General features: G+C 36.3%; 7 protein-coding genes and 1 long non-coding RNA gene across 15 annotated transcripts; 6 read left to right on the top strand and 2 right to left on the bottom strand.

Annotated features, from left to right (window-relative positions):
- Positions 1–1125: 1125 nt before the first annotated feature.
- Positions 1126–2630, top strand: LOC147519987 (uncharacterized). Its single transcript, XM_086594218.1, has one exon. The coding sequence runs from the start codon at positions 1218–1220 to the stop codon at positions 2628–2630; it is 1413 nt and encodes a 470-aa protein (XP_086450344.1). The 5' UTR covers positions 1126–1217.
- A 426-nt stretch (positions 2631–3056) lies between these two features.
- Positions 3057–5278, top strand: RMR1 (receptor homology region transmembrane domain ring H2 motif protein 1). Its single transcript, XM_086594217.1, has 5 exons — positions 3057–3257; positions 3336–3566; positions 3889–3932; positions 4338–4659; positions 5029–5278. Exons 1-5 carry the CDS (start codon positions 3104–3106, stop codon positions 5136–5138), a joined length of 861 nt encoding a protein of 286 aa, XP_086450343.1. The 5' UTR covers positions 3057–3103; the 3' UTR covers positions 5139–5278.
- Positions 5279–6086: 808 nt separating this feature from the next.
- Positions 6087–8295, top strand: STR18 (sulfurtransferase 18). Of its 2 annotated transcripts, XM_086591498.1 has the most exons (6): positions 6087–6476; positions 6577–6654; positions 6827–6906; positions 7018–7088; positions 7838–7891; positions 7970–8295. In XM_086591498.1, exons 1-6 carry the CDS (start codon positions 6460–6462, stop codon positions 8057–8059), a joined length of 390 nt encoding a protein of 129 aa, XP_086447624.1. In that variant the 5' UTR covers positions 6087–6459; the 3' UTR covers positions 8060–8295. The 2 variants fall into 2 exon arrangements, with proteins under 2 accessions (XP_086447624.1, XP_086447623.1); XM_086591497.1 differs by lacking the exon at positions 6087–6476 and having other exon boundaries at positions 6483–6654.
- A 3494-nt stretch (positions 8296–11789) lies between these two features.
- Positions 11790–16223, top strand: LOC147519984 (uncharacterized). Its single transcript, XR_015212397.1, has 3 exons — positions 11790–12742; positions 12853–13068; positions 13161–16223. It is a non-coding gene; the product is annotated as an uncharacterized LOC147519984 (long non-coding RNA).
- A 23262-nt stretch (positions 16224–39485) lies between these two features.
- On the top strand, positions 39486–46316 carry LOC147519983 (MLO-like protein 4). 6 transcript variants are annotated; one of them, XR_015212392.1, is made up of 15 exons: positions 39486–40424; positions 40530–40587; positions 40693–40925; positions 41979–42095; positions 42180–42240; positions 42523–42623; positions 43287–43361; positions 43592–43677; positions 43833–43882; positions 44286–44326; positions 44430–44597; positions 44685–44720; positions 44873–45509; positions 45641–45701; positions 45779–46316. XR_015212392.1 is itself a non-coding variant. In XM_086591496.1 (15 exons), the coding sequence occupies exons 1-15, from the start codon at positions 40308–40310 to the stop codon at positions 46106–46108; spliced, it is 1602 nt and encodes a 533-aa protein (XP_086447622.1). In that variant the 5' UTR covers positions 39498–40307; the 3' UTR covers positions 46109–46316. The 6 variants fall into 6 exon arrangements, 1 of the variants encoding a protein (XP_086447622.1); XR_015212393.1 differs by lacking the exon at positions 45779–46316 and having other exon boundaries at positions 44873–45124; positions 45442–45509; XR_015212394.1 differs by having other exon boundaries at positions 39488–40424; positions 45256–45509.
- Positions 46317–47603: 1287 nt separating this feature from the next.
- On the bottom strand, positions 47604–48062 carry LOC147519982 (uncharacterized). The gene has a single exon (XM_086594216.1). It carries the CDS (start codon positions 48060–48062, stop codon positions 47604–47606), a length of 459 nt encoding a protein of 152 aa, XP_086450342.1.
- A 1719-nt stretch (positions 48063–49781) lies between these two features.
- On the bottom strand, positions 49782–51292 carry LOC147519981 (uncharacterized). The gene is made up of 3 exons (XM_086594215.1): positions 50873–51292; positions 50090–50763; positions 49782–49998 (listed from the first exon to the last, which is right to left on the bottom strand). Exons 1-3 carry the CDS (start codon positions 51290–51292, stop codon positions 49782–49784), a joined length of 1311 nt encoding a protein of 436 aa, XP_086450341.1.
- Positions 51293–57691: 6399 nt separating this feature from the next.
- Positions 57692–61945, top strand: RPN10 (regulatory particle non-ATPase 10). Of its 2 annotated transcripts, none has more exons than XM_086591495.1 (11): positions 57692–57804; positions 57902–58015; positions 58104–58209; positions 58421–58535; positions 58625–58834; positions 58915–59215; positions 60003–60138; positions 61119–61222; positions 61287–61355; positions 61482–61562; positions 61697–61945. In XM_086591495.1, exons 1-10 carry the CDS (start codon positions 57793–57795, stop codon positions 61518–61520), a joined length of 1206 nt encoding a protein of 401 aa, XP_086447621.1. In that variant the 5' UTR covers positions 57692–57792; the 3' UTR covers positions 61521–61562; positions 61697–61945. The 2 variants fall into 2 exon arrangements, with proteins under 2 accessions (XP_086447621.1, XP_086447620.1); XM_086591494.1 differs by having other exon boundaries at positions 61479–61562.
- Positions 61946–71228: the final 9283 nt, after the last annotated feature.

Raw genomic sequence — 71228 nt, 5'->3', positions numbered from 1 at the left:
GAGTAGCGCTAGAAAATATCCATCGGGTAGTGCTAAGAGAAAAAAGAAGCAAAAACAAGAAGAACTTGCTCAATCTCAGGCGGGAAGTATTCTTAAATTTCTTTCTACTAGTGGACAAATAGAGACTTCTAATGAAGATGTTGCGCATGAGGAGCTTGAAAATATAGTGAATATGGAACATGACGAGAGGGGGAATGATGAATTTGAAGAAAGATCAAATGTTGAAGCTGAAGAGGAGATGAATAATGTTGAATTAGAAGAGAGAGTAAATGCTGAAGATGAAGAGACAATGAATATTGAAAGTCAAGAAGAACCTAATGAAGCTATGAATGAGAATGGAGAATATGGACCGACAAACTATTTTGATCCAAAGAATTGGGATAAGATTGATCGAAATATAGGGATTTCTTGGTCGAAAAAAGGTCCAATAAGAGACAATGTTACTGATTTTCCTAGAGATAATGAAGGTAGACATTTTTCAACCTTCCACTACGCGCGACGACGATGGATAATGGTTTGAAGCAAGATCGAAAAGTGGCTTGTTTATTCTCATTCGGTGGATTGAGGGTATTTTGTTTTTGTTGTAAGTTATTCAAGCAACGAGGAAGGCTTTCTCAATTGGATAGTGAAGGATGTTCAAATTGGAAAAATCTTGGTGAAAAGCTTCAAAAACATGAACAAAGTGCTGAGCACAAAAGACACTTGAATAGTTGGTGTGAGTTAGAAAATAGGTTAGGAAAGAATGAAACAATCGATAAGAGTGTGCAGCAACAAATCAATCGAGAAAAAGAACATTGGAGACAACTATTATTGAGGATACTTGCTCTTGTGAAAGCTCTTGCTAAAAATACTTTGGCATTTCGTGGGGACAATGAGAAGATTAAGGAAGAAAACAACGGTATTTTTTTGAGCATGATTGAAATGATTGCAGAATTTGATCTAATATTGCAAGAGCACATCCGACGTATTGAAAGTCATGAAATTCACTATCATTATCTTGGCCACAACATTCAGAATGAACTAATTCAGATGTTAGCAAGTGACGTTATTAATGCATTTTCTTTTGGGTAGATAATCCGTGACATTCTATTACTATAAGAGTTATCATAATTTTTTTTGCAGGTGAGGTGAAAAATGCAATTCTTAAGAAAATTAAAGCGGCTAAGTACTTTTCAGTTATTCTTGATTGCACTCCAGATGTAAGCCATGAAGAACAAATGTCGCTGGTGATACGATGTGTGGATGTCTCAACAAATCCAGTTAAGATTGAAGAGTTCTTTTTAGAATTTATGAAGGTGGCCGATACATTGGGTTTGGGACTCTTTAATGAGCTGAAAGCTGTATTGAGCACTCTTCAACTTGATATTAATGATGTAAGGGGACAAGGCTATCACAATGGATCTAATATGAAAGGCAAACACAAAGGCGTACAAAAAAGATTGCTCGAAATAAATCCTAGAGCTTTTTATACGCCATGTGGTTGCCATAGTCTAAATCTTGCATTGTGTGATACGGCTAACTCTTGCTCTAAAGTTGTGTCCTTTTTCGGAGTGGTGCAACGTGTATATACATTGTTTTCTTCTTCTACAAAACGGTGGGAAGTTTTCAAAGAACATGTGAAAAAAGGTCCCAATCTTACTTTGAAGGCATTGTCACAAACACGTTGGGAAAGTCGTGTGGAAAGTGTTAAAGCGATTAGAAGTCAAGCTCCACAGATAAGAGATGCTTTAGTTGAATTAATGGATACTAGTGATGATCCGAAGACTAAGAGTGAAGTTGAGTCTCTAGCCACACATGATATTGAAAATTTTGAGTTCTTGATTGGTATGATTGTTTGGCACACGATATTGAATGGTGTTAATGTTGTTAGCAAACTCTTACAAACTGAAGATATGCATATTGATGTCGCTATTAGTGAACTGCAAAGGTTGATTTCCTTTTTTAAAAAGTATAGAGAAACCGGATTTGAAGAAGCAATGATAGAAGCTAAAGAAGTTGCAAGTGCTATGCAAATTGAGCCTATTTTTCGTGAAAAACGTATCATTCGTAGAAAGAGACAATTTGATGAAAATGCGGATAAAGAGGTGCCACAGTCAGCTGAAGAATCATTTAGAGTCAACTACTTCATTTTTATTGTTGACCAAGCTATTTCTTCTCTTAAGAGTAGGTTTGAACAGTTTCAAGTATATGAGAAACATTTTGGGTTCTTGTTTAATTTGGAGAAGTTGAAGTCTATAGACAGAGATAGTTTAAAGGCTTCTTGTGGCAACTTAGCAGAGTTTCTGAAACATGACAACATTTCTGATATTGACGGGACAGAGTTATTTTTGGAATTGCAACTCTTGAAAGAAGTTTTACCAGATGATGCAAAGAAGGCAATTGAAGTGCTAAACCATTTGAACTTAAGGGCTAGTTGCTTTCCAAATGCATGGATTGCTTATAGAATATTATTAACTATACCCGTTACAGTTGCTTCTGCAGAGAGAAGCTTTTCAAAGTTGAAGATGATTAAGTCTTACCTTCGATCAACCATGTCGCAAGATAGATTAAATGGATTAGCTATGCTATCTATTGAAAAAGCTTTGGCAGAGGAGCTTGACTATGCAAATGTAATAACTGATTTTTGCTAAGCTAAACGTGAAAAATTTTCGATGAAATTTTTTGATGATATTTTACTTGATGTAATTAGTTTGTGACTTGGTGGGGTTAGATTTCATTTTTCCTACTTTCAAAATAAATAACAATTTTTTTTTTGCCTAGATAATTTTCTTCTTTCTTTCTTTTGTTAAAGCTTAAGGCCCCGCTTTGAGAGCTCGCCTAGGCCTCTCAAATCTCAGGGCCGGCCCTGGTGACCAGCTTCTCATAATCTCATTAGTGCTATATATATATAGCGAAGGCTTTGCTGGACAAAAATAGAATACATTTGAATATTTGATTTTAGCAATTTGATGAAAATTTCAATTTGTCAACTATCTCGCACGGAATACAAAAACAATTCCGATAAAGACACGAAACATACCAGAAATTTGAAATTTCGATTATAAAGCATGCCGGGAAATAGCGAAATCTGGAAATTCAGTCGGCGAATGACAGAAATGTGGAGATGAAGAAACAGCAACAACTTGTTTCCATAAACTTCACTAGTACAATATTATTACTTTTCCTCTCTTTACTTCCCCGTCTCTCTTCTTCCATTGTTCATTTCAAAACCAATTCCTCATTCTCTTTTTCCTTCATCGACGCTCCCGCCAGATTCGGTAATAACCTTCTTTCCCCCCTCTCTTTTATTACCCCGCCACACATATTTACTTATTGTTTTATTTATTTTGCTGCAGCTGTTCGAGTGAATAGTTCTGGTGTCTGTGGTGCTCTCTATGTATCTGATCCTCTTGACGCGTGTTCTTCGCTTCGAACCACTTTGAGATACGAGGTTCCGGAGAAAGTACGGTTTGTTTTGATTGAGAGAGGTAATTGTGCTTTTGAAGATAAAGTTCGGAATGCTCAAGATAGTGGATTTCGTGCTGCCATTGTTTACGATAATCGAGACAAGAGGAATTTGGTTTCTAGTGAGTTGTATTTTTTTTGGTTTGACCATTGTGCTTATAATGCAATTATCACTTCATTTCTTTTATTTGTTGATTAGTTAATTGGTATATGAAGAGAGATTGTTTTCTTTCGTAGCTGTAATGTTTTACCTGATCTTCTGTTGTATACAAGTCTATCACCATAAAAATGTTCACACACAAGTGTCCAAATATTGAGTTTTATGTACATTGACATGTTGAGAGTACTGCTACGACTGCAATGGAAGAAGGGAACTTCCACTCGATCACTTCTATATACAAAGGACTGCTTTTAAGTTGAAGCTGATTTTAAGAATGTAAACAGGTTATAGCCCATTTTTATTGGGGATTCTATTATTGCGCAACATGGTAAGTTGGAATTTAACCGTTTGAATTGGTGGTGGAAGATGTTGGAACCTTAATTTCATAATAAAGGAGGTGGTTTGAGTTGACTATTAAGTATTTAGTGGTTTCATCGGGCAACTTTTATGAGGTAGGAGATGTAGAGTGCAAATATCCATTAGTTCTTGTCTAATACTTACTAGGAAGGACAAAAGAAAAAATCTTGATTATGTTGCTTTGTTGAAGGACAAAATGATCTATTATTCCTTGTCAATAATCTGTAAAACTTGTGCTTTTCATATGGTTCTGTGTTTGACTGAGAATTAACAAGCTGGTTCTTTCCATATATATGGATGTAGTGATTGGGAGCTCTCAAAGAATATGGGTACATGCAGTCTTTGTTTCGAAAGCAGCAGGAGAAGCCCTTAAAAGCTTGGTCAAGGTGAAGAAGGTGAATGCTGTATCACCCCCTCATTAGAGGAAGCAGCCTGGACTGTGTTGGTAATTTCTTTCATCTCTCTTCTAGTGATTGTATCTGTCCTGGCAACGTTCTTCTTCACGAGGGATCGTAGATTGCACCGGCAAGGAACATACCATCATTGTCCAAGCATAGACAGGCAGATAGTGAAAGTCTTTCCTTGCTTTACATTCAATGCTACTTGCCGAGGAGGGCGTGTCACTGGAGAGACATGTGCCATTTGTCTTGAAGACTACAAGGATGGAGAAACTCTAAGGATTCTTCCTTGCCATCATGGTATCCTCGCCCACACTGCTTAGTCTTTTAATATAGTGATCGTATCGCTAGATATAAATGTTTCTTGAGCTTTCTTAGTATGAACATGAACACCCAGATTCACCAAAAAAATAGAAGTTGATATTAGTGGTGGCACAGGTGCAACTGTGAAACTGTGCTATACCACCTTATAGTTTTCCTTCCAAGGAGATCTCTTAGGTGAATGGTTGGTTATCGCCTGTCTTTCATCTGAGATCCACATCATATTGTTTTGGGCTTATTTCTTCATGCATTCTGGAGGGGATTAGGAGTGAAGGACAGCTTCAGTATTGTCATCCTGACTTGTAACTGATATTTGTCTCGATCACTGACCCCAGATATTGCTTGCAGAGTTTCATACGAGCTGTGTGGATTCATGGCTGACCAAGTGGGGAACTTTCTGCCCAGTGTGCAAGCATGACATGAGCACAGCTACTGCAGAACATATGCCAAATCAGTAATATTTGGATTGTTGCTTACCTGAGGATGATGAACTTTTCGATCTCCTAATTCACCTTCGATTCCCTAGGTTTACCTCACCCCAATATTTGTTTTTTATTCTACCAAGTTTACGATCGATTGTGTTTGTCAGCAAATTGTATATATTTTTGTAGCCGTCTAATGTTTTTACCACATCTTGAACTTGCAGTACTGTAAAATGACTGATACACGACACTTGATTGGGTTCACCTAGACACCATCTGTTCATCCCAATAAAGGCATGCTCAAGCTCTCAAGAGAAAGATCACAAATATTATTGTTGTATACTTTTATCATTATGGTCTTAAAAGATACTTACACAGACTACGTAGATGGTTCAAAGGGATATGGCCTAGTTTCCCTCTGCCCTTTACAATTCCCTTGTAATAAAATGCAAGTCATTCCTCAAAATTATACGCTGATAATTGTTGTATCGGCAGTCCATCTGAGTAGATATTAAAAGTTAGCTAATAAGGTAGCCGTGACTGTGATGTATTTTGCCCGAAGTTTTACTTGTAGACGATATGGGCACAATTTCTTATAATTTAGTCAGAAACCACTAGTTTTAATCAAGTGAGCGGAGCGAACGTTCTGGGCCAAGAGGGGTGTCGACAAAAAGTCATTTGGTTGGTTTTTGTCTATTTGTCATCATTCCTCATCTCTCTTGTTCGTCTCTCTTTTCCCTTTCTCTTCCACGCCTTCTCAATCTCTTCCTTTCCACTCTCTCTCTATTCACGCCCTCACTGCATAGCAGTATACTAGTTTTAAAATAATTTAGTTCAAACCTGGATTGGTCTAATAAAAACATTGGGCAAGGCGGGGTTTAAACTTTAAACAGCTCCAACGTAATTTGACGCAGAAAGGTTGACCCAAACACAGCGTTCATTGTTTAATAAGTTTTTGTGGAGGATGATGTCGGGATTCACAGAGATCAGCATATCTAGAAATAAGTTTAATTTGAAGTTTCTAACCAAGCTGATTCCTCCTGGCTCCTGCCATGTTTAAGGTTTGATTTTTAGTTTTACAGTTAATTTTGCGCACAACTCAAATGTTACTCACTTTTGTGTCAAACCGCGTTGGACGCTATCTTTTGCTCACAAGAAAGTGCATCCAAGTGCAACACACATCATCGAAATTAATCGGTGGAGATGGAGTTTGATCCCACACTAAAACCAAACTAATACTAGAATACAAAACAGCTGCAACAGCCCATCCTTATATATTCAATGGTTTTCTCTGGGTAATCTAGCAACTGTAAACGCCACGAAGATAAGAAGAAACTTCATTTTCCCTCTTATATAAATGGAAGATCAGAAAAGGTAAGTTTCACCATAAACTTTGTTACCAAATCAATAAATTCAACATGGGTGTTTCTTGTATCATCTTGGTTTTAGGAATATGCTTTCTTCTCTTTTGTAGCTCTGGAGCAGTTGAGACTGTTGATGTTTATAAAGCTAAAGAACTTATCCAGTCAGGCCACCGTTATCTGGATGTTAGGTGTGTGTTACTACTCTACTCCTGCCCCGTTTTCTACATAATTGTACTTTCGTTCACCTCTTGTTTTGAAGTTCAATTGCTGTAACTTAATGTTCACATAGAACTAATACTGTTTTATTGGGTTTGATTGTAATTTTTAATTTAGAGTTCGGGTTTCACTTGTTGTGAACAGGACAGAAGAAGAGTTCAACAGAGGTCATGTGGATGTGGACAAACAGTTAAATATCGCTTACATGTTTAATACAACCCAAGGTATGCTTGCATATTATTGATACTCAGATCACTTATTTCTTTATTGATGGTGAATATTTTACTATAAAATTTTGGTGAATATTTTACTATAAAATTTTGTTCGATCGGCAGGAAGAGTGAAAAATCCTCAATTTCTAGAGCAAGTTATATCTGTCTGTAGCAAGGATGATCACTTGATCGTGGTAATTTCTATTTTTCTCCCCACCAAACCATCTATACAACTTGCTTGTTCCAATCCGAGCACTAGCTTTACCTTAATGCAAGTTTAGCGCTTTTTTTCGTCTTACAGTATATTATTACATAATAGTATTCTATCTCAATTTCCTCCAATTTCTTGATCAAATTAATATTGCCATCTCCCTTAAGTTAAATCACATCTCAACATTTCAATTGTTAACTAATACAGCATAGAAGGACATTTATAGTCCTACAATCATCTTAAGCCGCTAAGAATCATGCTAAACAAATCATGTCTTATTGGCTTGTTGCTATGGTAATTTTTGTATCATATCAAACTCGTGCATACACAAAAGACACGAAAATTTAGAGCGTGAGCGTCCAATAAGAATGAAATACAACAGAGTAAGTGAAGAAGTGCATTTAAGTTGTGACTGGACGCTGGACGCTGGACGCACCAAAGCTATCACAATAATAACAGTCGGAGAAGTATTGGTGCATCAATTGGCATTACCCAATAACATTATATTTGGAGATTTTGGAGAAATGAGTACCCAATAACATTATATTTGGAGATTTTGGAGAAATGAGAATGCATTTTAATTGGGAATAAACGCACAAAACATATATCAATCTGGCTTGCAAGAACAAGAATTAACTAATCATTTAATTTGTTGAAAAATAAACACAATAGTTGCACCCTTAATTTATTCGATTCCAGATTCTCATCTGTTTGCTTTTTTAAACTGTGAAGGGCTGTCAAAGTGGCGTACGTTCACTCCATGCATCAGCTGAGCTACTCAATAGCGTAAGTTATAATCAAATGGGACAATTTTTCTTTCAATTTTGTTCATATAATTATCTAGTAGCATATCTTAAATTGCAGGAGTTTAAACATGTGAAGAACATGGGAGGGGGTTACGCGGCATGGATTGAAAATTGCTTGCCTGTGAAGAAACCTAAAGCTGAATTGTGATGAGATTATCCCTCATTCTTTCTACTCCCACATCAAGCATTCTTTAGCACTGGGCGACATGGTTGATGGTTCTATATTCACTGTAATACTAGCTAATCTGCCTGTCCTAATCTGCATGTCATATGGCCAGACTTACTACTATAGAGATTAGACCACGTTAGCAAATATATATTTTGGGTATGTTTGTTATCTGAACGATGAACATATGGAAATAACCTGCAATGAATTAGACTAAAGTGATCGACCAATCGAACACTTTCAACAACAAATTTGAACCCGTAATGAAGAAACATATCCATAGAAAAATAAAAACATCGGCTTGCTACATATTTCTGGTTAAAAATGACAATATAAAATCAATTGTATAAAATTAAAAATAGAGGCAATTAAGCAATTCTTGCAAACAGAGCATTCTACATAACTTTGTAATATAAAGGAAATTCATGCCGAAAGGTACGGTGGAAAATTTGTATGTGGGATGCGTTTCTAGTCTATCCACAATAAGAAAAAAAACTGATCATTAACCACTCAAGAATAAATTAAGGATCATAATAATTAAACCAATTGAAAGAAGAAAGCAAGCCAACAAAATAGAAATAAAAATCCACTTACATGATTTGAGGAAAGACATTAAGGTGTTAGGATGAAAACCAACTAAAAAACCTCTGTTCAATTTTTGGCCTGCTGAAGAAGAAAATAATGATAGCTCTAAGATCAGCCTGGAGTAGTCTATTTGCACATAAGATTCAATACTCATGGGTAGCAAAATAAACTAATAGGCTGATATGCATGATTTAGTAATTTTGATTATCAAAGCATGACTATTATACTTCATACTTTGAGGGCTAAATTTGACGGGTTTAAGAAATTTGGAATGACCACAGGAGCTTAACTATGTGGTGAGGGTTCTTCCCTACTTGAGCCAAATTTCTTGACTGTGTCATACAATTGCAAAGTTAGAGAGTCAAATATCAAGGAGATCCATGGACTTGTGGAAACTCGTGCTTTCATACTTCGTTTTCGGACACAAAGTTTGCACTTTGCTGATTTTAGCAAGGATGATCTCCTAAACATAGGTGATTCCCTAATCACAGTATTCAGAAATTTTCTAGTACATACTTGTGCTCAACCTAGCATTATAAACTTTAGCTTATCTAAAACAAATATGCATTTCGGTTAATAATCAATAAAAGAGCCTCACCCTCGTGCTCAAATTTTTCCTTGAGGTTGTCAGCAGGCAAGAGAGTTTGTGCACCATCTAACATCTGTAAGGGACCACCATCAGACTTGAATCAATAAGGAATTCAACATGGTTTACTTAACAGAAAGATACTTTTGAAGTTCAATAGAAAAATTCAGGATTATAACAAACAATGACAAAAATAGGGGATATTACATAAGAATTGATTGTTACGTCACCTAACCAAAAGGAATGCACTTGCTACCTGGTACATGACCACTTCTTATTCCCTTCCGAGGCTCTGGTGCAGTCCCATCAAACTTGCAAAGAAAATCAATATCACTAACGAAGCCAACATACAAAAATATATTGCAAGGACAATATAAACCAATTATTGTAAGCACAGAGGGGAAAAAATAAACAACCATACCAAACTACTTTGAATGAGTATGTGATATCACGGCAATAATTTAAAAGATATGATACCTGGCCTTTCCTCGGGCATCTATATGTTGATATCTCTGCTCTTCAATGTTTCTTTTGACCTAGAACATATAGTATTAGCAACAACCATATGCATGTGGGTAGTACATGACACTATAACTGAAATAATCATACCAGACCATTCATAGACTGAACTTCATAAAGATAATGTTCTTGGTCCTAATGCAACCCTTACATTTATTAATTCAACAGAAAATGATATTATCAGGGATAGCGAACAAACAGCAAAGAAGAAACCTCACCAAAAAAAATGATCACGGAATGACTTTTTCATATACTCTAAAAATCAACTACAAAAAAAAATTAAATTGTTCTAATCAACTTCAACCACAAGTCTCAGGTCTCACATGCTAACAATGGTTACAAAAGTAGATCAAAAATCAAACTATCACCCAAATAACAAATATAAGTATATGTCATATGGGGTTATGAAACTTACCAAACTAAGCCTTTTGATTCTGAACTTCTGATGGAATAATTTATGAAACCTTTTTAATCCAATTGGGTGTATGGTGAAGCATTTGCATCTATATATATCACCCTTCTTAAGATTACTATGAGTTCTTTGATGGTCGAAATTGGTCTTTGAATCACTTCACTTGTTGCGATTCTATTCACAACTGATTGTTCGAGACGATACTGTGTTGGGTTTTTAGGAATCTGGAATTGGTACGAGAAGTTCTACTTAAAACATATTTGCTAGAAAACTTTTGGCATGAATTGAATTTTTTGATAATTAGATGATTTGTGATTAAAAGAGAAGATAGCTGCTAGGCACTAAAGAGAGAAGCTTCAACCTTTAAAAGACTTAGGGCGAGTTTGAGGAAGAGTTATTTTTGTGAGAGAGTTTGGGTTTTATTTATGTTTTATGTAGTTAATTACTCAATTACTCTCGGCGTATAGTTCAAATAAGAGCGTGTATTTGGTTTTCTTATTTCAAAAGCATGTAAAAAGACCAAAACAATTTTTTAAAATTTTCAAAATACCCCAATAATAAAGTTAAATAGGTAATCTACGTATTAATTATGTTTTAAAAATTGAGCTGACGTGGCTCATTGGGAGAACATATATCTCTATTAGTAAAATACACCATAATTAACCTGGCCTTTTAAATTAGACCAGCCTTTTTTCTACCACCTAATACCCCTGATTAAATACAAAAAAATATTATTCAATGTCTTTAAAAAGGACTATTTCGTCATTTAATTTTTTATTTCTATTTATACCCTTCAATTACAACACACACACAAAGGAGTTTTATGTCAATTCATGGCAAAAACCAAATCCACGCCTATATTGACATGTACGCGGTGTTGCATTGCCATTAATACCCACTTAAATACCATTAATACCCACTTAACTACCATTAATACTGAGTTCTTTCAACTTCCCCTCCTTTCTAATCCTATTTATCCCTTCTCTCCCATCTCTTCTGTTTGGCATAAATTTTTTTTCAACTACTACTCTCATTCTATTGCAAACTATATTTTTGTCTTCCAAAGTGTGTGTTCCCATTCACTCAGAAAATGGGAGACGTCGAAGCAATAACCAGAGCAGTAAGATTTTTTTTCCACATCGTATTTGGGCTTGAGCTCTTATAGTTTAAAAAGTTGAAGTCTGAAGGGGAGAAGTCAGTCAGTAAAGAATGGACAGCAGTGGTGGTGAGGTAAGAATAAGCGCGGAGGAGTTTCTTGCAAAACTTAAAGATGACGGGGATTTCGATAAACCACGTCTCAAAATCATTCAAAAGCTCAAAGAAAACGTATCTTCTTTACCCCACCCCTTTCTTATGGTTTAATTCAATTATTATTAATTTTATGTGATGGAATTTCGTTACATTGGTAAAGTTGGTTGATGTTATGTATTTTATTTAACCACGGAATAATATTGTCTTGAAAGTGAGGCAATTGGCAGCACTTAATCGTGAAAGAGCTGAGAATTTGAAACCTAGACAACTTTCGATGCCATTCACTTAAGAGATTGGGTAGGCTCACAATGGGAATATAGGCATATAGCCTTTGTTTTCTCGGTATTTACTACATCCGTAAGTACATAATAAGTTCTTGGTGTTTGCTAAGCCAGTTGTTTGTTGTAGGACTTCATGTTTCTCTTATATGATTGGACATAATGATGTTTAGGATTTAACCATTCTGTGATGTTATTTACAGAAACACAGTGTCGGGCCAAATATCTGATGCGTTGTGGGGAGTGATTAGATCAACTGATGGGATGAAAAGTGAAATCAACAACATAGTAGAATCTGTATATAATAGGTTATTGAATGAAAATTTGTAATTAGAATTAGGTATTGATAAATCTGGTTTTAAATAAGTTGATTCTGCTGTGTTGTTGATTTCTTTGTAAGAATCAGCTAATTTTGGTGGGGAGTAGTTTCCCAATCCCACTAAAACTCGTATGTTGTAGGGAGCCATAATGCATTGTCATGATTCATGAATGAGCCAGTTAGGATGACTTTAACTGTTTGTCAGTTACTCTTTGAAGGTTATCTCTGTCATCATTGAAGGTATATCAACTGGAAGGTTATCTCTGTCTCATAAGTGCAACTTGAAACTCTATTTTCGATCGGTTGACTGTAGATCTTTCATTGAAGGTTCTTGGCATCATTATCACTTTCAAAATAAGCTCTTTATCCTTTAAGGTATTGTCTTCTTTGTTGAAAAGGTATTTGGAGGCTCTTCAACAAGCATTTGTTTACACCCTTGATCGTGTGGGATGCCAAGAAGATAGATTTTCATCTCTGCTGCTCATCAAACACTCTGAATTTCAGAAATGGAAACTTCATGAGCAAAAAAAAAAGTAGGGCGTGCTTGGCCACATTTCTTGATGGGAGTCTAAATAGGTTAATGAGAAAATAGGCCTGCTGGAGAAGAGTCACTTGAAGAGTTTTGGGTTTCGTGAGTTTGAACTGTAGAACAAAATTCACATGGAATTCTATGATAACGGAGGATTGGAGGTTCATATTTAATTCTTGATTTCAGGTAATTTCCACATTGATTTTTCCATGATATATAACCATGCATCTTGGTTAACTAGCAGTGCAATTGTTTATAATTGGTTTTATGCAATTTGTTGGTGGGTATGAGGTTAGGTTGCATTTGTTGGAGTTGGATGTGTCTATTTCGATTAATTGAGTTACAGAGCCTTGGATGACAATATGGGTTTTGAAGGAATTGAATGTAGGCGAATGGTTTGAGATAGACAGAGTGAGTCTGAGATGCGTCAATAAGGTTGTACCAAATGTCTTCCAGAGTTGTACTTCATGAACACACTTTGCGCCCGATATCCTTCTGTGGATTTTGTCAAGGTAAGCATCCCACAATGAAAATATGTATGATGGTGTTATACTTTAACCTTTTACTTCAATATCTTGATATCTTTTTATGGTATTTGCTGAAGGTGGATATTGAGGTGAGCACAAAGCGTAGCCAATGTTGAGCACGTGAGAATTGTTCCAATATTCAAGATATACAAAAATGGTGCCACTGTAAAGGAAATGATCTTCCCAAGCCATCAGGTTCTGAAATACTCGGTCAGGCATTAAAGTCTCTAAGTTAATATATACTATGTGTTTTATGTTCGCATCTCCCCTGAGATCTAATGCCTCAGTTGAAATTGGAAGGCCCTCTTCCTAACAAGTCTAATGTTTGTGTCTGTCTATTTTCATTGAATTTTGCAATTTTGATGAACCTTCAATTTCTAAGGAACTATTAACTTTCTAATCTGAAATCATTTATACATGTTATAGGTCATTTGAAGGACTATTTTGCACGCAAGTCAAAATGGTTGTGATTATGATTGTGTACATGTAGATACATTTTGTAGTAAGAATTTTCTTTCTATCATATCCATTTTCAAATTGAGGAAATAATCCAGCACCAAATTTGCAGCGCATGTTTGATTTCCTTTTTTTTTTACGGTTTTGTGTGCAAGAAAAATCTTATATATAGTAGGATTACCAGGAAGTAAGAATGGTCTTTTGGGATATAACATTTTGGGAATATAACATGTAGTTCTTTGCTTGGAGTGAGTATTTTACTATGAGTCCTTCACTTGAATGGTTGGTGTTTGTGAATGTTGTAGTCTTATAATTAAGCAGTATGAACTTAACCCCATTAATACATTGATATTCTATCATTATATTATTTTATTTTTTAGGGTTTTTAATATTTTTTAGTTATACATTTTAATACACAATTTTTTTTTCTCGAATGTAAATGTAGGTTTACAACAATAACCAAGGTAACCATGCTATTGTTTTCTTCGTGCAATTTTGTCATCTGTAGTTATTTGATATTTTTTCAGCTCTTTTTGGTTGATGGTACTGTAAATACTTCTAATAAAATCTAATGAATGGGGTTCAGTCATACATTATAAACCATTGTATCTATCCTTTTACTGTTGTGTACTTTGTTTACGAAGTCTACCAAGACATTTGGTAATGGTTGTGCATATGTTCACCAGTCCATATCATGTTATTGTTTCCTTTTGGCAACTTAGTTACCCATTGGTTTAATCACATTTGTACTACTGCTTCCAGTCTACCATAGTGTTTTTTGTGTTTTGTCATGCTACTATCATGCACACTGTTTAATGTACACACATTGTACATATAAGAATGCTACGTGTTTGTTTTACTCATTTGCTAATCCACTAATTATCTCGCTTATATTGTATACGAAGACTTTTTGTGTATATATGTGGTTAAATGTATACAAAATTCACTAAATTCTTTCCCTAAACTCTAACCCTTAAATTCATTTAATCCCCGATAGGTTAGATGCACTTTGGCTAGATGTGCTTCTTCAATTCAGAATTTTCTGCTATAGGTATGCAAAAAAGTAAATGATTGTTGTAATGAAATTGCAATATTGGTAGTTTGGTATTATGTCAAGGAAAAGGTGGAGAATTACAGTCCACTAGAATTGTCCTGGCACGTATAGATTGTCGTAGGATATGCATCTCTCTTCTTTAGAAAACGCGCCCCCAGTTACAGGAGAATTCATATGTCGTTTTTTCCTTCCAGTTTTGCCTTCACATGCACATTTGTTATCCTCTTCCAGTTTTACCCTCGCCTATTTCATGTAAAGTTACATTTTTGTACTCCTTAAGTAATAAGTCCCTCTTAGAATCACCGACTGTTTTCAAGACTTTGTGGGGCAATACCCCTGTACCATTTGCTGATAGGAGTGTCCCAGATTATCTACTCCACTCTCTCTCTCTCTCTCCTACGCACACTAGATTTTCTCAAAATAATAACCCCCTCTTAGAATTTCCTACTGTTCCTCCTCAATATTACTCCCTCCTTCGTCAAAGTCTGCCTAAGCTCTGACGGCACCTCCATTCAACTCAGCTTTTCAATATTGGTGTCGATACTTGCTACTTTTCAACCCCAATTTTCGGACCCTAAGGTGTGTAATTTTCTTCTAATTCTTCTTCCTTTTCCTGTTATTTATTTGGAGCTGTTTTTTTCATATATATTTATTACTCTCCTCAATCACCTTTCTCATTTGGGTCTTGATTTTGTAAATTGTGTAGGGGGTTATTGGTTTCATTAGCTATTGACGTTGTTCTACATGCACTTAAAATCTTTTCATTTCGTAGTGCTCAATACTTAACACTCTCCTGTATCACCTTGCATGTGTACGTGAATATGTGTTTTGTGGTTATAGGTGATTGATTTGATTATTTAATTTGCATTGAATAAAGTTATTAAACTTTTTTTTCTTTTATTGATTTATATTTGCTATTGATATGATTATATTTTTATTATAAGTCACTCAAATACAGATTCTCCATAAGTCATATCTCTCCTCATTGTAAGTTCCCTTACTGTGGTCATCTTCTCTGATTCCAATAATTTATTTTGCAATTTCCCATATACTATATGTTCTTTTCTTGCATCTTTTGCAACTTCAATTTCGGGATTGCAATAATCCCTATTAAGCACTTTTGACTCATCAAAGATGAAGATCATAAACTTGGCAAGCAATTATGTGTTGTTCTATTATTCTATCTACTTCAATTGTCAACGACTGTGAAGTTCGTGCTTTCCTCATGCCAATTTTTCAGATTCCACTTTTTGGTGTTCGCTACGTCTTTTTTAAGGTACACAATGTCCATATATAAGTAACATATAATCTGAATAATTTTTTTTCTAAGTGTTAACAGGATCACTACTGAGATTATCTCTATGACAAGTGCACATATGGCATATAGCATGTATGTTGGGCCTCTCTTCAATAAAAGCTTAGTACCTACATGAACCGTGATGTATGTCCTGAAAAGAATTATATAGTACCAGCCTCCATCTATTTTCGTTTGTAGTTTTTGCAACTTCTGTTTGTGTTCCAACCTCTTCTACTTTGGTTTGTAATTTTTGCAACTTATGTTTGTATACCTTTTGTTTGTAATTTGCATTTCTCTTTTTTTGGACGCATTATATAGTTTTTTTGCTGAAATTTGATAGTGCTCTCTTTATTTGACTTTTGCTGAGCTGAATTCTAAAGAAAAAAGAAATACTCACAATTCATTAGGCGTGTCAATAGCTCCGCCTCCTCACGACATGACTTTGGAGCCGGTTGGAAAGAAATGATTGGGAGAGCCGAATCTTTGAATGTTTTGTCACGGTGTTTATTATAGAGAAGTGCATGTTTCAATAGGTTTGATATACTTCAAAATAAGGTTAGAGGATGACAAAATAATTACTTTGTTTAACTATAGGAGTCAAATCCTATTGTTTCAGTTTGGTAACGTTGAATTTTATTTGTTTTGTTCTCTGAATATATATGATTCTAGACTTCCCTTTACATGATGTTGTATCTTGCTACTATACTCAAGATTTTTTGAGAGCCATTTGTATTATTTTTTTAGTCGACTCTTGAAATGAAGGGATGCCTTCAAAAGGATAGGGTGGAAGTTTTCATTGCTTTGGTTGTTTCAATATATCCATTACTTTTGGTCACAAGTTTTTTCCAACTTCTAATTATGTGAAAATTATATTCTATGATGTTCCACTTTGCAGTTCTCATTGCTGAGATTTAAGACTATTTATTTTATTTTGATTTTTTTTTAATTTTCTTAGTACTGTTATTTTCGTTAATGATTAGCTTAGTGCATATAAACAGCTGAAGGTCCAATTCACGCTCATCGAGCGTGCCCAATTAGTAGAGTATACTATAATTAACCTATAACTTTAAATTGGACCAGCCTTTTTTCTACCACTAAATACCCTTGATTATATATAAAAATAAATTATTCAATACCTTTAAAAAGGGCTACTCCGTCATTTTAGTTTTTATTTCCATTTATACCCTTAAGTTATAACACACTCACAAAGGAGTTTTGTGTAAATTCAGGTTGAAAACTAAATACACGCAATATATGAATTGTACGCCTATATTTATTAGTTATTTAATAGAGACTTTAATTACCATTAATATACCAATCCTTTCCTTTTCCTTTTCCCTTTCCCTTTCCTCTCAATCTCTACTTATTCCACATTAAAGATTAGACTCTTCTTTAGCCATGGTGATAGACCAAACTCCATTTTCAAAATAGATACCTCAAACTCAAAGCAAAACAACACACATGAGCAAGAGAAAGGGGAAAGTGACTACCAAAAACAGTGAGGGTCACGGCTGCTATAGTTTCAAGTTTTCAACTGTTTCTACAATGGCATACAGACTCATAGCCACATTACGAGGGAGCCATATGTAAACATTTGTTTTGAAAGAACGGAATATATTAATTTATATTTGTCATTGAAAACAATTGTCATTCAGAGTTGAGGATTGGAAAATGCTTCTCACCTTTAAGGCATTTGATTCGTGACTGGTAGTGTTGGTGAATGTAGAAAAACTTATTAGAAATTCAAACTTCAAAGGTAGGGAATGCTGCAAATCTGGTGCACTTTGAAAACCCTGTGCAGGAATGCATGAGGAGGGCGCAGGTCTCGGTACAAGGGGTAGTTTTTATTTTTGGATAAGAGGACATCAAGAACTATGGTGGAATCAGTGGAGGTGGTGGTGGTGAGAGTAGTGATTGATAGAATCGAGTAGCTGCGGGATTGGAGGAGGAGACAGCTGAAAAGAGACATGATGGAGGGAATTCGATTTCCAATTCTACCCTATGCAGCAGGGCAGGTTTGACTGTTCCAAAACCAGGAAGATGTAGCCAAGTTTCCATGTCCTCTTTCTCAACTCTCACATCCGAGAAGCTACTTCTTTCAAGAACCCAATGCCATGCGTTAGAAACTAAAAAGGTCTTAAATACTGATAAGGCATTTTCATTTTCGGCAGGAGACAAATTTCAGCTTCAAGATATCTTAGATGCTCAACAATTTGATAGGGATATACTAAATGCTATATTTAAAAGCCGTCGGATGGAAGATATTGAGAAAAACTCACCAGGAAGCCAAATCTTGAAGGGATACCTCATGGCCACTCTATTCTATGAGCCCTCGACGAGGACTAGGCTTTCTTTTGAGTCTGCTATGAAACACTTGGGTGGGGAAGTTTTGACCACAGAGAATGCACGCGAGTTTTCATCTGCAGCAAAGGAGAGACGCTTGAGGGTACTACTATTTGTTTCCCATTTTGTCGACAATGTTGTAGATTGTATTGTGATTTATTCTTATTTGAGCACTTGACATGCAGATACTATAAGAACGGTGGAAGGATATTCTGATATTATTGTGATAAGACACTTTGAAAGTGGTCGAAGAAGCGTGATAGCGGTTGGCATTCTGTTATTAATGCCGGGCGACGGTCCAACATCATTAATAACAGGAATGCGGTACCGCTATCACGCTCTCGGCAGCACCACTTTCAAAGTGTCTTATCACAATAATAACATTTGGAATACACCATAATTAACCCTGGCCTTTTAAATTAGACCAGCCTTTTTCTACCACCTAATACCCACGATTAAATACAAAAAATATTATTCAATGTCTTTAAAAGGACTATTTCGTCATTTAATTTTTATTTCTATTTATACCCTTGAATTACAACACAATGGACAAAGGAGTTTTATGTCAATTGAGCAAAACCAAATCCCGCCTATATTGACGACATATGTAACGCGGTGTTGCCTTGCCATTAATACCCACTTAATTTCCAATTAATCGCGAAGTTCTTTCAACTTCCCTCCTTTCTTCATGAACTCTTTCCATCTTGGTTAGATCGAACGAGGAACTAAAGAAGGACTTGAGGTTCTTTCAACTTCCAATTTCAACTTCCGGTTCTTTCAACTTCCAATTTCACATTATGCGTGGTGGTTTCTAGCGTGGTCGCCGAGGAAGGAGCCCATCAAAAGCCTACGGTCAAGACAATTCAGGTAGGCCTATATTCTTGATTGCCGTCAATTGCTTACGAACTTTAGAGTCGCATGTGTTTTTACCGTGTTGGCTGGCTCTTTAAGGTATTGTCTTCTTTGTTGAAAAGGTATTTGGAGGCTCTTCAACAAGCATTTGTTTACACCCTTGATCGTGTGGGATGCCAAGAAGATAGATTTTCATCTCTGTTGCTCATCAAACACTCTGAATTTCGATCACATGGAAACTTCATGAGCAAAAAAAAAAGTAGGGCGTGCTTGGCCCTGTTAGATTGTTGATAGTGTGGTTTGATGACATTATTTTCAGCTTTTTGTTTTCACTTTTAATGAAAATAATTATTTAAACTATATTTTGTATAGAGAAATCTGCTCTTATTTTACTTTGCCATTTTTATGCTATATTTATTAGTTTATATTTGTCCCTTAAAGGAACTTCTGCTATATCTTTCAGCGTGGATCATGGATTGGAATTAAACAATGAGGTTGACCTTATTATACGCAATGGCAATGAAGACATTCATAGTGATGACGACATTAAAACTGGTCTTAGCAGCAGTATTACAAGCTCCATCTGTAGCAAGTTGCAGTATACAAAGTATGTCACCTTCATTTTCTATAGATATTCATGTATTATTTCCATGTAAATTGTGTATAATAGGGTATGTATTTATATAATCTACATTAGAGTTTTATGCTCAAATGGTATCTAATTATTTCCTGTAAGTGGAAGCTATCTTAGATACAGGAAAGTCCACCAAGTTCTGCCAAGACATGTGCACTTCATTTCTTATATGAACTAACTACATTGGGCATGTCTGTGGTTGGTTTTATTATTATTAAATTACAAAAGTTATTCAACATTTTTAAAATGAAAAATAAGTATTCCCCTGTTTAAGATTAGTCAAATGTACGAGCATAAACCATTATAATAACATTTGGAATGCTTCCCATTGCATGTGCATATGTAGGAATGGTTTGTACTCCTCATAAGATGTAACTTGGGGACATGAGTTCGCGTATTCTATTAATTCAAACAGATTATGTATAACATGTTCAATGCTTCTAAGAACACCATGCCTTGGACATTTAACCGAGTTATGGCAGCTCATAACTTTTCTTCATTCTACTCCAAGTAGAGATCGCGATGATGGTTTGTAGGCTATAGCGGGGGAAAAATTAGGTGTTGATTAGGTTCCTCAAGAATGAACAACCAAGGTGAGTGTATATTTACACAACATAAGCAAGATTATATTATACTTAACAATCACGATTTAATTATGATATTAGAATGTTGATAAATTGTGAAAGAGAATTTTCGTTAATTGAAACCTAATGTTTTTATATCTCTACTATCCGGACATGTGTACAGTTATTTATCGGACCGTTCAAAGATTGGTGTACCCAATCTCAAGGCTAAGAAAAGGTAGTGTATTTTATTGACTTCGGTTGAACTATTTATGTTTATGTAATTTTACAGATATTGACTTTGATCGAACATCATAAGATACGGTTTCCAAAATTCATAGTTGAAACATTCGCGAACCAACCGTTTTTTACTGATTAGTGGTTGACAAATCTTTTGATCCTCGTGATGCAAATATTGTAAGTTGTTTTGCTCTTTTGTGTTTAAAAAAAACTAATAATTGCCTTTTTTTTGCTCAGTAATAATTGCCTTTTGCATAATGATGATAGTTGAAGTTCATGCCATGATGCTATTTAGCTTTGAAATTTTACTTAAACATCTTGGTTTATTTTACCTAAACTTTTTGGTTTGTCATGTAAAAGACAAAGGAGGCGTGGTTTACTTCCATCATTAGGGAAAAGAAGAGCAACTTGTGTGTGGGGTTCATGTGTTTCTTTTTTCTTCACTACTAAACTTACACGAAAAAGACATATATTATATACTGATTATTTCCGGGGAGAGGCCTTTGGAGATTGAATCTTTTTATTTTAGTGAGGTGAACTTCGACGTATTAGTGCAGTTATTAATCCAAAAAAAAATATTAGGAAGAGAAAAATAGTAAGAAAAGACAAAACAATCATATAATTGGAAGTCTCTTGTATTTATTCAGTACACATTACACATGCCACTTCCCTTAGAGGCGAGGTTTTGGCTAAAAAGCTCAGATTGATGAATCATAATTCCATTTGCCTTTCATAATCATTAACGAAGTTTATTATTGTTTTTGCTAGAGTGACTGACATCGTAACTGATTATTGTCTATTATTTTTAATTTAATCGGTTAAGGCTGTTGTTCCAAGCCATCTCTCCACCCAGTCTCCCAATAAGCTTTTTCTTCGTTACTCTATTCTTTTTTTTTTTTTAAATGTCTTGCAAATAAGTGCATCCAATCTATGTATGTAAGGTATGCGTGTTGATGAATTCGGTCTGCAAATATGGATGTTTTTATTGCCTTAGGAACCAATGCTGCATACTTCTACTCAGTCTATTCAGTACTACGACCAGAAACTTCTCATTTTGGTTTTAATTCCTTTTTGCTATTTGAATAACATTTCTTTGAATATTTCTTTGAGAAGTCGGTGTATACGAATAGTCATTGGTGGTGAATATATAAAAGAATGTGACACCATTTGAAAGGCTTTGTTACTGTTATATTTAGGGATATGGATTCCATTGTTAAAAAAAGGTGACTTAAGAGATTCACATATGTGATTCATAGAGAAGTGACAAGTGGGAAAGCTGCAAGGGGTTTCCCATCCAGTTTCAAAAGCTCTGCAGTTGGGTGGTCTGGAATTGGGACAATGTGGTTTTAGACACTGATCTTTGTGTTGGGCTGTGATTTCCTATATAGGTCTACCTTATTATCTGAAATGCCTTACTAGGGATGTCAGAGTCTCTGACATCAACTCAACAGCTGGGAGCTGATCCTTTTTTGAACGTAGCGCCAACTTTTAGGAGTCTTACTCCAATAACATATACCGCTCCAACTATACATTTATCAATTTGTTATTTTTTCTTATTAATTTTCAGATGTAATACTAATGAAAGATGGATGAAGACGCATTTGCGGACTTACTAAATGAGGTAAAGTTCCTTGTAGAATGCTGCAACCCTAAGCATAATGATTATCTCATGTAGCTTATATGCAAAAATATGTACTTGCTTACTGTTTTTTGTTTCTTTATTTCTTTCTATTTTATGTAAAGATTGATGCAACTTGTATACACAGCGTACTTTAACTGTAAAATTTTATTAGGTGAATTGTCTAGCATTTAATCTATCCCTTTATTGAGTGGGTTGTCGCTACAGGATCTACTGATAAAACTGTCAAGCTATTTGACCTTCGAAAGATTAGTACAACTCTTCACACCTTCGACTCTCACAAGTGTCCTTTACTTGGAAGTGTTAGCCAAGGAAAAGACGTCGGAGGCCATTGCAAAGCTTATGAAATTGGCACCTGAAACAGCTATGTTGTTAACTCTTGACACTGAGGGAAATGTGACAAATGAAAAAGAAGTTGATAGTCGATTAATACAAAAGAATGATTTAATTAAGGAACTTCCTGGTACAAAGGTAGCTTCAGATGGAATTGTTACATGGGGACAAAGTTCATGTCAATGAGAGTATGATAACAAGAGAAGCCCGACCCGTGGCAAAGAAAAAGGGTGATGTAGTGATTGGAGGAACTTTGAATGAGAATGGTGTATTACATGTTCAAGCAACACGAGTTGGGTCTGAAAGTGTCCTGTCACAGATTGTTCGACTTGTGGAATTTGTGGAATCAGCACAGATGGCCAAAGCTCCAGTTCAGAAATTTGCTCACCGTATTTCCAAGTATTTTGTGCCTCTGGTTAGTATTTACTTTTGCCATTTTCTTCTTCCCTTTCAGTTTGTTGGAGACTTCTCTTTTTCTTTTTCCTTTTTTTTTTCAAAGTTCGAGAAATTTGTTCTTGGATAAATTTAGCCAATTCTTTTTTTATACATTTGAAGAAATGGAAAGACTAAAAGGATATGAGACCATTTTTTTTTCTTTAACAACTTATTGTAGACAACATTACAATTCAGTGTTCCTCAAGTGTTGGACCATTTGGGGATTGGATCAATACTCTTTATTGTGAAGTTGAATAATTTTCATAGACCTCTTGAGTTTAGTTAGACCGTAGGAATAATTTTGTATGCTATCTGTTTTGAATCGGTGTAGCTCCATTTAGAATCTTATGATATCTTATACTTTTGCAGGTCATTCGCTTTCATTGTCCCACTTGGCTGCTTTGGTATATGGGCGGTAAACTTAGTTGGTACCCCAAATCTTGGATACCTCCTTCAATGGATAGCTTTCAGCTGGCTCTTCAGTTTGGAATATCTGTTATGGCCATAGCCTACCCATGTGCACTGGGCCTGGCAACTACCACCGCAGTTATGGTTGATAATGGAGTTGGTGCTTCTCAAGGTGTATTGATCAAAGGTGGCCAAGCACTTGAAAGTGCCCATAAGGTCAGCTTGACAGTTTTCTATAACTTCCTAACTACTATATAATAGAATGATGGGAAAATGTTTCCAAGTAAATAAGTATTACCACTATCGGATGTTACTTGACATAAAGATATGTTTGCTCTTATTTTTTTCTCATCTGTCGAACTAACTCTTGGATACTAAATTGTGCTTTTAAATCCAAATTTCTTCTGAAAACTCAAAATTGGTATGTGATGACCCAACTCCAATTACGGGGTTTCTTCTCTATATTTGTTCATAAATAGTTTTTTTTTTCTCTGATGATTAGGTTTCTTTTGGAGACCAAGTCTGTCTTAGTAAATGAGTAGGAGAAAAAGCTTATGGATAGTAAAAATTGTATCCATTTCGACGGACGAGTATAATATTTTGCATGTGACCAGCCTAGACATAAATGTTTTGAATGTGGCTATGATGCAATATAATATCTTGATGCTAGCAGTAGTCCGATTTCTATTAGATGTTTCGCAGAACCCAAGATGGTGTGGAAGTTTTTACAATATCTAAGCAAATCTACATAACAGTTTTCTGGTAACATCCATAAAAATATGTTAGGAAGAAGTTACTCTAGCATGTGGGAGCAATTGAAATTATTCTGTATTTAGAAACTCGCCCATTACTTTGTTGGATAAGAAGGATTGACTATTTTGCAGCTAGAAGACTATAGATGCATTTTTGTATTCTGGAACTTGAAAGCACTGCCTATACAAGTTTGGACCACTCTGGAAAAATGGCCCAATCCAGTTGTATGGTTGAACTGCCAAATGATTGCATACAGAACAAAAACAACAATTCGTATTTCAGTTGCATGACTCTTAGTGCTTCTTCTATCAAGGATCGGTGTCGTTGTTTTGGCAAGTAAAATATTGAACATATTGGATTGTGATGGTTAGATATATAAGTTTGTGCTTCTACTACAGAACACTATTCCAACATCCAAGTGTCATATTACTTGCTCGGAGCATTTGCTAGCTTGAAGCGGTATGCAGTTCACAAGGCTTCATCCTTTCTCTTCTGACATCATAGCTCAGCCCTTTTTTCTCTTATCATGTATATCACCATTTTCTTTAATTTGCTGCCATGTATTTGAGATACACAAGTCAATTTTTTTGTTTAAATATTCAAAATTTTCATTGTCTACGTTCTACAGCACATGTCATCATGCCAACCGACATTGCGAAATACCAGAGCCAATGTCCTCGATTAAATAGAAGCAATTACTCAAGACCACTTCTCCAGTTCATGCTCATCGAGCATGCCCAATTTACCTAAGTACATGTTTTTGATCGAGGACATAGATGTAACGGTGTTCACTGAAATCAGTATCAAAAACATCATGTAACGGTTGGATACTGATTTCAGTGAACACCGTTACATAGATGTTTTTGATGCACTAATATTTTATCTTTGTCGTTTGCATCGTGCACTTGCTAGGATGAGAGGCTCAAAGTACATGTTATTTTGAGCTATACTTAAAAGTTTATTGCTTAGGTATGTCTGGAAATCAAACAGGAATGGAGTTCCATTCAATTCAAAATTTAAACGGTTGCCAGTGTGTCTGCTCAGACATAATGTCAATTGTAAGCGTGCTCACCCAAATTATGTTTACACTTTTCGGCAAGTTTTGTTTAATATCGCGTGCATAGCACGTGCATCTTGCTAGTTAATATAGGTAGGATTTGGAAGGGAAATGTACCATGCCTGTTAAGTTTAAAAAGATGTATTTTAATCTGAAATTCTGAAGTTGCTTAATTTTCACTATTTACCCCATATGCTCTGTTTGGAACAATTGTAAGCTGTGAACCAAAGAAAATTGTTTGGTCAGTCAAATCTATAGAAATACCGATAATGATTTTGTGGAATGTATCCAAGAATTCCAAGCCGTCATAATTTGCCAAGTCTTTCTAACACTCCTCGGCCTTCAAAAAGTATTCTTCAATCCACTTAGAAGCCTTCCTAGAGTAATAAGCAAGAGTGTTATCAAGCATGGCCATCTTCATAACAGTTCATTTGTCCCATTCCAATTTCAACAAAAAAGACACATTCTTCAACAAATCACGATCGATCTGCTTACCCTCTCGATCTTGTTCAATCAAATGGAATATAACATCTTTAACTTGTACCTTGATTTCTTCATAGACCAGATCACGGAAGCAAGTTAGACCGACAGGCGACAACTTGAAGTTCTAGCAAACCAGTCCAAGGAATATATAGTAGGGGCGGCCGAGATAGCTGAAGAACAATGAAAGCAGCTTTACCATAACTTTGTGATTTTTCCACCTTAATTCAATATGCTTTTCTTGTATAGATGGATAGAGCAAGTCTAATAGAGAACTGCTAAATTGGGCTGCTAAAAGGTGCCACATAGGCTTTTTAGTTTGTCTAGCCAAATTTGGCACCCCAAAATCAAAAAATCAATCCAATTGCATAGTTTCTGCCGTCTGTCCATTATTTTGTAATTTAAATTGAATTTTTTTTAGACGAACGACATAGTTTTTGCGATCTATCGAAATTTAACACACCATAAACTATGTCATCCGTCTCTCGAATTTATTATAACAGCCCGGCTAGCGAAGGTCTTAATTTTGGTTGGGTTTTTGACTCCTAAATTTAAGACTCTTTTAGTAGCTCTATTAGAATGATAGTAGTCCCATTGGAATGACATTTTTGTGGTTTTCGATTATTTCCGTTTCGCTCATCATCTCTACACTACTAATAACAAACACAAAAGATATTCTGTAACTAACAATAACAGAAAGCAATAAGTTGTTAAATAAAGTATTTGCCACACACTATCAGGGAATATGAAATGAAACCTTGGTATGCAAAATTAGAAACAGAGCACCTTCAAGGTTTTTGAAACCCTTTACCTTTAGATAAACTAAAAAAATATTGGGTCATATCTCCTGATATTTTTTATATTTGATCAAACGTAGAGATTTGAGAGGGATGAGTTTTATAGTATTATATCAAACATATAAGAAAACATATCGGAATAGCTGCCTTGTGTCATATGTTTGAATTCAACCATTGGATTCTAAAAATCTTTTTATTGCCATTGGGATTTCAAATCAATCTGGCCAAGAAAAGTTTTTAATCTAAAAAGGAAATTAATCTGCCGCAGAATTAATCCTTTAGATCTTGTGTAAGTAGAATATGATAGAGAGAATTTCTTATTAAGAAACTAACTCTCAGTAGGAGAGTCACAGTAGGAAACTATCTCAAGTGGAAGATTCTCTACATTGATCCAATGGGCGTCTGCCACACTAATACGAGTAGTTTGAGCTACTTTGACTTGGAGCTCAACTGCTCAAAGCTGGCTTTATGATGTGTTAAGAATTGACTCATATTATTAAATGAGTGAGCTCAAGCCGAGCTGACTACCGAGTTTCTTGCGAGCGCGGAGACCAGCCCCTAGTGTGTGAGAACCTTTGAATGCCGAACTTTCTTCCGTGATCCCAAATTCCCGATACAAACCACAAGTTAAAATTGACAATTTGGATGCCGAAAGCCCGAAACTATGTGAATTGGACTAAATTTGGATGATCGCAATTCATCCCATTACTAACTCGATATGTAACTGTACTTCGTATCATAGTACAAAATATCAGGATATGGGTATTTATCGATATTCAATTTCTGGATATGTATCGTGGATATATCCCTCTCTTTGGAGATATTTGACATTGTTTCACATGCAAATATCATGGATATATCCAAAATATTGACAAATATCGTAAATATTGTGGATATTTCTTGATATATCATGATATATTATTTATATTTATTTGAAATATAATGGTAAATATTAAATAAAATTGTTATATATACAAAATATCGCCAAATATCACAAAATATCACAAATATCGCAAATATTATCGAAATATAACTGATATTTGCAATCGTATATATCTCTAAACATATCGTGATATTTAAATATCTTTTTCTGAAATATGGATAGATATCCCCAAATATCACGATATATCGGAATATTTTGTACTATGCTTCGTATATTTACATTATCAATACAACTTACCCACTTAGCCAAAAAAAAAAAAAAAAAAAAAAACTAAGATAGGCACCATAAATTCAGAATCACAGTATATGCACTGTTGAAAGAGAAGTTCTAGAGACATGCATAATATCCATGGACACTCACATATACTACGTGATGGACCATTCCCCCTTTGTCTTCAAAATCCTTATTCTTTATTCCTTTTTGTTTCGACCCCCACCTACGTGGCAAACGTCCATTGGTAGGAGTCTCCACTTTATTAGTTTGTCGGCAGGCTAAAGCGGGTCGCAATATCGTGGATCAACGTGATAAGGCCAGATTAACTTTCACGTTATAAGGTGAACCTTAGCCACATGGCTTGCCACCGAATATATCGTTGATTTATGTCGATTCGTTTATTATCAAAGAGATAATTATCAGTTGAGATTTATATTCTATCACAATTACTCAAACTACAAGAATACTTGATCTAGAAGGACTCTCTACTCTACCTATATAAATATCAAACTATTTTTCATACTGTAGACTACGTTCTTGAGACTTGATCCCACCGATAATTTGGGTGCGTGCGGCAACCGCAAGGGTCTGATCTCATCATTCCCGATCACCATCATTTTTCTAATTACTTTTTCACGTTCTTCGTCTTTTTCATCAACACTTGGTGTTTTGATCATATTTGGTCGAAACATAATTGGCGTCGTCTGCGGTTCTTATACTACACCCTCAATCACGTTCTGCGAAAGTTATGATGCATACTTTCGAAGAGCTCAAGGTCCCGATGTGATTAGTGGCGATCATCCGCGAACATGATGGTCAAGGACAACTTGGCGTCGACAAAGATAATACCTTCTAATCTTGTCGTTCCACCAATCGCAAAATTATTCAAATGAGGTTATTGCCTCGGCGATTCTCGATATCGATCGGATAATGTAAGTCATATGTCTCGAGAAGCACTTCTTCAAAAGTTAAAGCGTCGCCCGCAAAGCGGAATAATTAATCTGGTCGTCATCTTAAGCGACGCTCCGCTTCCACTTGCCGATGATGTTGTATCGTCACACCACAACGTCACACACGCCAACGACATAATAGTGTGTGGGATCGTTTAAGTGGTGAGAATGAGATTCGTAATATTCGCAAACGACCATCAACGAGTTAAGAGTAATGGGCTGACGAATTCCCCGACCTCCGTAGAAATCTCCACCCACTTGGTCACGTTCTCGGTAGGCAAGGAATCGCTAATAATCGTCCGACCGCACCCACGGTCCTACAAATTATCGGCAAAGTCAGGAATTCGAGTGGCTTAACGAATAATGATCGCACTCATGATCGGAACCATCAATATGGTGAAACACTTCAAAGAACGCAGTTCTTATCATTAGAACATTATCGCATTGAAAGCCCAACGTACCATCCACAATCATCTCGACCGCGAAGCGATGAATCTTCGTCGTTTTCTTCTCATTCTGTTTCGCTCCCCATAGGCGTCATCATTGACTATGATTACGATCCAACAGATCACGGATCGATGACTCCTCGGCGTGTCGGAGAAATGATTAAAAAGCTCTTACGGGCCGGCGATCCTTTTGAATCGACACTAGAAAATCTGGCGGTTGAAGATGGTATTTTGGACAAATTTTCTCTCGCCGTCCAAAGGGCTACTCATAACAAAGACTTCAAACAAACGAGTTTGATCAATATGATGATGTCGAGGGTTGCCCTATGCTTCATGTGATTAATTTTACAAACAAACCTGGTTTTATCGGGGAGGTGATGATGCTTTTAAAATGCAAACTTTTCCTTCTACATTAAAGGGGAAGCGTTGGTATGGTTTAGCGAATTACCTCCAGCTTCGTCGTCGGTTCAAGGACTTAACCGAAAAGTTTTCAAAACGTTTTCATCATAATCTAAAAGCGTCCAAATGGAGTCCGAGTTCTTTTCAACATCAAGCAACAAGCGTGATGAAACTCTCCGTAGTTTTATCGCTTCGTTTTCCCAACTGCGGTGACTGAGATTTCGAACAATCCGATCTAATGGTGGTTTACGCTTTTAAAAAGCTATTTTGTTTGATAAAGATGGGTTATACAACTCTCTTGTTGGGATATTCCATTTTCCGGCGTCGCGTTATACCAGCCGAGTTCAACAATTTATCAATGTTGAGGGGCGACACGACACTTTCGAACTTTCGTGACAAAGATAATAAAGGAAAGGATTTCAATGATCGTGAAATAAGCGGAAGAATCCGACTTTTGATCAACAACAACCCGGTCGAAGCCTCCGTATAAGAAAGAAGACTCCATGAGCGGGGACCGGAAAGCCTTTTCGCGATTTTGAATTAACTCCGCTTAATACCAAATATCGCGGTAGTTTACGACAAAATCAAGGATAAGAATCCGCTCACTCCGCCCGTTTCCCTAGCGGCGGCGACACTAAAACAACTTCGCGATAAATCGTTATGGTGCAAATTTCATAATGATTATGGTCATGAGACGGAGAATTGTCGGTCTTTTGCGGGGAAGAATTGAAAAACTTGTGCGAGAATGGGAAACTTGATCAATATGTGCGAAGAAAGTAACAACTCAAGCTTTAACTATCAGCGATCACAATGTCATTAAGGTTGGACATGCCATCATTGATTCATTATCCAATACTCGGAAAAACCGCTTTCGTCATTCTAAAGTCAAATATCATGCCTAATTTGTGCGAAGTTAACGGGATCAATTTAGGTGGAAGGTTTTCGCCGCGGAGACTATTGAAGATGAACCATTATGTTTCAGCGACCAAGATCTAATGGGTGTGCATGTTCCTCATTATGATCTTTGTCGTGATAAGCTGTATATATCGGTTGTATGTATGGCGTCTGGCGATATAATGATCGACAACTTTGGTAGTTCACTAAGCGTCATATTTTCGGGTGTTATCGCGGTATTCCTTTTATTGATAACTTGGTCCCCCGAAAATCGCTATCGTTGGTTTTGATGGTACCGCTACTCATTCGCGTTGGAAAGGTGTCTCTCCGGTCACTCTTATATGCGAAGGAAGTCAATATTGATTTCCTATTGATGGATTATAAATCCCCTTACAATGTCATCCTTGGTCGCGATTGGATTCATTATATGGAAGCCGTCGTCTCAACATATCATCAAGCCATCAAGTTCCCATTCAATAAAAAGTTTGTAAAGGTCGCAACGATCAACCGGCATCTCTAATTTGCCGCGACAATGTTCTCGATGATTATAAAGTCGAAGTTGTTGGACGAACTATTACGAGTTCAACGCAGTCAAAATACAATTCAAAGACATCCGGGACCTTCGGTTTACTCTGCCAATAGAAATGTTGAAGGACCCCGACGGTCGATCCACTTTTAGAAGTTCAAATTGGCCAACTCCCCGGAAGAAACTACTTTTATTTCAGCCGAACTTCGAAGAGGAGAGACAAGAGCTTATTTTGTTATTGTGGAAGAATAATCATGTGTTTGCTTGGCGAATAGAGCAAATGCCTGGTATAAATCCGCCCGGTGGCTTGTCATAAACTCGACATTGATCCTAATGCAAAACCGGTTCGACAAAAGCCCCGAAGGATGGCCCCGATAGAAAGATGAAAGTGAAAGGCGAAATCGATCGTCTCTTGTCCATTAACTTTATAAGGCTGTGACTTATCCAACATGGATGTCAAATGTTGGTCGCGATGATTGCCTAAAAAGAGCGACAAATTACGTGTTTGTATCGATTTCACAAATCTCAATAAGGCTTGTCCGGTTCATCAGTATCCATTGCCTCATTATATCGAAATGGTCGATGCAACATCCGGGTTCGGCGTTTGTCTCTTTTGGATGCTTATTCCGGTTATCATCGATTCATTTATTCATTGAGGACCAAGAGTTCACTTTGCATTCATTACGACCAAGGCATTTTCTTGTTATTTACCGGGTAATGCCTTTCGGTCCAAAAAGCTGGAGCCACATATCAAAAGCTAGTCAACACTATTTTTCGACCTACTTGGAAAGGCGATTGAAGCATACATCGACGACATGGTTGTTAAATCTACAGAAGCACCTGATCACCTTACTGATTTGCAAGTTGTTTTCGACAGACTCTCCAATGTCAACATGTGTTTGAATCCGGCTAAGTGTTCTTTCGGTTTATCATCTGGTAAATTCTTAGGATACATGATGACTAGACGCGGAATTGAAGCAAATCCGGATCAGAATCGAGCTATCCTTGAAATGCCTTCTCCGACGTCAAAGAAAGAAATTCAACGACTTACAGGACGCTTGGCTGCCCTAAATCGCTTTATCTCTCGGTATTCTGATCGATGCCGTCCTTTTTTTCAAACATTGAAAGACGCATCAATTTGGACGGAGGACTGTGAACTTGCATTTCGTCAATTGAAAGCATACTTAGTCCAACCTCCAGTTCTTGCCAGTCCAGTAACGGGGCAGCCTATAGGTCTGTATTTAGCGCCACTTGATCATCGCCGTGAGTACCGCCGTCTTATTTGTCAGCGGCGGTGGCGATGGTCGCCCCTATATTCTTTGTTAGCAAGACTCTTTACAATTCTTTGAAACAAGATATTCTCGAGTGGAGAAAATTGCATTGGCTTTGGTTCATGCCGCCCGACGTCTTAAGCCTTATTTCCGGGGGAAGTCGTCAAAGTTTATACCGAATATCCATGCGAAAACTTTTCGCAATGCTCGAGAATCAAGTCGCCCTAGCGAGAATGGGAAAGTTACCTTAGCACTTATAGCATTGTGTTTGAAACTTCATACCGGTGAGAAAGGACAAGCTTTGGCCCGCTTAATGGCTGATTTTCCAATTGATGATATTCTTATGTCCGGTAGCGTTACTAGGCGAAGAAAATGTCATCGACAACACGCCATTACCTCTTGGGGCGATGATTTGTCAAACTTATCGGATGTATCTGGCCGATTGTTGGATTGTTTACACCGATGGTTCGTGATAATAAGTATGGCTCGGTATTGGGTGTGTAATCTTGCAACCGAATGGAGAAAAATTGAGAAGTCGGTCGTTTGGGTTTTGACGCTTCAAATAATGAGGCCGAAGCACGTCATTTTCATTGCGGCTTGATGACTTTGCTCTTCACTTGGGGCGACTAAACTACAATTATTCCACAGATTCTAAGTTAGTCGCTAGCCAGGTTTGGTGGATCGTATATGCGGCTTCGTGACGATAGAATGGCGGCTTATGTGGACTTAGTTCATCGGATTGCTTTCGAAATTTTGATTTATCGATTGTTAATGCGGCGTCAGCGTCATGGCGTCGCGACATCGCGGATTCTCTTGCTTATTTATCCCGGCGGTTAAGTCGGATAAGCCTCGCCAGATTACCATTGAATTTCAAAAAAGGAAGCGAGTATCGATCGTCCATCGAGGATGTCGCGATATATGTACATCACTTTCGAGTTGTTTTTTCATCAAGACATTTTCTCGAGGAATCACGTTATGCCAATTTGATATCTCCCTGTCTTCGGAAGTGCAAAGCGTGATCTTGATAATCCGGCTATCATTGCGAGAAAACGGCGATCCACAACTTATGCTATCGGATGACCACAATGTACCTATCAATGATATTGTCTCGGTCCATACCGACGGCGATCATGAAGTCGACAATGCTCGAGGTTCGATATAAAGCTAAGTTTTCCACTTACACCTTGTGACGCGGATGATTGGCGTCTTCCTTATATCACATATTTACATGATCACATCTTGCCTCCGATCATAAAAGTGGGTGATCGTGTCAAACGCGATGCTTGGAAATATTGTCTCATATTGACTTGAGCGGTGCATTTACAACTTTATCGCAAAGGCACAAGTCTTAACCCTATGCTTCGTTGTCATGCCATTTGAAAGGTTTGCTCGTCTCCGGCAGAAATTCATTCAGGCCTATGTGGGAACCACTCACGGGGCGAAGTCTCGCCATTCATAAGCAATGACACAAGGATCTTGGTGGCGTACATTATGCAAAAGGATGCTAAAGCGTTTGTCCGAGAAGTGTGTTCCTTGTCGAAATATGCTAATATGGGAAATCTTCAAAGAACGGAACTTCATCCAATCTTGAGCCCTTGGCGTTTGCAAAGTGGGGTCTTGACATCGTCGGTCCTCTTCCGAAAGCTCTGGCGGTGTTAGTTTCTTACTCGTCGCGATGGCCGATTATTTTACCGTTATTTGAAGCTATGCCCTTAGCCCGGATCCATGCTTCGGATGTTAAAAATTCTTATGGAGAGACATTGTTTGTCGTTTCGGTATTCCAACATCATTGACTTCCGACAATGGCAAACAATTTGATCTTTGAAGAAATTCGACAATTTTGTTCGACTTGAAGATCGATCCCACAATTTCGGCACCATACCATCCTCAAGCTAATGGACAATTTGGAAGCTACTAACAAATCCATTCTTGCAATGCTCAGCGGCGACTTCAACGGGCCAAAGGAAATTGGGTTAAGGAACTTCCTGCGGTTATGTGGGCTTTATCGAACCACACCTAAGCATTCATTTGGATTTTCTCCATTTAATCTTGCTTTTACGATGCGAAGGCGGTCTTGCTCTACAGAGTTGATGACACCAACCACCACGAACTTCTAACGTGGAATTGGAGTCAAATGATCAAGCACTTGCTCAAGCCAAAGCCTTGATAGATGAGACAAAGAGATGTTGGTCTTCAGCGGTTAATTAGTTATCAAGGCGATATGAAGCGAAAATATGACAAGAAAGTTCGACTTAAAGTGTTTGAGAAAGATGACCGGGTACTCGGTCGAAAAGAGCGAGGTTGATAGATTCCGTAAATTTGGAGAAAACTGGACAGGTCATACATCATAGATCGCCCTGCCACCAAAGGATCTTATTTTCTCCGAGATTTAGATGGGAATGTTCTCGATAAGCCGTGGAATGCGTTTCATCTGCGCAAGTTCTATAAGTAGATTTTAGTTGTGTTTTTCCGTTATCCTGGAGAAATAAAATAATACAATATTTAGTTTGTTTCCAGTTCAGGCATGTATTTTCCGTTGTTATCTTTGCATTTTTTAAGACTTGGTAATCAATAAAGAAGCAGTTCTTTCACTTCAGTTCCAATGGTATGATCGCTACAACAAAATCTGGCGAAATTACCACGTTTAATTTCGTCAGTCTAAGTCGAACGCTTTTACGCATTTTTTAGTCGTTAATATATTAACCCGACAAAAATGGCGAAATTACCACGTTTATTTTCGTCAATCTAAGTTTGAACGCTTTTCGGCTTAGTTAGTCGTTACTATCGCTACAACAAAATCGGCGAAATTACCACGTTTAATTTCGCGTGGGTCTAAGTCGAACGCTTTTACGCTTTTCGCTTAGTCGTTAATATCGCTTCCACAAAAATGGCTTAAATTACCACGTTTAATTTCGTCAATCTAAGTTGAACGCTTTTACGCCGCTTTTAGTCGCGTTATTATTGTTTTCGACGACAAAATCGACGAAATTACCACGTTTAATTTCGTCGCCTAAGATGAACGCTTTTACACTCGGCTTTTAGTCGTTATTATCGCTACGACAAAATCTGACGAAATTACCACGTTTAATTTCGTCAGTCTAAGTTGAACGCTTTTACGCTCGCTTAGTCGTATTATCGCTACGACAAAATCTGACGAACTTACCACATTTAATTTCATCAGTCTAAATTGAACGATTTTACGCTCGCTTACTCGGTTACTCGCGCTATGTCAACATCTGATGAAGTGCCCCGTTTCGTTTCGTCAGTTATGCATCGGAGCATTGGGGGAGTTTCATTCTATTTCGTGTCATCTATATAATTCAACAACATTGTCAGTTTTCCACAGGTATGTTATCTAACATCACAATGATATTCAATAGCCAACACATACTTTGTTTTATTAAAAAAGAATTTTTAGCTCTATGGTATTACATTCACGTAATCACATAATCATCGGTTTGGGAAAATCTAATGGTTTCTTATCAGTTTTCACTTATACAATTCATACAATTTTCTTACGGTCGCTTGATTCAATCTTCGTTTTCTTCTTCGAAATCTGCATTCGCCGGCAGCAAGCTTCGGTTAAATTTTTCCGGCTGAGCTTCATTATTTTTCTAAGACATTTAGTGATCTTTCTCGGAATTTAAACTTCGGCGCCTTCTTTTAATTCTTCAACGGCATTAACGACACTTTTCTCGCGCTAAACTTTTCTACGTTGACTATTTGTAAATATATTTGACTTGTAAAACCACCGCTTTTACGTGTGGTTAAACTTTCGATTACGTCAAATGTCAAATTTTTACGGCGAAAATTTTCTCCGGCTTCTTTCTTTTTATAAGGCATTGAGATCTTTCCATTTCGAAATCTTTTCTTTGTCGACTTTTTCCTCGATATTTTTGCCCGTAATGTAAAATCGTTTCTACCTGCGGACGACAAGAATAAACTTTTCGTCGGTTTTTAGACTTAACCAAAATTTTACGATAACCCGATAAAAAATACTAACATATCCGCTTCCCCTAATCGCTTTGTCATATTCTCCGCACTTTTCTCCGTTTCTTCGTCTTCTTCGACAGGCCAAATTTAAGTTTTATCGAAACTCAATAATTTAAGTTTAATATCCTAGCCGATCCAATTTGAAGCTGCTCGATCCTGAGCTAGATTATGCCGTGGCCTCGTGTATGTATCCGTTATATCTGTCACCTTCTTTCCACCTTATCAAATCTACGATCGTCAACGCATCTTCTTCTTCTCGATTATATTTCGCCTCGTATAATACGGTCGTTTCTACCTGCAAAAAAAAAAATCGGGTTAGAAAGCTCAAAAACCGGGTTCACTGGGCCATATCGGTGCAACACAGGTATGGTGCCCTTCCTTTGCTGGCAAAGCACCGTATCATGTTTTGTTATTTCATTCCGGATACATTTTGGCTATGTTAAAAAGAGCATGTACGGTGCCCCTCATTAACTGGCGATGCACCGTATCATATTTGATAACATAAACTTTGAACATAAGCGCCAGTATTTCTTCCTCATCGTCTTCTCCAGCTGAAGATCACTACAGCAAAGAAATACCGCTCTCATTAATAAAGGAAAAGAAAAACGAAGGCGCAGCTGAAGTGGATAGAGAGATCAGAAGAAGAATAAAGAGGAGGAGCTCATTATGGGAGTACCAGCGTTCTATAGATGGTTAGCAGAGAAGTACCCAATGGTAGTTGTTGACGTCATCGAAGAAGAAGCAGTTGAAATTGACGGGACATCAATTCCAGTGGACACAAGTAAACCTAATCCTAATAAATTGGAATATGATAATCTTTATCTCGATATGAATGGTATTATTCATCCTTGTTTTCACCCTGAAGACCGCCCTTCGCCAACTTCGTTTGACGAGGTGTTCCAGTGTATGTTTGATTACATTGACAGACTTTTTGTCATGGTGAGGCCCCGGAAACTCCTATACATGGCTATTGATGGTGTTGCTCCAAGGGCTAACATGAATCAGCAACGCTCGAGGCGTTTTAGAGCGGCTAAAGATGCAGCAGATGCGACAGCTGAAGAGGAACGGTTGCGGCAGGAGTTTGAGGAGGCGGGCAGAAAGCTTCCTCCAAAAAAGGACTCACAAGTTTGTGATTCTAATGTTATCACTCCTGGAACTGAGTTCATGGCCGTTTTGTCAACTGCTCTACAGTACTACGTTCATCTCAGACTTAACTATGACCCTGGTTGGAGATCCATTAAGGTTATCCTTTCTGATGCAAACGTTCCTGGTGAGGGGGAACACGTAGTTATGTCATATATCCGTCTTCATAGATGCCTTATCCACTGTATGCACAACTTGAAGAATACCATAACAGTCTCTGTATTTAAGCTGAGCGGAGCAGTGTACCTCACAAACTGCCAACATCTTCTCTATGTTTTCCAGAGTTGGATAAAGCCGCTTGGCAATCAGTGCCATCTTCCTCGCTTGAATAAAATCTTTGTTTTCCATCTTCTCCTCCGCCATCTTTTGGGCTCTTCTTGCCTCTTCTTTGTTGCAGTCCATTGTTTGTCAATCAAGATCCAGTTTTATAGGCCTCAATAGTCCGAATTGTTTGTAATTCCTTCACTTCACACCCAACTTCGAACTTATCTAGTTAGGTATATTTATTTCGGTACACTTCTTTTGTGTCCACCTCTCAGTCCAACTCTGGACCTCTGGTTAAGGTTTCGGTCATAGTTCGGAATTTCAACTAATTACGTTCAAATATTATTCCAAGTCCATCCCCATTCTTATCTAATCCAAACTCTTATTTAATCCGAATTCTGATCTAATCTAAATTCTTATCTAATCCAAATTCTTATCTAATCGGAAGTTCCAGTTAGTCGCTAAAGTCTTCACCTTCGAATCCAATTCGTATTTACCCCTTTTCTTCCCATTATTACTAAACTGCCCTTACGTTTGGTTTTTAACGGTATAATCAAAGTATCGCTTTATTCCAAATGGCACGCGGTCGTCAAATTCAAATTTCAGATATTATTGACGTGGCGGCGATGCAGTTTTTCTAAGAATCGATTTCTTTTGCAATTTTATTTACGTGCATATTTTATTTTTTTTTATGCATTTTCGGGCCATCTTTTTTATTTAATTACATTGCGTTTCAGATATCGTTAGTTTGACATTTTTCGTTCCCGATAATTCACGATTTTTTCGACGGTCAATTTTCCTATCATTTCCTTTTCGCGACAACACTTCGTTATAATTCCGCTCATTTTTTTTTCTTCTTTGCCATATGAACTTTGTTCGCGATGCCAAAGAGGGGTGATGTTCGACCCCCACCTCATTAAGTAAAACGCCCATTGGTAGGAGTCTCCACTTTATTCGTTTAATCGGCGGGGCTAAAGCCCAATTCGCAATATCATCGTGGATCAATGTATGCATCTATTAACTCATGTGTCTTCAAGGTGAACCTTAGCCACATGGCTTGCCATTAATATACACGTTGATTTATGTCCGGATTCGTTTTTTATCAAAGAGATAATTATCGGTTGAGATTTATATTCTATCACAATTACTCAAACTACAAGAATACTTGATCTGAAGGACTCTCTACTCTACCTATATAAATACCAAACTATTTTTCATACGTAACTACGTTCTTGATACTTGATCCCACCGATAATTTGGATGCGTAAGGGCAACCGCAAGGTACTGCCTCATCATTCCCGATCACCATCATTTTTCTAATTACTTTTCTACGTTCTTCGTCTTTTTCATCAACACTTGGTGTTTTGATCATATTTGGTCGAAACACTTTTCCTTGTCAAATGTATATATTGATGGGGTTTTGGGGCGCGGTATTGACACCCCCATAAATAGGACTAATACCCATTTCACAAAAAGTAAAACAATAATGGTTATTCTTTATATGTCTTTTTACACCCCACATGCCCATAGTTCTATGACAGACAGTTGTCACGAGATCTCATATCCCACTTCCGGCGATTCTGCGTGAGATCACAATCTACGATATCGGGTTGCCGCGAGATCCCATATATCCCGGCGATTCTTTGCGATTTTTTTTTGTGTTTTTTTTTTTTTTCATTTCAAATTGTGCGTATTAAACACACACGACATATGAATACCTCATTTTCTTATTTAAAGTTTCTTTATACACTTCAAGAACAACACCAAAACTATGACAAAAAAAATGTACAATCGAGCCATAATTTTGCTATCTTCGGCAAATATTTTCATATACTATAAGAAAATTTTGTGATCAAATTAATGAAGAAGAGTTTTGATAATTAACACAAGCAAAGACTCCCTTTTAGTAAACAAAATCATCTCGCGACAACTAATTTTTTTTACGGTGACTATTAAAAAAAAAAAATAAAAAAAAAAAGACCCACGACAACTACCTTCCGTGGAATATAGGATATCGCGACAACCCAATGCCGTGGATTGTGCAATCCTGCGACATCTACTTGCCGTTAGTGTTTTTTGTATATTTAATGAAAAAATGTTAATACTTTTGAATTGGTCAAAGGAGTGCTAGTCCTATTTATGAGAGTGTCAATACGGCGACCCATATTGATGGTCCTAGCTTATAATTATCAAAAGTTCAAAACCTACCAAAGTACCTAACCCTCTAAAATATTGAGTATGGCTCACCCTTCATTCAAATTTAACCTAACTTTCGCCACCCATGACCCAACCTAACATTATTTGGGCTCTATCCATGAAACTAACTTTCGCCATCACCCATGACCCAACCTAACATTATCTATGGCCTATGGGGTACATGGTCAACTTTAAGCTGCCCTCAAAATAATACGATACGTAGTTGCTCATCACGTCCCAGTACTTTGATTCTTTCCCTACTAGCTCAGCAGATCTTTTTAAATGCGTAGTCTAGGCAACTGAGGCGTTATATCGTGAGTATCGGGGGAAATGGTTTCTCAAGTTTGTTTCGGTCCCACTAGCTCCCGGCACGTGGAACAGAAAAGTACAAAACACGACCAAACTTCAAAAGCAGTGGGACCCGTTGTGTCCAAACACTGGCATGTTACGACTTTACAAACCATGCAGCTGCTTTTTAATTCGGTCTGCATTTTGTCTCACCAGTCACCAATTAACGCCATTAATGGATTTTAGCTCCTCTTCAACACAAAACCCCACTAGCAAATGCTGGTTTTCACTTTGCACACATAAACATTACTCTTCTCTCAAGAACAGAAGAAGTAGACATTCAAAGTTTTAATTGAAATGGAAGAAGAAGGAAGATCATTGTCTGAAACACCAACATGGGCTGTTGCAACTGTTATAACTGTTTTGGTTTCTGTTGGGTTTCTATTTCAAGGGTCTTTGAAAAGGGCTGGCAAGGTATGGGAACATTTCTTTTGATCTTTTCAACACTTTCTCACAGCAAAAAAGTTTGGTTTATTGTTCTTGGCAATCTTATAGTGGAGTTGTTCTGTTGTTGAACAGTGGTTAGTTGATACCAAGAGAAAAGCTCTTCATGCTGCTCTGCAGAAGATCAAGGAAGGTAATAATACATTGCACTTTTAGGAATGTTGTTTCTTTAATTTCTGATTTTATTCTGAAGAGTTTAGATTTTTTGAGTTGAAAATTTTGGTTATTTGGCAAACAGAGCTAATGCTTTTTGGAGTTTTATCGTTATTGATGGGCCATTCCGCAATTTGGGTGTCGAAGATTTGTGTTAAATCTTCGCTCATGGATACCCGATTTTATCCATGTACATATGATGGAAACTACAATGTTTCTGTCAACCAAAAAAGTGTGTTGATCACGAGCTTTAATTCTTCAAAGTATTCAGTTTCACATGAGCAGATGAATACTGAACGTCGCGAGCATTGCCCTGAGGTAAATTTTTCTCAGAAGCCATTTGGGTGAAATACTGTTAATATTGTGATTCCAACCATCAGTATATATACATGCTGATCTTTCATGGTTGTTCCATCAATGAGAGTATATAATTATATATACATGTTCATGAATCTAAATGTCGGTTGAGCGTTGTAGTAAAGAGGTCCCAGTACAAGTGCACCCAACAATCTTTGTAAAAGGGGGAAATTACGCATATTAGTTTAGCATGTGTGCAAAAGAGCATAGGCCGTACAAATTTGGTTTTTTCAGTTATTCATGGAAATGTGGTAGCGCAGTTATATCTAAGTTCACTACTAACAAACAATTGTAAAAGATCAGAGCATTCCTTTCTGGTCGGACAGTACTTGGGCCAATGGTTCTGTCTTGAAACCATCAGTTTGAAACAAGTTATTTTGTTATAACAGATTTGATTTATTATTGCGTACATTCTAACCTACTAGTATGTTTGGACTTTAAGGTTTAGTAATTTTTATCTGTTTAATCTGACTGATTTGGGATCAAACACGTTTTATATAAAGGTTTACATAGAACTTTTATCTTGATTCGACCTTTGCAAGTAAATGGGAACAACTTTTAGAATGATAGAAGTTAATTTATGTTTCCATACTTTTCTGTTGCTTTTCCTCTTCTTAACCATGTAGAAGAACATATGTTTTGAATAATCAAAGATTGAAACTCAGCAACTAGCTAAAGAGATGATTCTAGTGATATAATGACTGATATACAGTTGTAAATAGTGTATATATATATTCATCAAGTTAATGAAATAAATCTCATTATTAGCTATCAGAATAACAGTGTTGTCCATTTCCTAAGCATCAGTGAGATTTCTTTTTCTTTTTCCCTGTGAAAGTCATAGGAAAATTAGAGCTCAAAAACCTGAAAACCTTAGTATCTTAGACAATATTTCTAACAGATAATCTACACCAACGAGATAGAAAACTTTCCGAGGGAGCCTGAAGAGAATTCTGATTGATCAGTGGCGTTATATCTGCAAGGAACATTCACTGGTTGTTGCTTGTTGTACAGGGTCAAGAACCGTTTGCGCCATACGAAAGTATTGAGCAACTTCATCGGTTGTTGTTTGTTCTGGGTGTTGTCCATGTCTCCTACAGCTTTGGCACCATTGCTCTAGCAATGCTTAAGGTGTGTTTCTCTGCCCAAGCTTAGTGCTAGCTGTCTTGTAATTTTGGACCTTCCGCTTTGTCACGACAATTAACTATCATGCAGCTGTATAGCTGGAGATCCTGGGAAAGCCAAGCCAGAGCAATGGTTATTCAGGGATTACAAGGTGACGTTTTTCAGTTTTTAGTTATATGTACTGTTTGACCTGTACTGCTTTTTCACTTATTTGGGAGGAAACACTATCATATATAGCTTACTCTGATGTTTCTTCTTATATTTTTTCTTGTTGCATTTGGTAAATAATGCTTACGGAGGGTATTAGATAAATTTCAATGTTTTTCTTCTCCTGTCCTGTGATATATTTTCTCTTATTTTACTTGTAAACTGGTTTGGTTATTGCTTGCTACTCTGAAACACTTATGACATTATTTTTAAATCACTTTTTTAGGCTCCTCTGGAGTTGGCATGAAGAATCTTGGGCGCCTGTCTACTTTTGTCTTCGATCATACATCACATCCATGGAGCCGGAACAAAGTACTTGTTTGGATGGTAAGACCGCATATTCAAATAGCTAATCCTTTACTGGTTTGTGTTTTAGGTGATGATTTGTTCCATTACCTTAAAAATTTGAATTGTATACATGATCATGAGTAGGTAGTTGTATTAGCTTGTTATGGAGTCCAAATGTAACTGTTAAGCTGTTGCTCATCTCTGGATTCCATTAATAAGTGAAAATACTTCGTTCTTATATGTATGGCTTATTGCACATCAATGAAAAAGATAGTCAAAGTGTGCAAGTCGAAGACTGTATTAACATATGCATGGATTCCCCTATTATCTTCTTAGAGTGGCGGTGTTAAATTTCCTGGTAACTTTACGTGATGTGTTTTAATCTTATACATAAAGTGGAATTGTTGTTTGTTGTTGAGTAAGAGAGAAAGATGAAGTCTGCCTAACCCCAGCATCTTTTCCAAAAATAAAAAAGAGAGAAAGATGAAGAGGATGGAAAGAGAGAAAAGAGAGAAAAGAGAAGACAAATTTAATTGGGTTTGGCCTTCTTTTTCTCATATATGTATATAGGAAATAACTTTATCAGAAAGGGGAAAAGAAAACTCTTAACAATGTCTTTTTATTGTTTTAATGTTTTTGACATCTATTTGTATGACTTGGTAGTTAATCCCAGATTAGAATTCAAACTAGTCCAATGTGCAGCTTTGTTTCAGCCGCCAGTTTTGGAGCTCCATAAATAGAGCTGATTACATGGCACTTCGTTTGGGCTTCCTTACTGTAAGTGTCTATTCCCTTCTTCCATCTACTCTATTAGTATTCACCGGCTATATCTTTTAAACTGAGAAAGATTAACATGTGACTCAAACAATTACTTCCTCATAAAGACTGTAACTTAGTATAGTATATAATTATATATACATAGACTCACAAGTCCTGTCAATTACTTCATTTTATGTTCTAGATTAATTCATTTCACAAATGTTCTTATGTTCACTATAAACATGTAGAGTCATGAACTTCATCTGTCATATGATTTCCATGGTTATATGCTCCGTAGCTTGGAGGACGAGTTTCGTGATATTGTAGGCATCAGGTACTCTTCATAATGACAAGGTTTCAGCTTATAAATTTGCATGCTGATGTTTCAGATGACTTTTATTCTCCTTAGTTTCTAATTGATAAAATGTGTACACATAATTAGTCTGCTAACTCAAACAAATGAGGTGATAACTATTTTTTCTTGTGCAGTGTGCCTCTCTGGGTGTATGCCATATTGTGCATTTTTCTGGACTTCCATGGTAATATTTAAAGCCTGTCATTCTTCACAAGAATTTAGGAAAGAGCTATTGGTAGCTCATAAACCACTACGGAACCGCATAATATATAGGGTCTCATTTTCCATCGTCAAAGGTTTAAACTGTATGGTGGTTGAACTTTGTTGATGTATTCTCCTTTTGGTTGCGTACTTCAGCATGGGGTTTTTTTTATGGGGTGCCTGAGACCACTTTAAACATGTTATATTCTGTCGTCCTCCAACAAATTTTTGTTTCTAGATGTAAAGTTATGTACTTTTCCTATTGCTTCTCATGCTGCGATTTTTTCTCAGATATAGAAATATGAAATCCTTTCGTTATCCTATTCTGTTCTTTCTTTGAACTTAGAATTGATAACTAAAGCACCATAGTGTGAAAATTTCCTCAGGAACCAATCTGTACTTTTGGCTTTCTTTCACTCCAGCCATTGTAAGTATCTAACATTGTGTTGGATTCTCCTATTTCTATATTTCCATGTTATATTCCACTAACTAGTTTCCTTAATTTATTTTTCCATTTTTTTATATATAAGTTGATCCTGCTAGTAGGCACAAAACTCCATCATATAGTGATAAAATTGGCTCTTGAAGTCATGGATGCAAATCCACATGCGGAAAATCAGTTTAACCTTAGAGATGATCTCTTCTGGTTTGGAAAACCCAAATTTCTGTTGTGGTTGATACAACTAATTTCATTCCAGGTCAGTTGAAAAAGAAAATTTCTTTAACATGTGATAATTATATCGGCTATGTAGATGATTAACTTTTCATGGATTTTTCATTTGCAGAATGCTTTTGAGATGGCAACTTTCATCTGGTCATATGTAAGAATTTTTCTCCAACTCTACTGTGCTACACAATAGCACAACACCTAGAACTTTGGATGAATATGTAGTAAACAAATAATAAGGGAATGCTTTGGTACCAAATTACCAATGCAGTTGACTACAAGTAAATGTAACAAACACTATTGCAGGGAGTGGAGCGGCCAACAGGAATATATTTATCAATTGGCAATGCTTTAAACTCCCGACTTGAGCATAACTCGTGGACTTTGACTTTAACAGGTGATAGGGAGGACACATGGGACCTTTGGTCCAAATATTTGAATAGTTTGTTCTAATACCATCATGAACTTTGGGGCATCCAACTCAAAACCAATTGGCAGTGAGTGGACCGGCCCAGGAACATATTTGGGTAATTACTATAGATGACTGAGCCTTGCAAGGTGAAGTCGTTCTCTGAGATTGATCATCTAGCATTAATTTCTTTTGTTTTTCTTGAATTTTTTTTAGTCTTTTAGTTTTTTCTTAGTGTGATAGAATTTCTCTACCATGTGGTTATTCTCTCTATTGACAGATTTTCTTGATAGAAAATTCAATTTCCACAAACTGCTTTTATATCCTTTTCTTAAGTTAGAACAACTTGTCGCAGTGAAGAATAAGAAATTGATCAGCCAAGTAGGCCGTCACAATCTCTAACTAGGTTGTTCATTATGTTGCTTTGAAACAATCTACAATGTGCTACCCACATTTCTTCATCCAGTGGGAAATAAGAAGACCTTCCTGTTTCATGGAGAATCATGCGTTTATTGTGATCCGCTTAGTGTCTGGGTATGTCTATTCTCTGTAGTGTGTACATCAGCACACCACCACTTTCAGTTGCTTTTCTGGGTTAAGCATAAGTGCTACATGTAGGATGCACGTGTGTTTGGTTAATTTGGTTTCACTTAATTGTTTTGCAGCGTTGTTTTCCAGTTCTGGTGCAGCTTCATCACATTTCCGCTCTATGTTATCGTTACACAGGTATTCATGAAATCATTGGAGTTTAGATATATAAGCGGTAGGTTCCTTTTGTAAAATCAACAGCTTTATTGGTGCAGATGGGATCAAAGTTCAAGAAATCTGTGGTTACAGAGAGTGTGAGAGAATCGCTTCATGGATGGCGTAAGAGAGCGGGAAAGAAAAGAAATGGTCGTTCCTATTATTACCTTGATAACGCAACTTCAGTTACTTCTTTGGATTGTTCACCAATCAGTTCATCGAGATTTGAAGATGGCTCTAGTTCACATCAACCAGTTTCTATCTCAGTGAATGAGAGTGGTGAGCAAGAATCAAGAGACGAGAATTCATATGTTTCACATACTTCTGCTCCTCTCTATGACAGTTACAGCGATGATGATGAAAGTGAAAAAGATTGCCAGGAATCCTAGTTTTATTTGACACGTCAGTCTATATACAAAAATTGTTATTCCAACTTCCTAGTGAAACAAGACATTCTAACAAGTATGTAATTGTGTATGTTTGTCCTACTAGTGAATGCCTATGCCAATAGGCACTCTAGACACATTGCTTTTGAACAACACCCGAAGATACCATCTCTATGGTAGCACTGGATCGATGATATAACCATTTCCAACAGTTTTATACTTCATAATCATTTCATGTGTATACTCAAATGAGTTTAATTATTGAAATTTTATGCATTTCATTTCTCACAAACCAACTCATTACACATACCCTTATACATTCATTAATTCAACACATATCAGAACGAGAATGAGGAAAATAAGGGGAGAGAGTCTTCAATTAAGAGCATCATTATTTTTTTTTTAAATAAAAAAAATTCAGCAAACTCTTCTTTGTATTTTCAACATTTCAAAAACTTAAATCCTGTCATAACCTGAAAATCAAACAATACAATTCTCATAGATCAACCATACCAAAATATATAACTTTATATTTATACATAATACAAATTACTTCTAAAACTAAAAGACAATTCATTTAACATTAAAGAAGACTCTGCATAATTTTTCACATGGGGCTAATTCTAGTAATGAAAGGGAAAAATCAAATAAAATAAATACTCCAAACTTGTAGCCGTCAAAGGATCTAGGAGAGGGCTAAGGGCTATCTTTCCCTAACTTCCCCACCAAAAAAAAATTACTATATTTATAGTCCTATACTATGAAAATGCATGTTTCTATCCATATTAATCTGTGGGCATGTACAAACCCAATAAAATATCCTTGATCTAGTCATATAGGCCCACTCTAGATATATATACCCTTTCATCTGGATAAAAAAATCTGTTCAACTTCATAATAGGAGTAAAATCCTAGTTAAAATTATGGTTGAAAAAGTTCCTTGTTTCTCTCATTCTCCCATCTATGTACAGTGCTCACACCATTCTGATACCCTATGGATAAATGTGTCATGGAGCAATAACTACAATCATGTCGCTGAAAAATTATGGCAATTTAACTTGGTACTGCAAGCAAACCACATACACATTTTTTTAGACTTGATACATTTAACATTTTGTTTACAAATGAGATCGTTCTCAAAAGGAAATAATCTCTATTCTTACTTTTAAGTATCCACGCTATCATCAAAAATTAAAAAAAAAACTATCATAAAAACTTACATAGCATATATATGGATACAATATATTCTTTAATTTCAAAACCAATAAAAGTAACATTCTTTAATTTCTCACTCGTCTTTTCTCATTGGTATCGATGTCCTTAGAGTAGAACTTTTGGGTATACGATATTTGTGGTGCAATTTCTTGCATTAGGTGAAAGAAAAACGGATATTCTTTTTGAAGAAGTACATCTGGACATGGCCACATAGAGTTGTCCATGACTGAAAACCGGTGTCCTCAAATCAATGCAACTTATTAATTGTCATGGCATAAGCTAGTCAAATAGGAAATTGTCGCATTGATAGTTTGAAAGGCAACTCCGAATTTAAGGGAGCAAAAGATATTATTGGGAGGAGTACCGGATTTCTAGCTTTCTCTTCAGTCAAAATTTTAGCTTGAAGGACTTCACTCGCACATTGAAGCACCATAAGTCGTGTCCCATTGCAAATGTCATCTTTAAGTGCTATGTTCCTGAGCAACATTATAGGGCATCCAGGTTTTAACTTGAGATTGAAAGGTGGTAAGCTAGAAGGGTTGAGGGAGTTCAGAAACTCGGTGGGATAGTGAGCCCCACTTGAATTATCAATATTATCTTCGATGATTTTATCTACAGCCAAATACTCAAGCGCTTCACCAGGGAACAAATTAAGTGCAACCTCATTAATTGCACTCACATCATCATTACGGGCAACAAGAATAGTACGATTAGTTAAGAAAGTTGGAGACGATGTGTCCATAACATCCAATTGGGGATAGACAGAGAAGATAAGTTTTGGATATTGGTGCACTTGTGTATTCCATTTGGTAATTGTACACATTCTTTGGGATTCGAACCAATATAAATGAATCAAAGCAAAAAATAAATTCATTAGTTTCTAAAATAGTTCGTTTATATATGGAACTAATGGAGAAAAAACATTCTAATTAGAAGGCATTAGTAGCACACCTCCAACAAAAAATCGGCGAATTTGACATTCTCGGACTCCGCCATTTCAAGCCGTATGTTCTATACCAAGTACAAAACTTCTAAATAACTCCAAAGGAAAGAGTCTCGTAGTGATGCACCAACGAATTGCTCTATTTGGCCTAACGATATAACATGCAGTGTTTGTCGAAAATCACCACCAAGAACTGTAGTGATACCACTAAATATTTTCTTATTTCCGCAAATATCTTGAAGTGTTCTATCCACAGCCTCAACATAGTATCTATATTGCATGGGCACCTCGTCCCCAAACAATTAGTTTTGTTCCTTAAATAGGTCAGCAAGGTCGGAATATTTAACAAAGCCGCAAAAAGTGGTATCCATCACATCAATTGGAATCTTAAATGTAGAATGAGCAATCGTCCACCGGATAATAACAAATATGCAATTCCCATGATGCCACCATGACAATAAGACTCATCTTTGCGGCAGGCCTTTGAAATTGTATTATACAAAAAGTTTTCCGCTGTACCGGCTACTCCATTCAAAAAAAAAAGTTTGCCCTTGTCATCAAATATTAAATCTTGAATCGATATAGCAAGATTAAGCATGAAGTTGTTCATCATTAAGATGACTCACATCAACCGCGACCTTTTCTCCTATGCCTTCATCTTTGAAGTTGGCGTTGCTCCCAAATGAGCTTATTGCCAACAATTTTGCTCCGATCCTTTTTTGGCTTTGGCATGGGCGGGAAATTTTCCAATGTCTTCCCAGATTCTAAAAGGATTTGTTCCACCAGATATAAGCTGTAATCTGTTATTTGCTCATCAGTTGGATATGGGATGCCTTGCTTTGTTCGAAGCCAATGTCCAGATCATCACATATACTCGATGCAAATTTGCTCCAAAGTAGATTTGGTCATAACAGATGACACTCTAAAAGAATTACACAAAACAGCCTCTGCAGTTGATATCCAGTTTTCATTATCGCCGTCTCTTATAGGCATTGTATCCACTCATCATCAGCTTCCAACAGCCCATGGGCAATACATGCTTCTTTGTATGTGTTGTACACAGTAGCACCGACTTTATAAAGATATGCAAAGGAAGTAGGCCCTTTTACAACAGCAAGTAGCAAGCATTGATAAAACCGCTTTCCGACATTGGGGCTTGCAAAATACATCCTACCAATGGAAGGTCCCTGATTCCTAGAAGTCCACTCTTGAGAGTCTTTGTGGAAAACATAGTGTCATGGAATTTCTTGATAGGTATATGTGCGTGCATCTGGATCTTCAACACAACACTTAAAGAAAGTTGTCAGTGTTGAAGTTTGGTCTCTGGCTCAGGCAAGAATTGCATCTATGAGCTCTTTGCTATTGAAAACAACCCTATACGTACCTTCCAAATGAAGCGCCAATCGTTGGACACTTGGAAACTCTTTATGCATTGGATTCTGAAATAGATGTCATGCAGTTTCTATTGGCCCAATGTACCTTGCATTAATATATATATATATATATTACTGAATCTCATCATTTGTTCCTGCCGCCACCACTGTTGCTTTGTGCATAGCCTTTGTAGATGTACTTGTTAATATATTTAACAGGTTGACACAATGCACAAACTTCAACATTGATATGGCAGTCAAACATTTCAGACAAATATGCATTATAGGGAACAACATCTCCATTATCAACTTTAACCATTTTATTCATCCTCTTCACAAAATATTTCTTGTCAGTGTCGCACCTTCGGTAAATGGAGTACCCTTTTTTATCCATAATTGTTTACTCCACAAACTCTTTTGGATAGCCTTTGGTGCATCGACCATTTTCCATACATGCATGAAGCACTCGGATCTCGATCACCATAGGGGCCATGAACCATGCACTTCTTCACTATTTCAAACAATGCAGGGTGGGTGTCGGGGTCTGGGAATTCAACACATACAAATTTATCCACTTGCTCACTGTTTCGGATCTTATCATCATGCGTGAGAAATAAAAAGCAATACATGTGTGGAAGATCGTGCTTCTGAAATTCAATGGTATAGACATATGCAACCACCCAACCGAAGATATCATTCTTCAAGATTTCTTTCATAATTGCTCTTCGTTTCAGCTCAAATACCCGTGCAACTATTTTAGGCCAAAGTGTCGAAGTTTGGTGTTCCTTGAGAGCATCTTTAATTTCTTGCCAATAAAGGTTTGCAGTCACCATAAGAAAAATATTTGGGTGCTTATAGTGTTGGGTGATAGCCATTGAATCCTGAAAAATCTCATATATGTGCCTTGGACTTTCAACATGCAAGGAAGGCAAAATGAACCGTTGGCCAATTTGATAAGGACTTAATCCCTCAAGTGCAACATCTGTCAAGCACTTGTACATATCCGAACGGATGGTGTCTTGATTTAGTCTAGCTAATGTATCACAGCCGGTTTTGTTCATATGCAGCCCAAGCATCAACCAAAAATTCATGCAACAATTTACACTCCAACAAGATGGATGAGTACTCTGTGGGTCATTCAAACAAATGGTAGGCGTAATACAATAATTGGGTGAGTCTTGCATTGCTTGGAACATTTCTCTTGACGTCCCACAATTTTAAATTAGGTGACCAAACCAAATCCCCATAAAGAAATAGAATAACATAATGCAAAGGCAAATAAGCGGGATGACATTCACTTATCCGTTCCAACTCATGCCCTCCTCTCAAGCGAAATACAATATCACACATGACATCAACCTTACTCCTATCTCTAGGTAATATCACTGCGATCTCATCAGTTGTCGGAATATTGTACCTTCGTCTATCCGAACGCGAATCATAGTGTAAATGGACCGAAATATTGTTATTCTCACAAGCATTTTCAGTTAAAACCTCAAATACTTGCTTACAGATATCACAGAACTTGTGGGTATGCATAAGAGTTTCTTGTACAATTTTCAACATTTCCCTTGACAAATTCGGGTTGCGATTGTGACGGTAATCCAAAGCAGCTAGGGGATCATAAATATAAAGCTGTGAAAACTTAGGTTCCATCCCCGGATCAGGCAACAATGAGCCGATTTGGTGTCACAACTCTCCATGAACGGTGAATGAGGTAGGACCACGTCCATGTAAACACACGGTCGTTAAATTTGCAACCAAGATTGGTAAAGGCATTACACACGTTGTATTGCTGAATTTGCTCACGGAATAATTTTGTATGTTTATTAGATCCTTCGAATAAAGATTTAAGTGCCGGAGGCAGTGGAGAAAGAAGTTCCAAATAAAAGTCGGTTGCGCATTGATTTTGATAATTGTTCATCTTTCCAATGAAGGGTCAAACAAAATAGACAGAGAACATCCATCTTTCCCAGAAAGTGACGGTGATTTGGAACAGGAAGCGCATAACCTCTATGAGGATTAAGAATTTCTTCTTCACTTTCATCAAATCTAGTCATATCATGATCACTGAAAAAATAGACCTATGATATATCACGCTTTACAGTATGTTGAAACCTAACATAAGATTGAGAATTAAAACACTTGACTTACATAGTGTTATCCTCATAACTTTGCATTGTTACATCTTTTGTGACTGGAGGGTGGTTTTCTCTGTGAGAGATATCATACATTGATGAAGAGGACCCAACTTCGTACGTTGATCTCGTCTTCTTAAAGGAATCTGCTATGTAATCATACATAACATCTTTTTTTCTCTGTCTCCAAGTGTGTTGTGCTATAGTCATTTGATTGTGATCTAGAGGCACTTTCATTTCCCTTTCTTTTCAAAGACGTTGTGCAACAGATCTCCGATTAGGAGGTGCAATAGATCTTTGACTGGGAGGCACAACAGATAATATATTGGGAACTGCAATAGAACTCTGATTAGGAGGCACAACATATAGCCTAGTAAGAACTGCAGTGGATCTTCGATTAGGAGGCACAATAGATATCCTATTGGGAGCTGCAGTAAATTTTGGATTAGGAGGCACAATAGATAGCCTATTGGGAGCTGCAGTAAATTTTGGATTAGGAGGCACAATAGATAGCCTATTGGGAGCTACATTAGATATTCGATTAGTAAGCACAACATATAGAGAAGGAGTAGATCTTCGATTATGAGACACAACATATGGAGAAGGAGTAGATCTTCGATTATGAAGCACAACAGATGGAGAAGGAGTAGATCTTCGATTAGGAGGCACATATACCAGATTAGGGGACGTAGCATATCTTCGATGGGGAGGCACATATATCAGATTGGGAGGCGTAATAGGATGTCGTGCTATGGAATTGATTGTGTGAATTAATGACACTTTTCCCCTCTCTTTCATTTCTCCAGTTTGTGGTAATGAAGTCGCGACCTAAGATACGCCCGTTAATATGTTGATATAGTTGTACTCGTAAATAACAAACAATCAATATATAATGATAGATATGTAACTGGACAAATATATATGTGTGTGGGTGTGTAAATCTATGTAAAAAAAAAAAATCGTTACTCGAGACTATGTTCAAGTGATATTTAAAAGTGGTTGTGACACAAAGTGAAATCACATAATAGTATTTTATACTGTTGCAATTCGCTATTTCACAGCCTAAATTCGCTCTTTCACCATGATTGTTTAGGAAGGAAATTATGTATAAAGTTAAATGGTATCATAACTGAAATGATGGTTTAATAAGGGGAGTACTAAGAACAAAAGCGGGTGAAATATTATACTTGGAATATTGGTTTAGGGGATCTCTAACCAACTTATGTGAAACTCAAGAGAAGCTCATGAATATCGTCCTGAACAAAAAAAGGGATTTTAATTTCAGATGAGTGATTGTCAGCAAAACCACACCAATACAATCCTTATTGTAAGCTATTGACTCCAATCCTCTCACTTGGAAGTAAAAAATAAAATTCAAATACAACCTAAAAAAATGGTGTTGACTAATAACATGAAGTAAAACAGTTTGCCAAATCTATGTTTTTCTTTTTTCTATTCAGGTTTGATAAATGGTATAAAACCCCAGCGACAATGAGGTGAGAATATGTTTTTTGGTGGAAAACATTGAAACCAATGTTTTTTTGGGCTCGAACCCACAACCTACGTGATAAAGCTATAGAAACCAAGTGGGAGCCGTTCCCGTGGATATCAGTTTTGCACAAAATAATTGATCCGCACTCAACAACCGTTTGATCTTGCTCAAAATAATCTGGACTGTCTTTTGTGTGTTATTTTGAAAAAAAAAAACCCTATCCTCGAGATATATATTATAGATATACCCTTTTGGCTCTATGTTTCAAGGCTTTTCACAGAGTCTAATTTTTTGTAAACTCTAATACTAATTATAAAAAAAAAAATGAATTCCAAATTAGGAGTTTCTATTATTCATGTAATGGGGGGTTCAACAAGGAGTCCCACAAAAACACTCTTTCTCAAATTTTCTTTTAAATTAAAAATTTTAGTTGGATAAACCCTAGAAAACCCACGTAGAAAATAACTCCAAAGAAACAAAACCCCTATATAAGAGAGTTACAATATTTCATTTTTTTGGCACTAAAAATTGTTGTTAACAAAGTTGGATCAATTATAAACGAGTTTCTAGTACCCAACTTTTAAGTTCTAACAGTAATAGGTAATACGGTTACAGAAGTCAAGCAGTATGCTGGAGAGACATATTCAACTCGAAGAGTGTTCACTATTTAAATAAGATTAAGGCTGAGTTCAATAAGGTAGATGATCATGTTTGTGACATGGTGATTTCACTGTCCTGATACTTATATTTTCAGCAACAATATCATGTTTTATTATCTCAATGTCAAGGGAAAATGTCAATCACGTGTTTTTATATGATGACAACCAGACACGATAATAATGAAAATAACTAATGATTGTTATGAGAAAATGATAACTTCTAAAACATGTAGACCTTGTAAAACATATATTAGGTAAAATACGAAACATCATTATTCTCAAATCTATAGAAGGCCCAAATCTCTTTGTACTGTATAGACTATCGATACTAATCATATATTACTATGTAGTGATAGTCCATAACCTATTAAAATATTAGACCAAAAAAAGAACAATCACATAATGCTCCAAGAATGTTTAGATTTGTGTGTAAGGTGGGGTTTTATTTTGGAATAGTGAGAAAGGGAAGGGTTTCTTGGAAGATCGCTCTATCAGTGACATGAGCAAGCTAAGTAGGTGATGCAATTGTATTGAACTAACTTCAAATAATAACTAATGGGAAATCACAAACTGTATGCAAATGCATCGATCTAACCTAAAAAAATAATTAATGAGAAATCAAAAAATTAAATGGATACAACTGCATTGAACAAATCTAAAATAATGATTAACAATAAATAAAAAAACTAGGTGTAATTGCATTGAACTAACTTCAAAGAATAATTAACAGGAAATTAGAAACTTGATGCGAATGCATCAATTTAACCTCAAAGAATTATTAAAGAAAAATCGAAAATTGTATGCAAATGCATCAAACTAACTTCAAAGCATAATTAACATAAAATCACAAACTATACGCAATTGCATGAAACTAACCTTAATGAATAATTAATAAGAAATCGGAAACTAGATGATGCATCGAACTAATCTCAAAGAATATTTAACGGAGAATTAGAAACTAGATGCAAATAAATCGAACTATCTTAAAGAATAACTAACGGGGAATTGGCAACATGATGCAAATGCATTGAACTAACCTCAAAGAATCATTAACGGAAAATCTGAAACATGATGGAAATGTAATGAACTAACCTTAAAGAATAATTAACTGAAATTTTTTTTATGATCCAACATTGTGAATCATGTACTTATATTATATTTTTTTAAAGCCATGTTTGCAAGGAAACAACATAAGTATTAATAGAATTTGGTATTACTAATGGAAAATCGAAAACTAATGGAATTATATTACTAATTGGAAAATTGAAAACTAGATGCAATTGCATCCAACTAACCTCTAAAAGTAATTAACGGAAAATCGGCAATTAGATGCAAATGCATTTAACAAACCTCAAAGAGTAATTAACAGGAAATCTTTTTTTTGTTTGCTAAAGATAATTGTATTGATTAAGAAAATGTTACAAGTTTCAAAAAAGAGTTAAAGTTAATATAGGTATCATGTCTTAATTTCTACAGATAGCTAATTTACAAATCTATAGTATGTAGGTCATATTAATGTCTTCTATCCCGTATAGAAAATTAGGAGTACCGACCCACCATTTGTTTCCCCCTTTGCTAAGGTGACAACAGTTTTAGAGCAAATGTATGCTCCAAAGTTTACCTCTCGACATGTGCTGGTGGTTAGAATCCAATCGGCTAGATGCTTGACTTTTTTCCATGCCGCTCGCACTCACCAATGCATTTGGTTGTTATTAAATGACTTCATTGCAACAGTGGAATCTGACTCCACCCATATATGCTTCCATCCCAGTTTCACTACCTTGTTAATCCATCCAACTAACCTCTAAAAGTAATTAGCAGGAAATTAAAAAATAGATGCAATTGCATTGAACTAACCTCAAAGAATAATTAACGGAAAATCAAAAACTGAATGCAAATGCATGGAACTAACCTAAAAATATGATTAACGACAAATTTAAAACTGGATGAAATTGCATTTATCTAACTTTAAAAGATAATTAACAGGAAATTAGAAATTGGATGCAATTGCATTGAACTAACCTCAAAGAATAATTAACGGAAAATCAAAAACTGGATGCAAATGCATGGAACTAACCTAAAAATATGATTAACGACAAATTTAAAACTGGATGAAATTGCATTTATCTAACTTTAAAAGATAATTAATGGAAAATTAGAAATTGGATGTAAATGCATTGAACTAACATCCGATCAAAGAATAACTAACGAGAAATCGTAAACAGGATGTGAATGCATCAATCTAACCTCAAAGTTAAGAATAATTAACTGGAAATCATAAACTGAATACAAATGCATGAAAGTAACCTAAAAAAATGATTAACGATAAATTGAAAACTGATTGTAACTGCATTTAACTAACTTCAAAAGATAATTAGCAGGAAATCAGAAAATTGGATGCAAATGCATTAAAAAAAACTAACGGGAATTCGGAAATTGAATGTGAATGCATCGATCTAATCTCAAAAAATGATTAACAGAAAATTAGAAACTGATAGCAAATGCATCAAACTAACCTCAAAGTATAATTAATGAGAAATCGAAAATTGGACTCAACTACATGGAACTAACCTCAAAGAATAATTAACAGGAAATCATAAACTAGGTGTAAATGCGTCGTATTAACCTCAAAAAATAATTAATATGAAATCGGAAACTGGATGCAAATGCATCAGACTAACCTCAAAGAATAATTAACAGGAAATCGAAAACTTGATGCGAGTGCATCAAACTAACCTCAAGCATAATTAATGGAAACTTTGAAACTAGACGCAACTGTATAGAACTATGATGATAAAGTACAAGAGTTTTGTGGAATATTCGCAAGTCTATATGCAACCAAACTCGAGGACGAGTTTCTTTCAAGCCGGGGAGTATGATGCATGGGCATAGAAACTTCTAATTATATTATTAGTAGTATTATATATTGAATTAGTAGAGTTTCTTATTTGTTCTAGATCTAGGTTAATTAGTAAGGTTTATATTTTAGTTTCTAAATAGAATTAGAAACATTGGTTATTATATAAAGGCAGCTAGGCCTTCATCGTTAGAAGGTTGTTATTAATTATTTATTCTAAAGAAATTGTTCTTCATGATTGAAGGTTTATTCTAACATCAAAGAATATAATTAACGGAAAATCGAAAACTTGATGCAAATGCAACGAACTAACCTTAAAAAATATTTAGGAGAAAATCATAAACTAAATGCAAATTGATCGAACTATCCCCAAAAAATAATTAACCGGAAATTGGCAACAGGATATAAATGCATCGAACTTACCTCAAGAAATAATTAACGGGAATTCAGAAACTGGATGCAAATGCATCGAACTAATCTCAAAACATAATTGTATCATATATAATAGGAATGTATTGACATTTCGTATGACGGGTTCGGAAGATAGTCTTATTAGATAGATGGATTGAATCATTTTATTGAGCAAGTGTGTGTCTAAGAACAACCCGGAGAAATTTAACCAGTATATGAAGGTCCCAAAACAAGAAAACTTACACCGCGGCTATGGCTAGCATTGCGCCTATGGGCCAAACTAGTCGAAGCCTAGTTGTAGCCATCGTAGCAACTACACATTGCCATGGATGAAAGTTTGGAAGTGTGAATTTCCAACGTTAGAGTAAAGTGGTAAACAAATAAAAGTTTGTACGTAAATTAAGTCCAACCCGCATTCTGAATAAATCTCGGACCACAAGAAATGGGCTTGAGTCCATATCTTATATGGGCCTAAATTAGTCGAAATCCAAGTTACTTAAGTAATAGGCATCTTTTCCCTCAAGTAAACTGTAAAACCAACCCTTCCAAAAAGTATTAGTACTCTTTTCTCTCTCACAACACTCCATTCTTTCTCAACCATGGTTCTCGAGGTCAGACACCAAACCTTCAATCCATTAATAATAATCTTATCTTTTTATTAATCAATCAGGGTTTTAATTTTTAATTTTTGATGTTGTTGTTAAACAGGCGACTATGATCTGTATTGATAATTCAGAATGGACAAGAAACGGTGATTACTCTCCATCTAGATTTCAAGCACAAGCTGATGCTGTTAACCTAATTTGCGGTGCTAAAACACAGGTAATTAATTAATTAATGTGAATCTAGGGTTTTACTTGAACAATTTCAATTCTTTATTATTTTTTATTATTTTATTATTTGTTTGCAGTCTAATCCGGAAAACACGGTAGGGGTTTTGACAATGGCTGGGAAAGGCGTTCGTGTTTTAGTTACTCCTACTAGTGATCTCGGCAAAATCTTGGCCTGTATGCATGGTATGTTTTTTTTTTTTTTGAAGGGGCATTAGTATGAGTTTGCAATTTAATGATAAGGATATATCTCTTCATACAATATTGTGCTGTCTTAAAGTTTTGCCATATCTCTCAGGCTATTACTTTGATGCAATTTTATTTTGTGCACGTCTCTTTTATTACAGGTCAGGACTTATATTTATTATTGATTTTTTTCTTCTTTCCCTTAATGTAGGCCTAGAAGTAGGTGGTGAAATGAACCTTGCAGCTGGGATCCAGGTAGCCCAGTTGGCTCTTAAGCATCGCCAAAACAAGAAGCAGCAACAGAGGATTATTGTTTTCGCTGGAAGGTAGTATTAGTATTATGGGATTGCCAATTGTTGTACCACCAGCATAAGCATTTTCATTTAATTAATTGTGTTGTCTTATCTGTTTTCAGTCCAGTGAAATATGACAAAAAGGTATTAGAGACAATTGGCAAAAAGCTAAAAAAGAACAGTGTTGCTCTTGATGTGGTTGACTTCGGTGAAGAAGATGATGGGAAGCCAGAGAAACTCGAGGCACTTGTGTCTGCGGTAAACAATAGTGATAGCAGTCACATTGTCCATGTTCCCCCTAGCTCTGGTGCTCTTTCTGATGTGCTTATTAGGTATTTCATGATTCCAGAATCTTCTTATATGCGTATGAGCGTTTCTTTCTTCTTTACAAATTATTCCCTTTGTATTGCAGCACACCCATATTCACTGGGGACGGTGAAGGAGGAAGTGGCTTTGCTGCTGCCGCAGCAGCAGCCGCTGCATCAGGCGTATCTGGATTTGATTTTGGTGTTGATCCAAACTTAGATCCTGAGCTTGCACTTGCTCTCAGAGTGTCTATGGAAGAGGAAAGAGCAAGACAAGAATCTGCTGCTAGAGCTGCAGAGGAAGCTGCTAGACAAGGAGGGGAATCTTCTAATTCCCAGGATGCAACTATGACCGAGAATGTCAGTGTTGCAGCTCCTAGTGATGACAACAAAAGAAATGAGCAATTGGTAAAATTCAGTCTTCAGTTTTAAGCTTTTTGCAGTCGGTGCTGAGCATGTGTTTCATAAGTTGCTCAAGTAACATAAATGCTCAAATATTATTACTATTAATATGATAAAAAATTTGAACCATTGTGGTTAATAAAAGAACAACAATATGATGTTTTATCCTCCCTTCCTTTGGTGCTTCGCGCAGTGGGGCTAAGAGGTGCTTACCTAATTGGGACGTATTAGTTACTCAATAGATACCTTATTTATCGTAGTCTTCTCATTTACCAATAAGAATCTTATATTAAAAAGTATATTTGCCAAATCTGTTTATAAAGAGGGGGGGGGGGGTATTGTTTACGATGTTCAGCAGGTTCACATTTTTACCCCTGTTGGATTCTGATACATGTTTGCTACATAGTGAGTGCTTTGTTGAACAACCTTCCTGTTTCCTAATTTAGCAAAGCTCTGTAAGTAATAAGCCTCTGTAACACACCATTCTTTTAGCAAAGCGTTGTAACACATCATTTTCTGGTATATGCCCATTGTTGTCATTTCAAATTTCTTTTGGCCTTCCTATGATTAGAGCATCGGTTCTTATATCATGTTATTATGAGATATGATTCAGATTTACTTGAAGAAGGATCTTTTAGGTAAACCCCTTTTGTGTGTTGGTACCTACTGTGATACCTCGTTGGTCAACTTTTTTGATGAACTGGCATTCCGTTCTATAATCTGCGCAACTGATGAGTCAAACAACTTATTTGTACGGTATAACTGACTCTGTTAAACTCAAAAATGGTGACAGGATAATGAGGCTGCTTTACTGGAGCAGGCCCTTGCCATGTCGATGGATGACCCAAGGGCTAGTCAATCCGGTGGTATCCCTTTGGTTGATGCAGATATGTCAGAGGCAGCTATGGAAGACGAAGAGTTGGCACTTGGTGAGAATTAATTTCTGATGGAGCATTTCATGTTTATCTTTATATGGCACTTGTAGTTTGTTTTTTGTAATTGAATTTGCGGGCGTCCCTCTGTACCTGTCATGGCATTGTCATGGCCAGCATAAATATTGGCCAGGACACTTCACCACACATATCATCATAGATTTGGCTAACCTACACTGTGTGTGCCTTTGGCGTTCCAGTTACGTGACCCGGGCTTTTATTCAAATTGTACATTTTCGATGACTTAAACTTAAATATCATCCTTGCTTGGGACCTTGAAAAAAAATTAATTTTAAAATGCTAGCGCCAGCCATTATTATATAATGATATACTTAGACTACAGCAGTGAAAAAATCTGGGAAGTTCACCTTAATTGTTATTGAGTGGACCAAAGACTTTGATTGTCTTTGGTCCTCTGTACCGGATTCAAGTGGAGTACTGAATTTCTTACTGCGTATTGCAAAGAGCAACTGCGGCATTGGTGATTAAGACAAGGTTGAAACCTGGGAAGTTACCTTATGCCACCTGAGAAAAACATTACTAACACTTGCAATTCTGTGGTACCACATCGATGATGCTGATGAAGAGGAGGTTGAAATTGACTTGTGTCACAAGATGTCCTTGGTCATAATACGTCTTGATTGCACGTCAACAACATGCCCACTTAATTTTTTGTTATCTTTCCTCTGGTTTGCTCTCAACCATATATACCCATGCGTTTTCTTGATTTTTATCTCCAAAACATTTTTGTAACCTTTTATTATATATAGATAAAGCGGGCCTCATCATCATCATCAAGTCTTCTCAATCCTGTCGTCTCAGCCCAGTTGTTCTTACCTCACTATCCCAAAACTCTATGTTGCCAAGCCCATGTGTTCAACCATGATATTAAAGCTTGACTAACAATTAATTTCTGTTTTCTTTTTCCTTTTCCCCTTTTTCTTTTACTAATTAATTGCTCCTATGTCTGTCCGCAGCTCTTCAAATGTCAGTGCAGGACGACGCAAATGAGTTGGCAAACCAGAATGACTTGAATCAAGTGTTAGCGAACCACTCACTCATGTCATCTATCCTATCTCAAGTATGTATTACACTATCTTAATTGGTTTTAAGTTAGATGTGTGTCTGACTCTCTTACCGTGCAGCTTCCAGGAGTTGATCCCAATGACCCTGCAGTGAGAGATGCACTCGCATCTATGCAACCCCAGGGAGAGGTAGTCCCCTTGTTCTTATATAAACTATACAACCGGATGGATTAGTAAAAGGAATAAAAAAAAAGAATTATTGCTTGCTTGAATTTTTGGTATTTCTAATTTAATTTATTTAATGTTGGTCAGCAGAACAACAATGATGATAATCCATCCAATGAGGAGAACTGACAATGCTATTGTTTGCTATTACCTTTTCAGTTAATGCCCAAGGTCAGTTTCTTGATTCTTTTCACTATACTAGGTTTAAATTCTACCGAGGTGATAATCTTGGAAATTTAGTTACTACTGGATTTGGCTGAGCCTCCTGAATTGATTCTTTGAAGTAATGTGCGTCTCTTTTGCAGGTTCAACTGGTGAAGCCTGTTTAGATACAACTATAAGAACAAAGCTGGACTATTTAAGGAGTGGTTCCTATTGACAGAAAACAGGAGGATTCTTAATGTGCTTTAAGTTGAATTTATTTAGAAAATACTTTTGGCTTTCTTTCTTTTTTATCTATTTAAAGGCTTTGCTTGTCTGAATGTTCTCAAACTTTTGAGGAGCTATGCATTTGGTCTTTTTATGTTATCAAATGACTAGGAAAGTTTATGGTATTGATGTTTAATGGCCGCATAAGGTGTTCATGATATTTTTATCTGGACTAGTCCCAAATTTTTTGACCTGCTTCATTTACAACTCTTTACAATTTATTGTTTCTTTCCGAGTTTCGTGGGAAGAAACTTTGGCATAGCCCGTGGAAGTTTCCGAAGTTGTGGTCTTCTTTCCAGATTTTGTTTCCTTGTTTTATCAAACTGGTGTGTTTTTTGTGTATCATATGCCATGGTTGCCAACACTTCCATTGATTTAGACATGTACTGATTTACTTGGTTGGGATAAATTTCCACGCTCTGCTTTCTCTTTTTTCTTCTCTTTTTTCTTTAATGACATGGGAAAAGTTTTGAATTATTAATTTTGGAAGGTTGTTGATGTTATACGATCTTTGATTGAAAGATTGGACATTGTTTAGTCAAAAATATCAAAATGTTCGTTTTCAGCAGCATTGGAATGGAGTCTTGCCATTTTATTTTGTATTTGGAATTTTGGATGGAATGTACTGTTTGTTTGTTTCGGCTAATATATACACTGAAAATATGAGAAGTGACGGAGGTGCAAAGAGTGAGATGTGATCGGTTAATATATACACTGAAAATATGAGAAGTGACGCAGGTGCAAAGACTGAGCATTGTGAAAATATGCAAGGGTTCATATCTACTATCTATATACTAAAGCAGAGACCTCTAGGTTAGATTTTTCTCTTTCCTAGGTGGCACTCTAATATCAAAGCTTTTGAGTCTGGTATGCCACGTGGCACTCTAATATCAAAGCTAATTGAAACACTTCCCACACTAATTGAAACACTACCTACATGTAATTAATTAAGGAATACAAGTCCGAATCTGCTAAAACATAGGTCTAAAAGATCTACTTTATAATTTATATTAAATTGAATGACTAGGAGATCTATCGGCAACTATATTTTACCAGTTGTAGGATTTCTATCCTCTTTGGTTTATGCCCATTCTGTTTGGCTTTTCACCTTCTATTCTTCACACTACTCTTCTCCATCATCCTCTAAATTCTTTGTCCTTCAAGCCTCTATCTCTTATTATAACCTCTTTGTGAATAAAAAAAAATCTCTTTGATAATCGCAGGCATCTTTTAGAGAAATATATTTATTTTTCTTGCTAAACGATTTTACAGAACTTGCATCAATTACCTCCTTTTGAAGGACCGCAATGGGGGAATCCTAAGTTGTGCTTTGAATTTTAAGAATATATACGGATCATCTTAGTAACCTCATTCAACGATTCCAAATTTCCAATGTGACATGTTTTTTTAGTGTAGATAATGTGCCAGTATTATGGTGTGTTTACAAACTCGGTAAGCTTAAGAACACATGAATATTAACTGTACTCGGTGAGGGAAATGATGCTGATTTTACTTTACCAGCAAACAAGCCATCAATGATTCTTTTTGTGGACAGATCATCTGAATCCTTGATTACTAAAAGAAAGAGCCAGGCTGCTCTCCAGGTATTCAGAAAGTTTGCACTGGACAATCATGTCTCAATTCAGGCGGATTTAAAGGAAACTGTCACTCTTAGCAAATTTTCAGCACAGGCATTCCCAGGAAAGAAAGGTGGAAGTGCCTCAGATCAATCGAAACATCCAAGAAGGCACTCAACATTAACAAGGGTGGGCAGCTTAAAGAATAAGGTGTCTGTTATGGTTATAAATGAGGGAGAAAAAGATTGTTTTGAATGAGTTATCCGCAGATGCACAGGGCAGGTCCATTCATGACATCTTGGCACTTCTGCTTCAACAGAAGAAACAAGCTAAATTAAGCTCTGTTGCAAAAGAGGTAGGGTTTCGGCTGTTATCTGATGATTTTGAGGTCAAATTAGCAGAGTCTCGACCTCCCATAAGGGAATTGAGTTAGAAGAAATCGACTTGAAGTGCCCTTCTCAAAGCTGTTTGTCCATATTGGTGCTTTCCCTGAATACCAGTTTCATAGATTAAGTTAGTGCTATGTATTGGTGGATGATAACTCGATTGAGTACGATTCATAGATTTGGTCCATGCAGATGTAATTCCTGACCTGAAAGGCATTGCAATGAACGAATTTTGAAGCTTTTCCATTCACATAAAATGAGAACTCTATCAGCTACTAGAACCCAATTATGAAAGCTTACCTATTTTTCAGGAACTATATAAGAGTCCTGCTAAAAAATATTTTGATCTTGATCGTAAGATGGTGATCTTGATCTTACCTATTCAAGTTTGATATCTACTATCTAATAACATAACTCTACGACCAACAATCCTAATGCCTATTTTTTAGGAATTGTATAAAAGTTCAAATCATATGGTCTGCCCCTGCACGCCAAAAGAAGCTTATGCAAAGTTCAAATCTCAGGTTATTAACAATGATTGGATCCGTGACGAGGCAAGGATAAGAGATCGTCTAGACAACACGCAAAGTGTGATATCTTTTTGCCTGATAAACTTCTCGAGAATATCAAAGAGTTAGCCTCAAACCCTTGTGGTGGAGCTAATAGAGTGGAATTTCAGATTGCTGGCTTTCAATCGTTGTAAGTGTTATCGACAGCCTGAGTTCAATCTCCGCGGAGGGTTGTTTAAGGAAGATGTCAACAATTTTCTATCAGGAGACCGACATCATTCACATAAAATGATTTGTTATGAAGCTCCACTTTATCTGTTGGGATTTGTTCTCAGATGTTCAGCCTACTGATTATCATTACTCGGAAGATGACAAGCGAAAAATTGGAGTTGAAGTTGTTCAAGTGAATAATTTACAAAAACAAGTTGTATATGCAGATGCCTTGAACCCTGAAACTAACTGTGGAAGAGCGCATGCAGCCACTTATGCCATTGCACCGGGGCAAAGAGCTGAGTTTTCTGTTTCTGATTTAGTCTCGGCTAAATTGAAGTGGTATCCTTGGTGGCCAGGACAGATAATTGATTGTTCGGATGCATCAGAAGGCATTGAAGTGTAAAAAGCAGGAGAGCTTTTTGGTAGCTTACTTTGGGGATCCAACCTTTTCATGGATTGAACCATCATTGTTGTATCACTTTCGAGCACATTTCTCCCATATGGAGAAGCAAAGAAACTCAGACGCCTTCCATACTGCTGTTAATTATGCTTGGGACGAGGTTTGTAGAAGAACAGAACTGGGGATGGTCTGCTCCTGTTTGCCGAACGAAGCCTATGCGCAGTTAAGTATCCGGTTCTTGAGATAAGGGTCGGTCTGGACAACTCTCGAAATGCAAGATTTTGTCTGTCCGTCTCAGGAGCATTGGAATGATTCGCATCTCTGGACCCTGATAAACTTCTAGAGAATATCAAAGCATTAGCTTTAAATCAGGGGTGGTGGAACTGATAGAGTGGAACTTAAAAATGCACAGGCTCAACTCTTGGCTTTCTACCTCCGCATTGATCTAAACATGTTTTATGTTTATATGCATGTCTATCAAACTTACTGGTTATATAACTACCATATATTGTTCTGTTAATCTGTTATCATGTCTGATCTAAGCATTGCACCTACATACGTATACACGATAAGAATTTAGCAATTTTAATTTCTAATAGTATAAAAAAATCCTCAAATTGTAATATCTGTTTGCTTCTATTTATGTTTTTCGAATCACTATTTGTAGTTTCATCTTATATGTGTTCCTTATATTAACGGAAAAAATATAAGAGTCCAAATCATAGTAACATAACTCTACGACCAACAATCCTAATAGATTTAAGATTACTTGAATGGTCTATATAAAAGGCACTAAGCATAAACAATTTATTATAACTTCTGTCACCTCCTACGTGATTAATCTCCAATATCTCGCTTCTCCTAATTCCCAACAACGATCAAATTATTTTCTTCAGACTAAACAATATGGACAACTCCAGTAAAGAAATCTCAACAAGACGGCTATCTACTATCACATCTTTCTATATTAAAGCAGAGTCTACCTAAGGTGGCAATCACAATCCTAGGTGGCAATTTCTTATAATGAGCTCCTAACGTAGACTCATCTCTCCACTAAAACTCTGTAGACTCCCACATAGATTTCTCTCCACTAAAACTCTGTAGATAGATAACATCACAATCTATTAAATATTATTAGAACAAATTCTATTAGCAATCGAATCCGCACGACAAATAGATAACAAATTCTATTAGCAATCGAATTGTCTTTGCTCATCTTCTATATATTAACAATAATTTGTTCATCTGCCCAAGTTAACGATCAACTCGAGTCCACCGAAAGTATTTGCCTTAATCTCAATTCTTTTGTTAAACTTGAAAATAAATAATGGAACACCCACCGTGTTTAATATATGCCACCGTGTTTAATAGATAAAAATAGTTGCTAACACCCACCGTGTAGATCAACATGGATATAGCTTGGACTGGCAGTAACTTCACCATCAGTCGATAAGAGGTTCACCTTAACCTACACACAACATTGGTCGATAAGTCATTAAGTCAGACACACATATATAATGAACAACCATGGTGTACAATTAAGAATCAAAGAACCAAAGTTTTGATAAGGGTCCTTTGTAGTCTTTCCAAGGAAAGTTGTTCCCAACATGATGGAATGCAACAAGACAACGAAACTAGCATAAACACGTAAAACTTAGATCTACAGGCAGACAACAAAATCACTACACATAGAACGTAAAACATCTAACATTTTTTAAAGTGATTCAAATGTATATACCTGGAATCTCCAAGCTTCTGATTGTAATCGACTCGGCAACTTCAACGAAATAGGAAGATTCAAATTTCGATTAGGAGCAATAACCGCAGCGATCCTACATATTTTTCAAGTTCAATATTCTCTTTACAATTCAAGCCACATGACACGCTTGGGCAAGACATGATAATGGAGATAATACTCTTGGTATAATCGAAGTTAAGGTTATCTGATATGTGAATCTGTTCTTCATCAAGGTAGTACATTGTAACACCACCTATAACGAATCCCAATACTAGCAAACCAAACAACAAGAAACACACATAAGCTGACCAGAAAAATCCCCAACAAAACCTCACCACCAACTTCAAAAGAAAACTTTAGTCCAGGAAACTTTAGTCTGAAACCATACCTCGCAATGCGTCAACATATGCAATTAGATTGGGCACATTCAACATTGTAAGAATCCAGTAGCACTAATCATAGCATCCTTGATTTGTTTCATTAGATTTCTTTTGGTACTTTCGAGAGCCATTGAAGTGAATATGAACAGTAAATAAAATGGAGAGACTCGGGAAAAAGGCAAGAGTAAAAATAATTGCAAAAATATTGTCTTTTGGGAGAAAGGGAAGTGAAGAGTTTGTTAAAGTCATCTGAGACTTGATCACTAAAGAATACTTGAAACTCAGGGGTTTGAGGGCCAAGGCCTTGCGATTGAAATATGCATTATATGGCTTCTACTATGGTCTTTATTGCAAGGAATGTATTTTGTCCTACTGAACATCCCAAGTTTGCAATATAAATAATTGTGCCTGATGGAGAGGAATAAGAAACATGAAGCTTCTCTCCAATCGCTTCTCTTATCATTCCCTTGGCACCATCCATTGCCCCCTGTATTCCACTGAATACCCATGTAGGCCTTGACATATGCAGACGAACATCTTGCTCCAACTGACTGCACATTAGTACAGTCACATTAGTGCACAACGGGTATTCCACTTTGAAATGCTTGGGCTCTTCTAGCCTTCCTTCAAGGCTGCCTCAATCGAGGTAGGCTTCGAAGTCGGTGGAGGCTCGATGACCTTACGACATAGTTGATACCAAGCCCTGAAAGGGGGGTTTACTCTTTCTCCTCTTTCATCTCAATTCTTACTTTGAGCCTGAAAATAAAGAATGGAACTGACTTACCTGTGAAAAAATAAAAAATGGAACAATATTAATCTCAATTTCATTTCTATCTTATTGAACTTTAACCCTTTATTTCCGGTTCTTCTCCATCCATCCTGTATAATAGACGTCATGGATTAGATCAAGGAAGCTAATAAGTGTTTTTGTTGTAGTCTGACCAATTACCATACCCTTATTAATGGAAATAAAAGTCCTAGAACTGAGTTAACTCCTAGAACTACGAGTCCTCAAACTAGAAATAAATAGAAAGACCTATATCCTCAATTACACTTGAATAAAAATTCCATTCCGAACCCCAGCTCACATTGATTTTTTGTTCAAACAATTAGAGAATCCAAATTTGATTGTCACGTCATAAGAAAAAATTAAAGTAACTTCTGTAGATAAAGTTCTAGAGAAGAAAAAATCAACATGCACAAATTTTACAAACGAGACAAGGTAGGAAATGTAACAACCTGATTGGTTTGACACATAGCCTGAGCTTCATAACATTTGGAAAGATTGGCAGTGAAACCTACGCTTACGATTCATAACAAATCCACAAAGCTTCCTCCATCTCTCGAATGCTTCATCTGATGAGTTTTCGTTGGTTATTCCTTATATATTAGATTGTGAGGCCTTCATAAGCTGATCTCCATTATTCATAGCACAATAACATTCATAATAACACGAGGAGTCAGCCATCTTGCAGAGAGCATGCCATATTAGTTTGTATATATTTATTTTATTGACTAATTATTTTTACGGTCTGTAACTAAATGGATATCTCCAAAAAACTGAAGGAAAAACAAGCACGCATCGAAAGAATGTTTAAGTTGAGAGTAAAGGGAAACCATACACACAGAAGAAGAATGCATAACACACCGAGACAAAACTCACCCGCCGGTCAAGCATTTGGTAATTCTTATCACATTCATTTATCTCAACAACACAAGCACGTACAAGCACATGAACTAACATATCTTTATCTCAACAACACAAGCACATGGATACTTTTCTTCACATCCATTATTTTTTCCGTACAATAGCAACGTGAAATCATCCCCCGTGATTTCACATTCATAATACCAATACTTTCCTTATGTTCAACATTCAACAACACAAACACATGGATTCTTTCCTTCGTATTCATTATCTTTTCAGTACAATAGGAACGTGCAATCATCACCTATGATTTCACATTCACAATACCAGTACTTTCCTTATGTTCAACATTCACCAGGTAAAAAAAATTCATATTTATATTATATTTATATACGTTTATGAGAAGTTAATTACATCATTATGTGTGCATTGGATATAACAATGTGCAGCCATCACATCCAATCTCACAATCATTATTCCAGCAGACTCAATATGCAAATCTTCCTCAATATCAATCAGGTACAATATTGAAAATATGATAATATATTTATGAAATAAAACTTTTAGGATTCTTACTTTTCTCATCTATACGTCCAGATATTGGCTCTTGCAATACACAAAGGTCACAAGAGGTTTCGACTATATACACAAATGCCACAACCTTGGCAAGCGATGATCATATGGAAATTGATTATGATACAATTGGTAATACCTTATTAATGCATTTCTTAGTGTATATCACAAAATCATTTGTTAACACCTTATTAATGCTACAGACGATGACAATTTAGCAGACGAGATGTTTACGGGTCAACAGAACAATCAAGACAAAGTTGTCACCAATAGTAAGTTCTAATTGTATTATTGTTTTGCTAAATTAATTTATATTATTAACATGTGTGCATTTTCATTTTCAGGAAAATTCTCTACGCCGTGGAATTTCAGAGGACCTTCAAGTGTCTACTCTCACTGTGGTGCTATACTTTGGTATGAGGAGAGGAACACAAAATATAAGAGACCCAAGAATCCTAAGTTCACCATCTGTTGCCAACAAGGGAAAGTAAAATTGCCATTACTAAAAGAACATCTAAAGCAGCTCATGGACTACAATGGGAGACCTAGATCAAGAAAATTCAGAGAAAACATACGGTCATACAATACGATGTTTGCTATGACGTCTATGGGTGGAAAAATAGACAAAGATATAAACAAAAAAGGTTGTGGACCCTATGTTTTCAAATTGACTGGGCAAAAGCATCATAAGATAGGTTTTTTACTGCCAATGTCAGGCCAGAAGCCAAGATTTGCTCAGTTATATATACATGATCATAGAAAACGAAGTTCAAAACCGAGTGTATTTTTTGAAAAGAAAAGAAAAGGAAGATCCGAAAAACATAGATAAAGAAATTGTTGACGGATTGATAAAAATGTTCAATGTTGAGAATAATCTGATAAAATCTTTCAGAACAACAAGAGAAAGATTCCGAGAGTCTGATTTGATCCACGTGCGCTTGAGAATCATCGGAACACGAAACAAGGATGCAAGGCGATTACAACATATACGAGGCAGACAAAGTTGCTAGATTAATTGTTGGAGACGGACATGAAAATAATAACGGTAGAGACGTAATTGTCGAGAAAAGATCAGAAGGCTTAAAAAGGATAAATGAGTTACAACCAAGCTTTATGGCTATGCAATATCCTATTCTTTTTCCATTTGGAGAAGACGGTTTCCATTTGCAGATTTTAAAAAATAATGTACGTGGAGGCAAGCTGGCAAAACACAATACATTAAGCATTAGAGAATTTTATGCTTACAGGCTTCAACATAGAAAAAATGAAGGACAGACACTGATGAGAGGTGGACGTCTTTTGAGCCAGTTAGTTGTTGATGCAAAAACAAGCGTGGTGGAACTCTGCCACGCGTTGGATAATTGATAACCATAAAAAGATCGATCGAATTGTACCAAGGTCTCCAAGATGCAGTTGTTGTCGGAGACTCAACACCAACTTCAGTTGGAAAAAGATTAGTTCTACCTTCTAGAGTAGACTGTAAGATAAAAAAATAAAATAAAATAAACGTGGATAACTAGAAAAAATTACCTTGAATTTACAATTCTTCAATTATCAATAATGATCAACCAAACCAGAAATAGCAATACTGCCAGAGTGCCAATGGTGAGTGTTTTTGAATTGTTGAATAGTAAATAAATATCGCTATGTGGAACTCACGATATTTATTTAATATCGTGTACGTGTTTCTAATTAGTTGGAATTTGGATTACACGTACATGGAATTTGCATACTAATTATTATCATTGTTGAATATTAAAGAAATATCGCTATGTGGAACTCACGATATTTCTTGGCATATTACTTTAGCAAATATAATTAACAAATGTATTGGTAAATGCCATATCCGGAATATTGCATCGGCACGATAGTAGATATTATGCCAACATGTATATAAACTCATTCACAATTTAACGTACTAATTATGTTTAATTTTTTGTGCAGCAAAATGGATGATGATAAAATATTTTCTATTTCAAGGAAA

The sequence above is a fragment of the Coptis chinensis genome, chromosome 2 (genome assembly GCF_015680905.1).
Source record: "Coptis chinensis isolate HL-2020 chromosome 2, ASM1568090v1, whole genome shotgun sequence".
Taxonomy (NCBI): domain Eukaryota; kingdom Viridiplantae; phylum Streptophyta; class Magnoliopsida; order Ranunculales; family Ranunculaceae; genus Coptis; species Coptis chinensis.
This window is presented reverse-complemented; position numbering and strand designations above follow the sequence as displayed.

Coding starts and splice junctions, on each gene's coding strand:
- RMR1 (XM_086594217.1), top strand. CDS start 3,104: ATGAAGAAACAGCAACAACTTGTTTCCATAAACTTCACTAGTACAATA. Junction 3,933..4,337: donor TTCTATTATTGCGCAACATG/GTAAGTTGGAAT, acceptor AGCCCTTAAAAG/CTTGGTCAAGGTGAAGAAGG. Junction 4,660..5,028: donor GATTCTTCCTTGCCATCATG/GTATCCTCGCCC, acceptor TATTGCTTGCAG/AGTTTCATACGAGCTGTGTG.
- LOC147519981 (XM_086594215.1), bottom strand. CDS start 51,292: ATGGAACCTAAGTTTTCACAGCTTTATATTTATGATCCCCTAGCTGCT. Junction 50,764..50,872: donor TATTTCTTTATGGGGATTTG/GTTTGGTCACCT, acceptor AATGACCCACAG/AGTACTCATCCATCTTGTTG. Junction 49,999..50,089: donor GATCCGAGTGCTTCATGCAT/GTATGGAAAATG, acceptor CATTTACCGAAG/GTGCGACACTGACAAGAAAT.
- STR18 (XM_086591497.1), top strand. CDS start 6,521: ATGGGTGTTTCTTGTATCATCTTGGTTTTAGGAATATGCTTTCTTCTC. Junction 7,089..7,837: donor AGGATGATCACTTGATCGTG/GTAATTTCTATT, acceptor TAAACTGTGAAG/GGCTGTCAAAGTGGCGTACG. Junction 7,892..7,969: donor CAGCTGAGCTACTCAATAGC/GTAAGTTATAAT, acceptor CTTAAATTGCAG/GAGTTTAAACATGTGAAGAA.
- RPN10 (XM_086591494.1), top strand. Junction 58,835..58,914: donor CTTTCTGATGTGCTTATTAG/GTATTTCATGAT, acceptor TTTGTATTGCAG/CACACCCATATTCACTGGGG. Junction 60,139..61,118: donor AGACGAAGAGTTGGCACTTG/GTGAGAATTAAT, acceptor GTCTGTCCGCAG/CTCTTCAAATGTCAGTGCAG.
- LOC147519982 (XM_086594216.1), bottom strand. CDS start 48,062: ATGGACACATCGTCTCCAACTTTCTTAACTAATCGTACTATTCTTGTT.
- LOC147519987 (XM_086594218.1), top strand. CDS start 1,218: ATGTCGCTGGTGATACGATGTGTGGATGTCTCAACAAATCCAGTTAAG.
- LOC147519983 (XM_086591496.1), top strand. CDS start 40,308: ATGGAAGAAGAAGGAAGATCATTGTCTGAAACACCAACATGGGCTGTT. Junction 40,588..40,692: donor TCTGCAGAAGATCAAGGAAG/GTAATAATACAT, acceptor TTTGGCAAACAG/AGCTAATGCTTTTTGGAGTT. Junction 45,510..45,640: donor GTGATCCGCTTAGTGTCTGG/GTATGTCTATTC, acceptor ATTGTTTTGCAG/CGTTGTTTTCCAGTTCTGGT.